Source organism: Phascolarctos cinereus, unplaced genomic scaffold (assembly GCF_003287225.1).
Source record: "Phascolarctos cinereus isolate Bilbo 61053 unplaced genomic scaffold, phaCin_HiC Scaffold_2;HRSCAF=192, whole genome shotgun sequence".
Taxonomy (NCBI): domain Eukaryota; kingdom Metazoa; phylum Chordata; class Mammalia; order Diprotodontia; family Phascolarctidae; genus Phascolarctos; species Phascolarctos cinereus.
The window spans coordinates 263,705,239-263,766,186 of record NW_027555625.1 but is presented as its reverse complement, the minus strand read 5'-3'; the positions used below and the strand labels follow the sequence as shown (position 1 = coordinate 263,766,186).

The following is a 60,948-nucleotide window of genomic DNA, read 5'->3' as shown; positions in this document are numbered from 1 at the left end:
GAATCTAGGTAGATTATCAATGGTTGGAGAGACGTACATAGTTCCATTATCTGAGGCCCTCCCTGGAGATTCAGCTTGATAGTGATGTCTGCCTGTCCTGAGACCCAAGGAAGCTGCACCTTCCAAACAAGATGCCTTGTTGGTTGTTCCAGAGAAGGCTGTAGGGGGCAGGAGATGGAAGAAATCTTGGCTTCAGAGGGTTGTCTGGCATAGGAGTTAATCTTGAGACAAGGCTCCAATGGTGTAAAAGGTAGGCAGTGAGCACCGCCTGCCACCTCCCTCCCCGTCCCTCAGCTCTCCACGTATCAGATCACATGGCAGCTTGGGAGGCCAGCCGGAGTGCTTGAGATCCCTGTCATGTGGCCTCATGGCGGAGCTAAACACTTAGTGCAGGATCCCATAGCAACATCAGTCATAAGCTCCCCTGTCATCCAAGGCAAAACCTAAGCAAGGTTACAGTGGAAAGGGGATAAAGAGGATAGTTAGAGTATAAGCAACAATGTGGAATTAGCTAGGACATTTCGTTCTCTTGATTTTTCCTGAATGTATTGTTAGGCTGAAAACTTTTAGGCAGCGGCATATCTCCTTATGAAGCTTTGAACTATTACAAGACTCAATATAACCAGCACAATGTCATTTACAAGAACATGTGGAGGATTCTGTTATAAATTTATAAGAAATCCTTTCACGGATTTCTGGAAATCCTGGAAATCCAGGAACAAACTGCTCCTGAAAACCTGAGGATCTTCAATCAAATAAAATAAATCAGCAAGTATTTATTAAGCACCTATTAAGCATGTGCCAAGTAGGTGCAGGGGATGCAACAGAGGTTTAAAAGTCCCTGCCCAGCAAGGAGCTTACATTCTATAAGGGGAAATATGTACACACATGGGTGTATGTTGGCTTAATTTGGTCTCACACCAAGTTTTCTTCATATGTTTTTCCCTCTCCTGCTAAGTTCATACCATTCATAATCTCCCACCCTCCTCAAGATTATGCAAAATAAATTTACATTCCATATTGACACTACTCTCAGCTGCCATGTCTCTGTGCTTCGCAAGGAGAGCGTTTGCTGACCATAGCACTTTCTGTGTTCTTTTAGCCTCGTAGTTGTGGCAGTTCATTTATACTGGTTAAACTCACATGGAAAATCGTCACAGTCCATGTTAATGTCTTCCTTTATCCAGTTCCCCTTTTTACCAGTCAGAAGCTTTTTGAATAAGCCAACCTGAAAATGTTGCAATGGCACATATTTCCTTCTCATCTTGATCCTTTCTTCTAATTTAGTCCATTTTGACCTTTACTGGATAACGAGTCAATGCTCTGACTACAAAGAAAAAGCTGATTGGAAACCAATTCCTATATTAGTAACCAATCATTCCCTGTCTATTAAGGATAGGATCTAGAGACTAGACCTGTAATTTTATTAGTTTAGGAAATTTCCTCCACCAATAAAAATTAGAATCTTCTTTGCAAATCAGTCTGGTATCTGCCTAGGGCACCAAGTGGTTAAATGATTTGCCCAATCACAATGCCAGTATTGTCACATACAGTACTTAAAACCATGTCTTCCTGGTTTTGAGGCCAGCTCTTTGCTATGCTATGCTATGTTGACTCTCATCTATTAAATTTATCAAATTACATTTTTGTGATGTTCAGTGTTCACCATGTCTAATATCTCCAAATTTTCTTAAGCTAGATAGGTTTGAGATTTCTCTATAGCCTTTGGACTCACATTTCCTAATTTGGAACCATCATTTCCAACGTATTTTTTACCATTCTCTCCATGCTCACCTTTGCATTGAAATTGTTAAAAGTATTAAAAATGTTGACTTAGTTCACAGAATATTGTTGAAATCTTTATAGATTTTCTTTACCTCATCATCCAGTGCAAAAAACAATACATAAGCTGCAATGGTCTTTATGGTGGTCTTTTTTGTATATTTATCATGAGTACTACAAGGCAAGATAACAATGTGACCCATGAAATAATGTTTCTTCTTGCCTTTGAGCACCCAATGAAACCAAATCCTCTAAAGTCCAATGCCAAAATCTCACAGTGAGATGGAGGTGAGGGAACCCTAAGTTTTCAAAGGCTACACCACCAGGGAGGTATTATCAAGGTACAAAGTCTTTGAGTATGGTGCTAGCAACATATTGTGTGTTGTCCACCCTAGCTAAATAAATATACCCTTATCACAAGTAGACTGATTACTAGTGGGTTGACTATGGCAACCCATGAAACAAAATACAAAATGGTCTTCTGCCTTGGGGACCATCACACTACTGTATTTGTTGTAACGTGGTGGAAAGGTGCTAAAAGGTCTCAATGACCCAATAATTTTGGACTGTATTAATAGTAATTAAAATTTTTGTACTCTAAATGTGACTCCTGTCCAGCCAATTAGCAGTAAAACCACTGAAGGGATTGAACTACATCAATATTGACATGCTCGCTATAAATGAAGCCAGAAAACATAATGAAGTTGCAGGTAACTAGAACTGCTCATAGGTTCTCATAGTGCCATTTCCACCCCCTCCGCTCCTGCTAAAGAGGGGAAAAAAGAGTTGATGGAGTAAATTTCTAATAGCATGTGTAAAGAAATTAACTTCCCCAGACTATCTCTGAGCTGCTTTGTTCTTATCTAGAAAAAGGATGGTAATGAGGTAGAATAGAAAAAGCAATAGATTTGGAGCCGAGAGACATGGATTCAAGTGCTGGCTCTGTTTCGTGACCTTGGGCAATTTAACCTTTCTCAACTTCAATTTTATTCTCTGTAGAATGAGAGGGTTGAACCATATGACCCCTAAACTCCCTTCCAGCTCTGACATACTGTGTGTTTGTGCTTGATAAATCAAAAGTAAAGAAAAATATAAAGCATGTGAAAAATACAAAAATTATACTTGCAAGAGGCTGGGCATTTTGGTTAAATGTCAAGGAAAGGAGAAAGAAAAGTTTTATTTCTCCACCTTCACATAAACTCATCAACTACTATTCAACAAAATAATTCATTGCTTGCCATGTCCAGAATGGCTAGGTTAATCCCCAAACCAAAGTGGCTTAAAATAATTTTGCTGAACAGAAAGCCAAATGAAGATTCTAATTCACTTATCTGATACATTGCCATTCTGCTAAAAGAATCCGCTGTAGTATACAATTTCATTCATTAGAAGGATTATGCACAAACTGCTCATTATTTTTAGCTCTCCTACTGGTAGCAACATAATCAATGTGGGTAGCTTTCCAACATGGTACCTAAAGCCTATTTGAATAAGTGAATTGGCTCAAAATATAGATGCCATTTATTCTATAGGCAAAATGTCCTCGTTATTCTTTATTTTTCATTTTTTGGATACCTTTTGTTTAACATCAGTCTTTTCCTGATATACTCCCTTTAATTCCATAGAACCCTCCCATACATCTTTATGATTTTTGTAGTATTTATATCATTAGTCTCCAGGAAGGAGGCACTGCTATTTATTAACTGGAAAACAAAGGAACATAATCAGTATGAGTCCATGTACTTAACTGAAAACACCTATTTGTGCATGTGGCAATAAATCCTAAATTTGGTGGAAAGGTTCATTCACAATCCACACATAAATATAAAGAGAGCTGAGGAGCACTAACCAAGCCCAAAACAAAGACGATGCACTATTTCATTTGAAGTCTTAAAAATCTTTCTTATTTCCTTTCTTCATCCCTTCTTAGTCAAGCTCACTGTGGCAGCAAGAAGCCCAGACTGAAAGCACTAACACACATTTACCAAAAAAAAAAAATTATATGTTGGGACTTACAAATTCATAAAATTCCCTGACATAGATGTATAATAAAAGCTGACATCTAATCTTGCGAAACCCACACAGTGGGTATACTTATCTCTCCCCCTACCCCCACTCACACTGCCATTCTTCCTTTGGTCCACAGGCAAAGGAGACACATTCTGAGTACGTAGGCACCATAAGATCAAAGAAGCTGCTACTATTCGGTTTTTTTTTGTTGTGTTTTTGCTAGGCAACGGGGTTAAGTGACTTGCCCAGGGTCACACAGCTAGTAAGTGTTATGTGTCTGAGGCCAGATTTGAACTCAGGTCCTCCTGAATCCAGGGCCGGTGCTCTATCCACTGCGCCACCTAGCTGCCCCAAGAAGCTGCTACTATTAGAGGTATTTTCATTCCACAACTTACTTAGAGGTTGGAAACCAACATGAAAGATGCATACAATGTCAAGAGGAATTGCACTGCCAACTTGGAAAAATGCAACAGAGTGGCTTAAGAATTAAACATGGCCCATGAGATGACTGCAAACATTCTACACAGGAGGATTTTTTTCAAGAAGTCCAAATATAGAACTTGTCCTTTTTGCTTAAAGTGCAGGAGGCAGTGCAAAATTTCAAATGTAATATGAAAAATTCCTTTCTTTTCTATACTCTCTTAATACCCCTCTATTTTTAAAAATATGTTTGTGAAGAAACACTTTAAACAATTGTTCCATTTCTTCGTTATTAATGTAATTTATTTATTATTGTATCTTAAAGTATGTGTGTGTGTGTATATATATATATATATATATGTGTGTGTGTGTGTATATATGTATATACATATGTATGTATATATAAATCTGTGGTCTAAATCAGGTAGTTCTTTCTTAACTTCCTTAAAAGAATCATTCCCTGAACCAAGGCTTTCCTCCACAAAGGTGCCTCTTTACAATTATGATAAAAATAATGTGGGTTTTTTCCTCACAAAACTTTGATAACTCATTCTAAGTAGGCCTTTGTTTAGAATAAATTCCCATAGCAGAAAGGAAAGAAAATGAAACTAAGGGAAGCACAAAATTAAAAACCTGCTTAAATAAAAGAAATCCATTTTAAACCTTTGCTACTACTTTCTGCACCATCACAGATACCAAAATAGCAGTATACATTCACTAAAATTATACAGTTTCTAAAAAATGTGGGAAATTTGCCAGCTCTTCCAAACCCCAATCACCTTATAAACTATTCCAGTTAGAAGGAGGGAAGTATTCAGTTTCTTTTTATTTCTCTTGTGGTTTTTAACGATGTTTTGAGATCATCCACTTCCACCATTTATTCCCTGTTTAAAGCATTACCTTCAATCTATACTATCTCACTGCTTCTAGGTTAGTTGTGTAATACTGCCAAGAAAGAGAAAATTTGGGGTGGTTATGGGTTTAATAAAAACAGGTGGATAAGCCCTTGCAGAAACCAAACATCTTGTGCAAAGGGCCTTGTTTAAAAATGTACAAGATAAGCAGAATTCCATTTAAACCAAATGCTTTCCCCAAAGCTTCCCCATGAGGACAGTCAGCTTTTAAAATAGAACTAGAGACATCTGACCCACTATCACCAACTCAGCTTTTTCCAAACAACTTATGTCGTGAAAGAAATCAGGCTTACAACAGCACTAGAGGTGCCCCTCCCCTTGACCCCCACTTTTAAAGATGAGTTTGCTCTGCTGAAAAGTGAGCAAACATTTTGGGCTAGGGAGAAAGAAAAGGCAAAAAATCAACAAGATTAAATCTTAAAAAGGTTTTGTCGTTTCCTATACAAATGTACATCTCTACATTTACAATGTTTGTCCAAGTCTGGTTTCCTTTTCTACAAAGGAAGAACAACAGAACAACATTTCATTTATCTGGCTCTAAGGACACTATCATTAATGCACAAAAGTCCTCTGAAATCCGAGACAGAAAAACATACTCATTTGTAAAGATTACCAATAGAAAATAAGTTTAAATGAGAGTATACAATCTTCCATGTTCTGGGGGAAATGAATGGCCCCAAATTTAAAAATAAATTAACATCTCTATTCTTATTAACTGAGCACCCAAAGCTGCATTTCTTATAATAAATATTTTTTTTTGGTAAATGTTGCCTGTCACTGAGACTCAAGACCTAAGCTATGAAAGTTTTCTTCTTTTTGAATGACTGTCCTGGTTTTCTTTTCTCCTCCTATCCAAGCAATAGTCCCTGTCTAAATGATAGTCTTTCTTATACCCATGCTTTTCTTGTTGTTCTTCTCCGGAAGATAACACTTCTCTTCTGTAGCCAGATCCTTCCTCTTCACTGGATTTTCTTTTGTTTGTGCGCATGGAGATACTTGCAGAGGGAGCTTCAAGTTGTGCTGTCAGGTTGCAACTGCTGGAAGCTGTTACTTCTGAAAAAAGGTGCTCTCTGATATTATTGGGGTCCTGGTGAGTTAAAGGAAGGCCAGGTTCATATGTAGGTGCTGTCACTCTTGGATGCTGGATACTGGATGGTTGTGCATCATTTGGGAACTTCTCAGTGGCATCACGATCATTTCTCTTGGCTAGTCTTGGGTCCCGGACAATAGGTACTTCAGCAGCTTTTGTACCAACTGTAGCTTCGCTGCAGTCAAAGGGCTGAATGTCAGCAGGTAACAAGGAAGTGCTGCTGTGCCGTGGAGAAGCAACAGAAGTGGTCTTAGAAATACCACTGTTAGGTTTGTTCATCACTTCTTCTGGCTTATTGCTGGGGTAAACTATTCTGGGATCTAATGACTTCTGGCACTACAGTGGGAGGGTGTGCTAGGTTTCGCTGTGGCACAGATTTGAGTTTCAAAATTTTCACTGCATCATGCTTATAATTCTTGCCACAGGTCCTAATAATGGCACCTCGTTTCTGAGCATCTTGAATTAGGTGATTCCAATGTTCATTTTCCTTGAAATAAAAGAAGAAAAATGATTACAAAATAAAAACACCAAACATGGACTGTGTGTATGATTAAAGCTTCCATTTCTTAATACATCTAAATAAATTTCTATGACAGTTATAGAGGCAAGGATGAAAGAGAACCCTTGGATTACCACCTAGTAACCCTTGGATACCACCGAGAAATAAGGCTATGTCTCACTTGATCCTTAGATGCATGCTATAAAGTCAGAGGATAGCAAAGAATCTAGAAGTCATAGTGGGCCAGCTATAATCTGATCTCAAACTGTTTACAAAGCAGTAAACATCAAAATTATTTAGTACTGGTTAAAAAAACAGATAATCTGATCAATAGAACAGATTAGATAACAAGACCCAGAAGCAATCAAACACAGTAGCATTGTCTTTAATAGACCTACGGACACCAAATACTGGGAGGAGTAAGGACTACCTATTGACAAAAACTACTGGGAAAACTGGAAAACTATTGGGCAGAAATTAAATTTAGACCAACTTCTCATACCATATACCATAATAACCTCTAAATGAATACAGGACCTAAATATGAAATGTCTTATAAACAAATTCGAGGAGACAGGAAGGAGATACCTTTCATAATTATGTAGAGGAGAATCCTTAAACATAAAACAATGGATAAAAGATAAAATGGACAACTTTATCAAAGTGATCTTCCTAAAGTGAAGTTCTGATAAGTCATTCCCCTACTCAACAAACTCTAGTGGTTTCTTATCATCTTTAGGATCAAATACAGAATTCTCTGTTTGGCATTCAAAACTCTCTATAACCTGGTCCCCTTCTTACCACCTCTTCCCTTCTCTACCCACTCCTCCTCCCACCATACACACTCTGATCCAGCTATACTGGCTTCCTTGAACAAAAAATTACACCTCCTGACTTGGGGCATTTTCACTGGCTGTCTGGAATGCTCTCCCTCCTGGCTTCCCTGGCTTCCTTCAAGTCCTAGGTAAAACCACACCTTCTACAGGAAGCCTCTCTTAATACCCCTTAATTCTAGTGCCTTCCCTCTGTTAATTATTTCAGATTTATCCTTTATATGGCTTGTTTGTACATAGTTATGAGCTCCTTGAGAGCAGGGATTGTCTTTTACCTTTGTGTCCTTGGTGCTTAGCACAGTGCCTGGCATATAGTGAGCACTCAATAAATATTGACTGACATAAAACTGAAAAGTGTGCTAGCAAAATCAATACAGGCAGAATTAAAAAGTAAGCAGTTAACTGGGAAAAAATCTTTGCAGCAAAGTTTTCTGATAAAGGTCTCCACAATATATAGGAAATTGGTATAGATATATAATAGAAAAGAGCCATTCTCCAGTAGACAAATGGTCAGGATATGAATAACCAATTTTCAAAAGAGAAAAGATAAGCTACCAATAAACCATATGAAAAAATGCTTCAAATCACTGGTAGTAAGAGAAATGCAAATTAAAACAACTCTGAGGTTTCTACTTCATGGCAATCATGGTAAAAATAACAAAAGAGGAAAATGACAATGGTTGGATGTGGGAATACCTGCACACTAGTACATTGACAGTAGTGCTGTGAATTGGGTGAACCATTCTGGAAAGTTAATTTGGAACTCTGCCCCAAAAGTCAGTAAACTGCCTATTTTTTGACCCATCAATACCACAACTAGGCTCATATCCCAAAGAAGTCAAAGACAGAGGTCATATGTACAAATATATTTATAGCAGCACTTTTGCTTTAGCAAAGAACTGGAAATAAAATAGAAGCCAAGTCAATACAATAAACAATGACAATGCTATCGAAATTAATGTATTCATTCAATGCCATACCAAATCACCAAAGGATTACTTTACAGATATGGGAAAAATAATAACAAAATTCATCTGAAGGGGAAAAGTTTAAATAATTTAAATAAAAGAAAAATAATTTGGCACCAGTTAAAAAAATAGAGATCAATAGTTAAAAAAAAAGAGAGAGAAATCATTGGAACAGATTAAGTACGGAACATAAAGAAGCAAAAGAACAAAGCAGCCAAGTGTTTGAGACACCCAAAGATCCTATGTATAAAAGTAAAGCCTTACTGGACAAAAACTAGGAAAATTGGAAAGCAGTCTGGTAGAAATTAGTTTTAGATCAGTATGTCACACTATATATACACCAAGATAAGCTCCAAATGGATACATGACAAGACATAAAATATCACATCATAAATAAAACAGAGGAGCAAGGAAAAAATACCTTTCAGATCTACTGATAGGGGAATAGTTCATGGCTAAGTGAGGTATATATAGAGAGAAGACAAAAGATAAAATACACATATTAGTTTTTGCACAACATCTTTGCAACAAGTTTTTTCTGATAAAGGTCTCATTTCCAAAATATATAATGAACTGATTCAAATTTCTTCTAAGAGCTATTCTCTAATTTATAAAAAATGGCCAAAGGAACTGACAGTGTTCAAAGTAAGAAATTCAAGCAATTAACAATCACATGAAAAAAATGCTCTAAATCATTCATTCACTAATAATTCTAATAACTAATAACTTAAGAAATGTGAATTAAGCAGTTGAGGGTCCACCTTACAACTCTCAGACTGGCAAAGCTGATGAAGAGTTGAAAGGAAAACAGACACATCTGATGAATTGTTGGTTAAGCTGCGAAATGGTTTAGTCCACACTGGAAAGCAACTTGGAACTGCCAAATAGTTATCAAACTGGGCATACCCTATAACCCAGTGATACTAATACTCTATCTAAACCTCAAAGAGATCAAAGAAAAAGGAAAAGGATCTATAGCACAAAAGTATTTAGAATAGTTATTTTTGTAGTGGCAAAGAACAAAAAAGCATATCCATTAACTGGGGAATGTGTGAACAAATTATGACATGCTAATACAAGGGAATACTATTGGTTCAGTAAGAAATGATGAAAGGAATGGTTTCAGAGAAACCTGGACAAACTTGTATGAACTAATGCACAGTGGAGTGAGCAGAACCAGGAGAACAATTTAAACGACAATGACACTGAAAAGACAAGCAACTCTGAAAGACTTAAGAACTATAATTAATGTAATGACCAACCACAAATCTAGAGGATCATTTATATTGCCCACCCCCTAAGAGGTGATGGATTCAAGACGCAGAATGAGAAATATATTTTTAGACATGGCCAATGTGGGAATTTGTTTTACCCAAGGGTACAATGCTAAGCCTAAAGACCTGAGTTCAAGTCTGGCTTCAGACACTCACTAGCTGTGTGGCCCTGGGCAAGTCACTTAACTCCAACTGCCTCACCAAAAAGCAAAAAAAAAAAAAGTTTAAAAACTCTTGTAGGGTGAAGTGACTTTAAAAGATCAATGATAAAAAGCATGCCTCCCACCTCTTGGTATAGAGGTGATGAATATGACTTACATTTCCAAATACAGGAAAAGGGATTTATTTTCCAAGTCGTCTTACTTCTTGGCAAGGCTACAAAGTCTAAAAGTTAGGTCATTAAGAAATGTTAGGGAGACAAGAGGAATGGGAAAAGGAGGTAGAGAAAAGTTACTTCTTTTTAAGTTTTTAGGCAATTGGGGTTAAGTGACTTGTCCAGGGTCACACAGCTAGAAAGTGTTAAGTGTTTGGTCTGAGGCTGGATTTGAACTCAGGTCCTCCTGACTTCACGGCTGGTGCTCTACCCACTGCGCCACCTAGCTGCCCCCGAAAAAGGAGAATTCTTAAAAGAGAGAACGGAGTAGTATTGTCCAAATGTCACATATAGCAATGAAGTGGAGTATATACACCCCATATGAGGCTTATTAACCTTTGCTTATAGAGTGAGTTTTTCTGTATTACCCATTATGGAGCATGGGAAAAGGTTGTCACAGATTTTTATCCCATAGGAAGGTCATAAACTGTATGTGATCCACACAGAAATGTAGCTCTTACTTTTTCGTTTTTTACCTAAGTTTTGTTAAGTAATGCAATCCTACAATCTCAGAACAATTCTGGGAACAAACTATTGACCTTAGTTCCCCCACGTAGTTTCTACTTCAATCATTTTCTTGATGGGGATATGGGATATCTGAACGTAAAAAAGACTGAAACCAAGTTCCAAGATTACAATTTAGGAAGTATGCTACGTGCTTTGTTCCCCACTATTCTTAGCATTAACTTCCAAAAGTTAAGATAATTTTAAAGTCATAATCTAGTTAAGCAGCATAACGGCAAGAGCATTTGTAATAAAAAGACCTGAATTCAAATCTTCCTCACTCCATTACCCACTGTGACCACAGGCAAGTCCCTTCCCCCCTCTAGGCCCGTTTCCTCCTCTGTAAGATGAGGGTGCTGAACTAGTTGATATCTAAAGTCTCTTTGAGTTGTAAATACTGTCAATTTTTGAGTTAAAGAATGAATACAGTACTTGGATGCCCTCTAGTGGAAATAAAAGAAATCCTAGAGCCCGAGATTTTACTATTTTTTCTGCAAATTCAATCAGACTACTTATTTAAGAAAATGAGGATTTAGTTATCAGAAGGCAGCTCCCTGCCATCATATTATTTAGAAAAGAGAAAACTGCCAAAAGAAGGGTTATCATTTGTCCAGTGCCACCTCAAACTAAGAAAAAACATCACCAATGGACAGCCAGTAGGGCTGACTTCCAAAATAATAATGTAATAAATAAAGTAATAAAATAATGAAGAAGGGAAGAGAAAAACAAAGACACACTTAACCTTCCTCCTTTCTCCCCCCACTCTTACCTTTTCAGTATCTTGGACTGAGCTGGAAAAATCAATAGCGAAAATAAAATATGTATGCTGGGACAGGTGGCAGAGAGAAGAAATGGGTAGTTCTGTGGGGAGCTGGAAGGAATTCCAAAGGAGAGAAGCACCCTTTGTTTATACACCCAAAATATGGGATATTTCACTTCTTGTTTCAGGAACAAATGAAATAATAGCTTATTAAAATTAACAGGAAAAAAAATCTGCAGACCTACTACTGAGCAGACCCCAAGATAAGCTACAGAAAAATTCTAGCAGAGATGCGAAGAAAGAAAAAAAGAAAAGCAATGTACCTACCATTAATGTCCTCAAATGTCCAAGGATAAACAGACTATATTTGGCTCGAGTAATGGTTACATTCAATCTTTGCAAACTTGCCAGAAACCTAATAAATGACACAAAATTAAATGTTCTTTCTAAAGAAGCAAACTTTTATTAGTTTAAACAAAGACACAAGCTATATGTTAGCATTTTTTGATGCTCCTTCGCTATAAAGATCAAATCGCTTTTTTACTTGCTCTGTCACATCAGGTATATCTACAGAAAAGCGATTTCCTGTTTTTCACTGCTGCTTTCCAACTCAGCCAACTCTGAATGTGACTCACCTATCACCTTTCAACATTAAGTCTAAGTCAATCAGGAGAGCAGAGACTATACATTTCACCAGAGAAGATTCTGAGCCTTAGACACTACATATGAGACATAATTCATACATGTGCCTTTTAAATTCAATATATTTAAAATCTTTTCTCCTTTTAACGATAACTTGGGAGCTGCTGAGATAGCACATACGTGTTCTGGAAAGCACTATTCTACTATCTTTTATTAATCCTAAAAAAGATAAAATAGGAGGCAATGGAAATCCATGATTCCTATCACCACCCCAGATCAAAGTACCTTCATGATGACTGAGTAATACCACCTACTCATGTCAGAAAGCATTGCCATGCCCTTAGACTCTTTAATAGCTAGATTAACAGTAAACAGTTGGACATTACACATGACTAGAAGTGGCAACTAGAAACGAAGAGAAAAAAACCTGCATGCTAATAAACAATCATATACCTCAAAAATAGCAATTCCTATTGCAAATATACTTAATCTGCTTTGGTTTATCTTAAATTTACTTAATGAAGCAAAGAACAGATCCATATTGCAAAATGAAGTCAATATATAGGTGCTGAAAGAAGTATCAGTGGATCTATTCCACTTCTTAAAAGAAACAAAATACAGATACTATATAGGAAACTTTCATTTTTCATAACAAGCTTCAGAGTGGTAAAAGCAAACAATATTACATTTAGCATTGAAAAGTTTTTTTAAATACGACAGATAAACCTTTTAATAAGTTAAGTCTAATGCCCAGAAAAAAGACTGACCTTCGAAACACATAAACAGAGAAAAGAGAGACATACCCAATTGAGCCTTGTGAAGTATTTGCTCTGACACATGTAACAATAACACAATCCTTCTGACGACCCTGGAATGCATCCACAGTGTCAACTTCCCCTGGTCTATTTAAGAAGAAAAAAAAAATCTCAATATGGAGAAGTATGTATACAAGGGAAAGGCACTTAACCAATAAGTTAGGAGTCTGGGGTTCTAGTCCTAGCTCTGTAAGTATGCATGAAATCACTTAACCTCTCTGATTCATTTCCCTTATCTGTGAGATAGGAACAATACCACCTGCTCTACCTACCTTCGGGCCTGCAGTGAAGCTCAAATGAAATAATACATACATCTTGTATTTTTGTCTCTACCTCTGACTTCCTTCTATAGGGGTTGGCAAATTGAGGCCTGCTCACTGGTTTACATATCAGTTGCTTTTGCATTACAATGGCAAAGTTGAGTAGAACACATATATGGAGCTCTCAGGGTTTCAAATTGCTGCTCAGTGCACTACATATCATAGTGATGCAGTTATAACTCTAGAGCAGAGTACCCCACATATTGCTGTGACTTTTTTTTTAATTTCCAGTATATACTCATCATATCAAAACAAGAAGAGAAAAGTGGACTTGGAATATTGTGCTTTTAAGGAACAGTGGGGCATAAATTATTTTGTTATAGAATCAAACAGCAAAGCATTGTTTTTATTACACAATGACACCATAGCTTTGCTAAAAGAATACAAAATAAATCAATATTACCAGATTAAGTACTCATCACAATATTCCCAACTCAGAACAGTCAGAAAGATTAGAAAATTTAAAAATACCTCATCAGCAAAACTTCTTGACAAAAATTAAAAAGGAAAATGAACCTGCAACCAAAGTATGTGCCAAGTTGATTACTTATTAAGGAAGTAAAGAACGCCATTCACTAATGGTGAGTTAGTTAAATCACATTTGACTGCAGTAGCCAAAAAAATGTGTCCAGTGAAAACGATTTGCTTAAGACCATGAGTCTTTCAGCTCAATTAAAATCATGTGCTCATGGATTGATATCAGTATTTGGTAGTACCTATCTGCGTCAAAAGACATTTTCAAAGATTAAATACATAAAATATCATTACAGATCAGCATTAGTAGAAGAACATTTTACAAAAAATTTTGATGATAGGGAACATTAACTTTGAACCTCAATTAGGTGAAATGTTATTCCTCCCCCAATAATTCCATTCTTCTCCTTACTAGACTTGTATTCCAAAAATATTATAATGTATTGTTGTTATTATTATTATTATTTTGAATTTTGCCAACAAAAATTGGTGGAAATTTGTTTTCTATCTTATTACATCAGTACAGTATCTACATAGTATCTCCAGTTTTTCCTCCTGGACTACAAAACCTAAAATATTTACTATTTGGCCCTTTACAGAAAAAGCCCTGGTATAAAGAATTCCCAGTATGGAAACTCTCTCTACAGACAGAGATAGGGCAACTCATCTCTAACATATAGTCTTTTAGAACATTGCCTGGGGGCACTGAGAAGTGACTTGTCCATGGTCATATATAGAAAGGGTAAGATATGAATTCAGGCTTTTCTGACTCTAAAACCAGCTCTCTAACCACTATTGTATATTGCCTTCCAACACATGTGAATATATTTTAGAAATTGTAAAGTACTAAAAATGCCTTGTAAATTTAAGTATTTTATAATTAGATAAGCATTATGTTTATATAAACAGTCAGTATCTTTGAGTAGCTGAAAGTGAGCTACATATTCTTAATATTTAATCCTTAACATCCCTGTTGAGATAGAGAATGGTAATAAAACATAATCTTGTTTTTATACACAAAGAAGCTAAAGCTCAAAGCTGTAAATATAGAAGTCAAAAAGGACAAAGGTGGGGAAGAGTCTCACTTCCCTAAACAGAATTAAGGACACTTTGGGCATTATATTTTAAGTTTGCTAACAAAGACTAATGTTGAATTAATTAGCCATTAAATTTAATTCATATGTAGCTGTTACTCAATTTTGCTATGTGTAAAGAGAATTCACCAAGTCCCTAAATAACAAGTCAGGGCTTCAGGGGTAGGGGTGAGATGGGGAGAGTGGGGCAGGATTCCTCATTTTTTCCTAGATAACCACTGCATTCTCCACAACTACTATTCCAAAACTTTTTACACTATCCTCAAGTCCTTAAGCCCAATCCAGCCCCGCTAAGTTTTAGCAGATGACTTCACCTATGAATTATTTTCAAAATGAGGGAGGCCACATCACATGAATTCCTCCTTCAAGTTCTCTCCTCTTTACCTCAAACTTTTCGGAATTTTATCAACTCTCTTTCCCTCATTCTTGCCTCTAAAGTGTTCCTTGTCTCCCTGACCAAAGTTAATCCTGCTACCTATGGTCCCGACTCTATCACTTCCCCATTCTATCTATTATCCTCTATACTTCCCTGTGCCTGCACACAGTTCTCTAAAATCCTAAAACGTGAAAAAAACAAAAAAACCCAACCAACCCAACCCTCTGCTTAACTCCCCTGCTATCCTACCCTTCTTTTTCCATACCATATTTTTTCTGCCTTGCCCCCCCATTTAGTCTTCTCTTTTGCCATTTTTCTCAAAAACAGTAGTGTAAATTTGCTGCTTAAGCCCCCTTTACCTGTTTCTTTCAAATTCTTTGTCCAATTCCTGTTGAATCATCATCTTTTGTGCTTTGTAATGTGTGATTATACCGATGTTACGTATAGTAATATCCTTTCTTTTGTCTTTGATCAGCTTAATTAATTCCATTACTAGTTTTATTTCTTGGACATTAACATAGGAGCTATATGAGAAAAATAACCAAAAAAAAACCACTGATAACCATTAGCTGCCAATTAAATACAGTTTATATAACTAATATAGTTCCATATTCTGTTGCCCAGAATCTCAATAAGTTTTGAAATGCTTACCTGATAAAAGTTACAATTGCTGAGCATTAGTACTAGTAGTCTGATTTACTATGAGTTATCTAACATTATGCAAAATAAAAGGAAGGGTCCTTCCCCTTTGAACGTTTCCTGCTGTCAACATCTGTCCAGGGTAGGACATGTTACACGATTCAAGTATGAAGCAAGATCCATAAATGCTAAATTAATTTATAGGTGGGCCATATAATTATATCAAAAGCTTTGAATATAGACATTAAAGTCTCAACAACTTCTAAATGAGTAAGACAACACTATTACAGAATATAATGACAGACAATGAAAATCTATCTGTAATGGGTAAATTAAATACTAAACAGAATCAGAATTATCTAACAACGCAACAGTCAGTAGCCAATTAAAGAAGAGTAATCGAACTTCTTTGAGTAACAAAATCTGCCTATAATACAGAAAAAAAGATGGACAAAATTTCATTTCATTATTTTGGTTTTCAAAAAATTATGAGAATTGAGTAAAATATCATTTAAAAATTCTTCATTTCTTACGCAACTCAGAACTCACTTAGAGCCTGATGCTTTACACATGGTTAGAAAAAGAAACTTTGTTCTAATGAAAACTGGGTCCTCAAAAAAGGTCTACTGAACAGAAGTCATGTAACTATTTTGGTACAAGTGAGAGAACATGACTCAAAAAAAAAATATACAACATGTCCTGGTCAAAATAAAACTGTTTACTCAGGAAGGGCACTAGGAGGAGAGGTTCTGCCTATATTAAGACTCTGGCTCTGTAATACCAGATCTACCAATATTCTACAATGGCAGGAGTTAAAAGGAAAGCCAGGAAAGGACAAGGTAGCACCTTCAAGGTGGGGACTCATTTTGTTTTTGAATTTCCATCCCACTGTTTAACATGATGCATTGCAAAAAGTACTTAAAAAAAGGTTTGCGGAATTGAACTTGAGTCACAACTGCTCTTTTAATCATGCCCACCTAACAATCAGTTAAGTCAATCGTGACTTGTCTGACTTGAGATTGTTTATGGATTTAGGGAAAAAATATTTTTAAAAAACCCTTCACCTGCTTTCCTTAAGAACATTAAAAAAAACCTCGGGTATAGCGTTGGAACTGGAAATATAGTAGACATAGTGATGAATGTACAGGCATAAAGAAGAAAAAGCAGAAGTAATTAAACAACATTATGAGAAAGTAGAAATGTGTATATATCATTACATATTTCTATTTTATTTCTCTATTATTCATTATCTATCAAGGAACTGGCAAGTTTTTGTTTTATCCTCACTCAATGGTAAAGCTGAGGTCAAAATAAAGATGCAAACCAGTGACAAAATGGACCCATTGTATGCTAACTATGATCTGAATGAATCTGTTGAATAGCATTCCTCAGAGAGAAAGTATAAGTACATATACAGATAACTAGCCTTATGATAAAGGCATCTCAATCTTGGTGTTAGTAAAGACCACGTTTTCTATTCCTCTGAAGTATATGATCTTTATTAGTTGAATACCAAGACAATACCAAGCAACCCTTATACTAGCTCAAGTGGGATACTACACCCATATCCTTGTCCACCAGAGTGATGAACAATCACGTCCTAAGTCCTAGAGACCTAACTGAGGAAATATATTGTGATATGGGGGAAGAATCTTATAGGACTAACAGATTTTAGTGAAGGAAACTATATGGCAGCTAAATGGTGTAGTGGATAGCACTGGACATGGAGTCAGAAAGTCTGGAGTTCACATCCAGTCTCAGACATTAACTAGCTGCTACTCGCTTAACTTCTACCTGTCTCCTTTTCCTTCTCTGTAAAATGAGGGTAGTAATAGCACCTACCTCCCATGGTTGTTTTAAGGGTCAAATGAAATGAAATTTGTAAAGCACTTTGCAAATCTTAAAATATATAAGTTATATATAAAAATATATAAATTATATAAAATATAAAAACCAAATATATAAATGCCTGATATGATAACGATGCTCCCTCCTAGTCAGTCAACAAGTATATATTAAGTGCTTACTACATGCCAAACACTGAAGTAAACATCAGGGATACAACTACAATCAAAATCAACAACAACAACAACAAAATAGTCCTGGTCCTCAAGAAGGTTACAGTCTTAGGCGGAAAGGCCTCCACATGCCAGGGGAAGAGGAGGTACCTTTGGGGATGTGGTAGGGAAGTTCAGAGAATGAGGGATGGCTAGTCAGGACTCTTCTCCCAAATGGAGGCTCTGGGAAGAACCCATCAATGAGAGAAAGGGTTGTGGGGCCAGAGAGAAAAAGCTGCTAAAGCCTGGTGCAAAAGACACAGAGTAAAGCATGGCTGGTTTGGATCCTTCTTCAAAATGGAGGCTCAAAGAACTCACCAATGGGAGAAGAGACTTGCAGGGAGGGAGGAATAACATAGCAGAGGCATGGGAGTGAAGTCTGAAGAACCAAGATTAAATAGTTGGTCCACTGTTGTAGGCTTTATACTCTGGGGCAACGGCAGGTAAGTAAGCCCATTCACTCCCTTTCCCCTTCTCTGACCCTCTTCACTATTCATTGAGAATGTGTCAGTAGCACAGGATGAATAAGAAGAAGTGGCTTTCGATTACATTATCTTTCACCAAAGACCCACACCTCTTCTGAACTTCCCTTTTTTCCCCACAGGGCACCAATATCTTTCTAGTCTCTTAGCTTAATCTCCTTACTCTAGATTCCAAAGTGCCCCCTTCAGTTACCAATATTCTCTCAACAAGTCAAATCTGATGGTCTTTTCTCAATCCTCTGGTCTTCTCTGTAGCATCTGACACCACTGAAAACCGCCCCACTCTCAACTCCTGAATACTTTCCTCTCTGGGTTGTCATGACAGTACTCTCTTGGTTCTCTTTTTACCTGTTTGACTACTCCTGATTAGTTTCTTATCTTGGTTCATTATACATATCATAACCCCTAACTGCAAACCAACCATTAGGCTCTGTCCTATGCTCTCTATCCTCTGTATACTTTCCCATTTGGTAAAATGGCATCAACTCTTTCTTACGCGTTTTTAAGAGTGATTCTTTGGCCTCCACTACCTGAGGGACAGGTATATTACATTTAAATTCTTTCCTAGGATTCTCCAAAACCTTTAAGGTTTGAGGGCGTCTAGTCTTTGTCATTGGCTTCATTCCTCAATGACTATGTTCTCTCAATTTTAGGAGGCACCTACACCCCAGTTATATTCAACCACTTAACAGTAAGATTTGCTTTTTACAAAGGAATAAGTATAATATGTTAGCATCACAATCAAGACTTATTAAAAGAGTCAGTTTCATCTTGGAACCTTTAAAATTCTAATAGTAGCGAAGAAGGCATTGTAATGAGACAAAGGCTAATTGGTTAAATTAAAGGAAAATCAGGTGAACTTAAGGATAGTTATTCTAGGGAAGGTCCCTGGGAAGGGAACACAGTAGTTTTGATGTGTCTATACCTGATCCTAATATAACATGGAGGTATTCCCAGAACAGGAAAATGTCCTAAGTCTACTTTTGGATAGATGAGTCCCTCCCAAAAGGTACCTTGGCAGAGACAGGACACCTTGTCACTGGGAAATCAATCAGAACTTATTAAGTACCTACTTTGTGTCTGTTGCTACGCTAATCACTGGGAATACAAAGATGAAAAGCAAATAGTATCTATTCTCAAGGAACAAATTTAGGATACATTCTGTAGGGAACAGGTATAAAGTCCTCAAGCTTCATTAGCAAGAATGTCTATTGAGGTTGTGCACCTAGGTTTACCTACAAAGCATCACAGATAGGGTCCTCTGAAAGGTGAAGAAACACCTAAGGAAAGAATATGTAAGGAGATTCTGGCAGAGCAAAAGAATTTTCTATCTCTTCTTTCTGTACTTTAGTTGTTGCAACACGCCTGCTATTATTGGGTCTCAGGAAAATCTTCTATTTACAGGCTCTAAACATGAACTAAGCAAATAATTCTAATTAAAAGGATAGTTAAAGTTAAGGGGAACAGTTGAGGCAGAAGTTACACAATGAGACTTTGGTTAAAATGGAGAAGCCATCAACTGGGATAGTTGAAAGGCCAATGTAACTCAGCATGATACACGACGTTTGTGGGAGGCATTTTTAATATGATAAAAAACATTCCAAGCCATATCCTGAACCAGAGGAATAAGAAAAGGACTTACTCATTTTCCCGTCTCTCTGAACCATCTCCTACATCAAACACAAGGTAAGGCTGGAACGGCCAGTCGGATGTACATCGGCTCTCTTCAGTCAATCTATGAGCATTATCAATGGTTATCAAAATATCATTCTGTTAGCATTTACAAAAACAGATTTTAGGGGACTGATTTTCTCCTATAAATGTGGGATATATAGAGGTTAAACACTGCCCTCCTTATATACCACCATGGTGCTCAGAATAGCAATCTAGATAACTGTTACAATTTATGAATTTCATAATGGCCTGAAATAGTAAAGAAATGTGAATACAATGCTTGAAATGTACTAACCTTTCAAAGCATCTAAACTTACAAGTAAAACACATCAACCACTAACAAACTGAACTGACCTGTTTGTTTTCAAAGTTCTGTTATAAATATAACTAGATGGGAAGAGGCATATATCAGGATGCATCCTGTATTGAACTGTCAGCTGCAAAACAGGTGATCTACTGATCACATTCTGTTTCACCTGTTCTTCCAGGTGTTTGTATAATCGAGCCATCATTGACTGGTCATAACCATGCTCCTGTGCTTTCTGCCAGGGAGAAAAGAAGTAATTCATTAGAATTAGTTTATATTTCTTCACTAACATAAAAAAATATTTATTGGGAATCTGAAATACGTTTTGAACATGTTAAGTTTTAGATAACTATCAAACATGGAATGAATAGCACGATTCTAGGTTCTAAAAGATCACAAACTCTCCCAAATCTATGGCGAGCCAAAACTAAGCAGAAAATGTAATCTTAAAAAAGATTTAAAAATCTCAGAAATTGTAATACTGTAAACTTTCAATTATTCATCAAAAGAATACCTGGAGCAAATTTTAAAATACAAAACAGGCATCCCCTAGTCAATGAACAAACTTCTGGGCTGCTTCTCTATAAAACTGGTATGTACTGTTGAAATGCCAATAAATATATTTTACTCTCAATCTGAGACACACATGAATACGAAGAGAAAATCTACAACCAAAACCATAAAAGCATAATGATATCTATAGACAAAAACAGGAATGACTACTTTTCTCATTTGGGATTATGGGAACTACAACTTCCATTTGGAAGTACAAATTTATACTAATGACTAAATAAATTCTCTATACTAATAACTAATCTTATAATTACCACTGCTTGTAGTTACAATCAACCTTAGAGAAATTGACTTCTTAGCTCATTTGGGGAATCAAATGATTTTTGACTCCAGAATACAAAATCAGGATTTGAACTTCATTCTGCTCTTGAAGGAGAGGCAGGTAGAGCAAATTAACCTCTAACTGTGCATAATCAAAGTGAATGATGCCAATCTTCACTTTTTTTTTTTAAATCTACCACCTTTACTATTAGGAGGAGGAAGGAAAGAGAGGAAAATTTCTTACAAGGCTGGTAAATTGCCATCTTGGCATGCTGCCAAACACTGATGTCTAAGTTAGACAAATACTCTCAAAACAATTCAATATAACCTTTTTTAAAAAAAATCCTTGGCATATTTCTTTAAAATCCAAACAAATCAGAGATAAATTGTTTTTTTTAAAAAACCAACATCAATTTTCAAAAGAAAAGAAATTTGAGATGTAGGAAAAAAGGCTATTTCCAACCATTCATTTGCCTGATACTAATAAGCATATAAAGCTGGGAGTTATTAAAACTCATATTTAAAAATGTTAGAACAAAAGACACATTAAGATCAACTTTTAAAGGTAATTAAGATGTATTAATCAAATCAATCTTTTCAAATACTGCTTTTCTCTATGAGAAGCCAATCACTTCCATATCTCTCCTGACCCCCAAAAATTAGTGTTTTGAAAAATCATCAGTCCAGTTGTAACTACTTGATTTATTGCAAACAAAGCCATCTTAAAAACCTTTTGTTTTAAGTTAACAAATAAATGGCTATAGAAATACTTACCAGAGAAATGACCGTGGGAGGAAGCTGTTTAGGATCTCCAACCAGAACAAGTTTGTTGCAGCGATGGATAAATGGAGTAAGTGTCTCAATCTCACAAGACTGCCCAGCCTTGATAACGACCAAGAGGGAAGAATGTTTTCTAATCCATATTTCTGTGAGTTTACTTACATGCAGTTTATAAATTTCTAAGCATTGTAACTAAAAAGAAGTTTAACACTTCTGCCCCAAATATCTAGCGAAACAAATTATTTTCTGGGCTGAAATGATTCTCTAATCTAAGTACTACTACTATAATTCAATTCAAATCAACAAATATTTAAGTGCCTACTATGTTGAAGATACCAGAGATCTATAAGAGCCATTATATTCAAAGAGACAAGCAAGACAGCTCATCTACGAGTTAGAGACTTGAAGCTTATTTGGACAGGATTTAAAAGCCTTCACATCCATCCTTACCCTGGGAACTATTAAGCAGACACAGAGTGTGGGAAAATATAAAAACAGGCATGGAGCAGAGGAGAAAGAAATCTCTTTGTCTGGTTAGCTCAGGACACTAAAGCAACAATCCCCTCATGAAGCAGTTAGCTTTGATTTGTTCCAAGACTACAGACTACACCAACTCTAGCCAACCAGAATGCAAATGCATGTTGTTGATCACAACAGGGGACAGACAAAAAATTGTGGGTAGGTCTGCACAAATTCATTCCAACTATGGGAGAGTGATTCAATGGAGGGTACCTGACAGTCACTATTTTCATCTTCCTACACAAAAAGAGCATGTATATAAAAAGTAGGAAAATATTACTGATAAAAAAACATGTTTTAGCCATACTTCAGCAAGTCTCTCTCTCTTTTTTTAAATTAATCATGACAGTAAGGCAATTATAGCTGTATAACCTTGACTGGTTTCACTAACCTCATCAACAATGACACAACTGAAGGGAACACCTCCTTGCCTACGAAAAGCAGACTCCAACAGCAAACCACCACTTGTGCTCAGTGTACAGCAAATGATATGGGACTCCAGGATAATGCTGCTCTGAGCTTCCTGTGGCCGTCCTCGAACCTAGGAGTACAATGAGAGATAATATAAAGTTGCAATTAATTCCTTTATCCAGCTATATCCATCCTTAACAATAAAACAGCAACTTTGATGAATAATTAGTTCAATCCTCACTATCTCACATAAAAGAGGGAAGAAAAAGGTTTTACCATGGAGGGGAAAGGGGAGGAGGTGAGAAGGAATGAATGAATCTTACTCTCATTGGATTTGGCTTAAAGAGGGAATAACATACACACTATCTTACCCTACAGGAAAATAGGGGGGAAGGGGATAAGAGAGGAGGGGATGATATATGGGGAGGGCAGATTGGGTGAGGGGGTAATCAGAAGCAAACACTTTTGAGGAGGGACAGGGTCAAAGGAGAGAAAAGAATAAATGGGGGGGGTGAGACAGGATGAAGGGAAATATAGTTAGTTTTTCACAACGTGGCTATTGTGGAAGTGTTTTTGCATGACTACACAAGTATAACCTGCATAGAGCTGCTTGCCTTCTCAATGAGGGTGGGTAGGCATGGAGGAAGGGAGAGAATTTGGAACCCAAAGTTTTAAAAACAAATGTTAAAAATTGTTTTTACATGCAACTGGGAAATAAGATATACAGGCAATGGGGCACAGAAATCTATCCTGTCCTACAGGAAAACAGAAAAGGGAAGGGATAAGAGAAGGGAGGGCTGATCAGGGGAAGGGGTATTCAGAATGCATACCATCTTGGGGTGGAGGGAAGGAAGAGATGGGGAGAAAATTTGGAACTCAAGATCTTGTGGAAGGGAGTGTTGAAAACTAAAAATAAAATAATTAATAAAAAAAATCCACGCATCCCGATAAACAAACAAACAAATAAATAATAAAGATTAGCTCAATCCTAACCCCAAATCCTGAGAGTAGCAGAAACAATCAAAGACACCACAAGTCACCATAAAGAATACAGTACAAACATGATCAATACAAACTAAGGGATCATTGTTTGTGGTTTGATTCAGAGTAAGTTCTATCAGAATAACTAGAGATTAAAAATGATTCTATCTATTCATGATGAAAAGAGCCTGAGTAAAATTAGTTTAGGACTAAGTTTTAATTTGTATATTTTTATATCATATTTTAACTCATATTATGAATAAAACTAGTTTAAAGACTAAGTTCTAATTTGTGTATTTTTTCTTTTTTAAAATTTATTTTTAGTTTTCAATATTCACTTCCGTAAGATTTTAAGTTCCAAATTTTCTCCCCATCCCTCCCCCTCCACCCAAAGATGGCATGCAATTTGATATAGGCTCCACATCTAATTTGTATATTTTTATATCATACCTTAACTCATATTTTTATTTGTAAAATGTTTTGATTAAAAATATTTTACTTAAGAGATCAAGTGCATTGCAAAGTTTTGTAAATATTCTGCTTATTAAAAAATGGTATATTACTTTGATCTGTCTATGTAATTCAATAAATCACAAGATACAAATAGAGCCAGGGAACAAGGGTGAAGTTTCACAAAGGATTCAATCTGTAGTGTTCAATCTGAAAAGCCCTTCTTCTTTTTTTACAGTCTGGACCAGGGATTTCATCAGTGTAAGCATCATCTTGGTTTTGGAAATCTCTTGACCAAAACAGACTAGCAACTGCAGTGTAGTTTATAGTCTTAAAAGAGTTGCCTGGGTCACTGAGAGGTTAAAGGGCTTGACCAAGGTTGTACAGATAGTGAATGCCAGAAGTGGACTTGAACCTAGATCTTCCTCTTTCTAATACCAGCTATCTGACCACAATGCCATGTTGCCTCTCAAAAACTTTTTTCTTATCAGAGATTCAGCCTAAATACATCAGAGGTTTTTCAAACGAATTGTCCTCTCATGTGGAATTAATTTGTTCCTCCCTTCTACCCTTAAAACCCTTGACTTCTTAAAGACTCAACTTAAGTGCCACCCTTACATAAAATCTTTCCTACTCCCTCTGGTGTTTGTACTCTGACCCTCCTAAAATCATCTTATATTTTTCTGTGAATATTCTATATCACCTGAGCAGAATGTACATTTCTTAAAGGTTGGCACTGTTTTGCTATCTCTGTATTCCCGTAGCTAAACGCAATGCCTTACAAACTACAGATATTTAACAAAGGTTTGTTGAATTGACCTGCCCTTGAAAAACTAAAATTAAATGAAACAACAATCCATATAGGTCATACTAATACAAAAATGATATTATATGTTGCATACTCTAAAGTTAGCTAAATTAAAATGATCTTCATAAGAAAATATGCAAGGTGATGCAAGGTATATCCAGTACTCAAGTTATTATAACACAAATAGCCTCCATTGTACTGCCTTCAGTTAAACAGTTGATAACATTCAACTAAATGTTATCAACTAACATATTCAACTAAAATAAGTGGTATATGTTAAAATATTACATATAATTTTTCAGGAATTTGAAAGCATAAGTGAAGTAACAATTAGCAATCCATTGATCGTATATGTAAACTTTCTTAAATTTAGTATGTAATTGCTTTTGTAGTTCCTTCACATTCAGCTATCTCTCTTAGCCTCCCCTTAATTTCTTGCTCTTCTCCTACATTTTAAATGCTTCAAGTACAAATAACTGTATTTGAAGGGCTAGAGTTAGATAATTTTCCTGTTATCCCCAATCCCTCAATTAATAATAGGTTATACACATATAGCAAGGTTCTTTCTTTATAATAACCCTATGAAGTAAGTAGAGACATTCTATTATTTTCATTTTACAGATGAGGAAAATAAAGCTCAGAGACATAAACAAAAATGGCCTTATGGTACAGTAAAAAAAGCACTGGGTTTGGAGTGAGAAGATGTGTATTCTAGTTCCAGCTGTCTTCACTAGCCCTGTGACCTCACTGAACTCAACTCTCTGGATTTCAGTTTCTTCCTCTGGAAAACGAGGGGGTTGAATTTTAAGAATACACAAAAAAGAAAAGAAGGAAATTCAGAAGGAGATACAGACAAGCAATGCAAAGTTGGAACTACCCTGTTAAATTTACTATATACTTTTTTAAAAAATAAGTTGTCAGTAATAGAGATTTTCGATCTTATAACAATCTTCATTTTCTATTTTTTATATTAAAATGTTCAAGTTTGTTAGGTTCAGGATAAAAAAAAATTTAAGTGATGAGGCTGAACTAATTCATCTTCACATTAATCTATATTTACTTTGGTTATGTGTGTGGGTGTATATGTTTACTGTTGTTATTTATCTGTGTATATGGTGTTTACACTCAAGAGAATGTAAGGTCCTTAAAGAAAAATTTTTATTTTTGTCTTTATAGCCCCAGTGCATTGGACTTGGCATACTGAATGTTAATGGAATTAGCTTAAATTTTAATCCAACATCATTCTTAGTTATATTAAAATATAGACAAGAACTGAAAATCTGAGTTAAATTAAAATAGCATTTATCTTGCCCACATTCAAAATGTCAGGAATATATCCAAAAGTGTGAGTATACTGAAGGAAAATCTGTTTTGAATACCCAATATTATTATGATAAATGTATACAATCCTCTTTGAGTTTGATTAGAACAGTCATGATACAAACCTATCTCTCAACAGATTTATATAGAGAATCTCTGCTATATAATTTTTGTCAAACTTCTAAGTCTAGTATTCTTATTTCTAAAGAAAAATAAAAAATGCCATAACATCATAGAAGCATTCATACAATCAGATAATAGTACATACCAATATAGTAAAACTAAAGCTAGAAATAGCCCCCTTTTCTGTTCTTTTCTGTTTCTTTATTCCAGTTTACACATATCTCAAAATGTGTAAACTGCTAAAAGAAACCACTGTTCTATTTTTTAAAAACTCTAAATTATAACCATCAATAAAAGCATTCAAATGAAAAGAAAACTTTTAAAAGACTACACACCAAACCATGAATTTCAAATTATTTACAATGTATAAAGAAATGTATATACTAATTTTATTTATTTCCACTAACACTCTTTTCACCGATAAGTATTCTGACCAATACTGTTTCTTGCAGAATTAAAAAGATCCCAAAGTCTACTTAACAAAGGAGTTTACAGACCTAGAGCAAAGAAGAAAGATAACATTCATTAACCTTTCTTAAAGCTGTTAGTTGGCGAGTGATAAACTCATTCATATATTACGGAGAAGATAAAAATTGGTTATAATTACGGTAACATTAAGAAACTGATATGGGAGTATCCATTACCTCTTTAATTTTAGAAGCGAGCTGCTGCCTTTCTTTGGAAATTCGGGCAATTTCCTCATCTAAATTTGATCTCTGAAAAACAAAAATAACAATCACACTGTTAAAGCTAAGGATTACTAGAGATAAGGATTTATGAACTTTTTTCCTATAGATTTTAAACTTTCTTTAATGTAGTAAAAGCCAGTTTATCCTGTGGGAGAGATATCAAAATCACTATTAACCTATCCCACTCTTTTAGCAATACAATTCTATTCATTCAACAAATTTAATTCAATTCAATATGAACTGAATTGAGCCAATACTCTCCATTTACTACACTGGAACATCAACACTTTATTTTTTGCTGATTTGAAATGTCAATCACTTAATCAGCTTCTTCCTATCTGATGTACAGTAAGACCGTATCTACCTTCTGCCCCTTTTCACATCGATCCAAAGCACGCTGGCGAGAAAGCTTGTCTAATTTAACATCCAGATGTTCCTTTCTCTCATGCATCTCTTGAACATGACTGGGAAAGTCCTTTTCTAAAATGGTAAAGGTAAAAAAAGTAGACTTAATTAATACAACTACTATGGCTTAAACATAATCAAAAAAATTCTAACTAATAACTTCCAAGTTCCAAGAGAGTGCCAATTATATTTCATGTCCAAGTCATGCAGAGTATAATAAAATAAGTGGTGAAAGCTACATAAGCCTAAGTTCATACTTACTCATTCTGTGGTTAACTTGGCTATCCAAGCTGAATTTTAGGACTTCATTATTAATAGATTTTTCTGGACCCAGTCGCACTAAATTTATATCTCCACAATTTCCTGTATATAAAAATTGCATAGGATGATCAATGAGGAAAATTGTTGATTAATCCCTCCATTCCTCTCCCCTCTATCTTTGATAGTAAAATATCTACCCTTCTTTAATAAGAATTAAAAGAAAGTATGATTTTCTAGATTCTCAGATTGAATGCTTTAGAAAATAATTAATATTTAACCTACAGGGAGTTTGGTTTATAAAAGTATTTTTATTCACATCAGATAACCCATTCTATCTGTCAAACTAAACTGAATTCCCTATCTCAAATATAAAGAGTTGACTACCTAACTTGATTTTTACCTTCTAATTGCTATCTTGTAACCCAGCACCATCAAATTTCAACTATCAGAGTGTGGATAAATATTATCTACAAGTTTTGCTCCTAGGTTGGTTTCCCCTGAAAGCTTCTGGAACCACTTATAAGTGTGACAGGCGATCACAAAATATAAAGTATTTAGGAATCATTCGGTACTGTTTCCTTCCAGTAGATGGCTAACTGTTAAGGTTACTAAATAAGGACTGTGACCCCAACAGAGATTCTGACTTGATGTATTCAAGTCTCACATTTCTCCTTCAAAAGTGCCCACACTAGACAACTAAAATAATAAAAAGACCATACCCAAGGGATTCTTCTTGTCTTGGCATTTTTCTTTAAATTCAAGGATGATTTTTTTCATAAGTTCATCAACAGCTGCATTAGAGGGTGCACATACAAGAACACGATTTCGTTTGATTTTGGCATTCAAGTTTTCATCTGAATCTCCTTTCCTTGGTTTCTACAGATTTCCCAAAGAAAACATACAATGAGTTCTACTTTGCAATGTGAAGTTTAAGCTATGTCTTGAGTCCAAACTATATTTACCATTTCATACTTAAAGGCCACAAACAACAAAATTTTCCAGTCTCATATTGGACAGCCTCAATTCTATAAATAATATATTTATTTTTCATAAATTGAAACAGAAACCCCTAGATAATTCATTTGTTCACTCATTCATCAACAAACAAATTATGGCATTGCTGTGTACAAAACACTGTATCAGGAAGAAAAGAAACAAAGTTTAGATAAAACACAGTCCCTGCCCTCATAAAGCTTACAGTCTAGAAAAATCATTATATAATATCTTTTAAAAGGAGAAGGAAGGGGGGCAGCTAGGTGGCACAGTGGATAGAGCACTGGCCCTGGAGTCAGGAGGACCTGAGTTCAAATCCAGCCTCAGACACTTGACACTTACTAGCTGTGTGACCCTGGGCAAGTCACTTGACCCTATTGCCTAGCCAGGAAAAAAAAATAGAGGGGGGGGGAAAGAGAAGGGAAAAAAGGGGGGAACTGGGGACTCTTGATAGTGAGCAATGCAGAAAAACTTTCTTCTCACTGCTAGAAGTTTTAACTAATCAACCAATAAGTATTTATTAAATGACTACTATATGTGCTAAGTCTTGTGCCAGGTGCTGAGGTTACAAAGGAATGAAACAATCTGCTCTCAAGGAGTTTACATTCTCTCAAGGGAGACAATATATAAACACCTAAGTATATAAATACAAGGTAGTTAATACAACATAGTTAGGAAGGAAGGCCACTACTTGTTGGAGGGATCAGGAAAAGCTATAGAAGGTGATGCTTGAACTGCATCTTGAAAGAAGTGAGGAATTTTATGAATCAAACCTAAGAAGAAAGTACATTCAACTACAGCTATCTACAGCCATATGAAAAAATGTTCTAAACCACTACTGATTAGAGAAATGCAAATCAAAACAACTCCGAGGTACCACATTACACCTATCAATACATGACAAAACAAGACAATGATAAATGCTGGAGAAGATGTGGGAAAACTGGAACACTAATGCATTGCTGGTGGAGTTGTGAAATGATCCAACCATTTGGGAGAGCCATTTGGAACTATGCCCAAAGGGCTATAAAACTGTGCATACCCTTTGACCCAGCAATACCACTTCTAGGGCTGTATCCCAAAGAAATCATAAAAACAGGAAAAGGACCCACATGTACAAAAATATTTATAGCAGCTCTTTTTATGGTGGCAAAGAATTGCAAATCAATTGGGGAATGGCTGAACAAGTTGTGGTATATGAATGTAATGGAATACTATTGGACTATAAGAAATGATGAGCAGGCAGACTTCAGAAAAACCTGGAAAGAATTAATATGAACTGATGTTGAATGAAATAAGGAGAACCCAGAGAACACTGTACACAGTAACAGCCACAATTATGGGATGACTGACTTTGATAGACTTGGCTCTTCTCAGCAATGCAAGAATCTAAGACAACTCCAAAAGACTTGTGATAGAAATTGCTGTCCACACTAGAGAAAGAAATATGAAGTCTGAATGCAGATGGAACCATACTATTTGCTCTCCTTTTCCTTTGCTGTTTTGTTTTATTGTTTCATTCTCATGGTTCCTTTCATTAGTTCTAATTGTTCTTTACATCATGACTAATGGGAAAATATGCTTAACATGAATGTATATGTAGAACCTATATCAGATTGTACACTGTCTTGGTCGGGGAGAGGGGGAATTTAAAACTCAAAATCTTATGGAAATGAATGTTGAAAACTAAAAATAAATTAATTATTAAAAAAAAGAAAAGAAAGTACATTCAAACATGGGAAATGGCCAGTGCAAAGTCCTGGAAGCAGAACTATAGTGTCATGTGTGAAAACAGAAAGGCAGTCAGTTTGGCTAGACCAGAGAAAGCAGGAAAGGGAGTGACACATAATGAGGCTAGAAAGGGTAACACCTAATTATGAAGGACTTTCAAAGCCGACTAAAAGTTTATATTTGATGCAAGACGCAATAGGGAGCCCCTGGAGTTTACTAAGTGAGTGGTCTGCACTATAGGAAATTCATTTGTGGAGAAGATGAAAGAAGAGGTGTGACAGGAGAGGTGCTATAGAGGCAGAAAAAGTAAAATTTGTCAACTGACTACATATATGATGTGAGGAAGAGAGAAAAGTTGAAGAAGCTGAGGTTATGAAATGTGACTAGAAGAATGATGGTACCTTTGACAGAAATAAGGAAGGTTAGTAGAGGAAAGGATTCAGAGGGAAAGATAATGAGGTTTTTTTGATCACGTTGGTTTAAGATGTCTATAAGACATCCATTTTAAAATGTCCAAAATGCAGTTGGTGATTCAAGACTGAAGCTCAGGAAAGAGGCTCAGGCTGGATCATCTGTATAATTAAAGCCACGGAAGCTGATAAGAGATCCCTAAGGGTACTTAGTACGGAGAGAAACAAAAACCTAGGGCCTTGGGGTATAGCCACAGTTAGGGAGCAAGATATGGCAGGTGAGTCAGGAAAAGAGACTAAAATGGAGTAGATAGGCAAGTAGGAGAAGAAGCAGGAGACAGTAGTGTCATTAAAACCCAGAAAAAGAGTAAACTGGAAAGGATGGTCAACAGTGTCAAATGCAGAGGTGAGAAAAGAATGAAGACTGAAAAAGGCCTATTACACTTTGAAATTAAGCATTACCAATTAAACTGGTAATTTTCAGGAGAGCAGTTTCAGTTTTACAATGAGGTCATGAACCTGAGAGGCTAGAAGAATGGTGGTGACCTCAATCAATATAAGGAAAGTTAGTAAAGGAGAGGGATTGGAGGGTAAGACAATGTCATTAGGACTGTTACAGGGTAAATTCCATCAGAGATTCATTATAAGAAAAATCTCTGAATAACAAACGTGTCTATTTCAATAATATTGGGTAAACACAAATTCCAGTGCAAAAAAATCAGAAAAGTCTCTTGGAGTTCATTTTAATAGGTCTTTTAAAATGGATGGAAGGAGGAAAGTTTCCTGGCTTGTCAATTTAATGCTGCAAAGTACATCACCTACATCATTATCATCATCATTACCATCATCATTATCATCAGTTAGCATTTATATAGTGCTTTGACATTTACAAAGCACTTCATAAATAGAATCTCATTTTATTCTCACTAAAATCCTAGGAGGTGGGTGCTATTATTATCTTCATTTTACAGATAAAGAAACTGAGGCAGGCAGAAGTTAAGTGACATTCCCAGGGTCACATAGCTAGCAAGTATCTGAGGCAGAATTTGAAGTCAAGTCTTCTTGATTTCAGGCCTGGCACTCTATCCATGGCACCATTTCTTCAGTCTCCTCCTTATGCTCCCCCTGCACGCCTTTTCCTAGTCTTCTCATATCTTATCTGTCCCCATATACTTTTTGTTCCAGTGACACTGGCCCTCTTTGCTTTACTTGAACAAGACTTTCCATCTCTTGACTACAGAAAATTTTCACTGGCTGTCCTCCATGCCTGGAATACTCCACCTCTTCTTCTTTGCCTCTTGCCCTACCTGGCTTCCTTTAAGGCCCAGATAAAAGCTCATCTTCTACAGGAAGTCTTCCCCTATCCCTCTTAATTCTAGTACCTTCCCTCTGTTGATTACTTCTATTTATCCTGTATAAAGCTGTATTTATTCTACATATAGGAAACATGCTATCTCTTAGTTCTCCATTCAGTTCTAAATGTCTTTTGTTGTCTTAATGTCTCAAAAAATCAGTCTTGTTCTTAAAATCTGGGGTTGTCATAGATATATTAAAACCTATTCCCTGTCAACTCAACAGTTTCCTTCTTCCATGGCCATTGTTCTAATAGACATTGTGCAATAACAGTTTTATATCACAGACATATAGTAAAAGTGCAAAAATTATGTCAATACATAGTTACTGATGATAATCTGAATAAAATTAACAGAAGAAATTTGGCATATACCACAAAATGTAACTCATCACACACACACACACACACACACACACACACACACACACACACACACACACACACACACACACCTACCTCTGTCAGAATACGATATAATAGGCCAACAATAGTTTTTGATTTGCCAGTTCCAGGGGGTCCATGAATCAGACAGATTTTGGCAATTAACGGTGGTTGCTTTACCATGGCATATGCAACTTCAATTGCTTTTTTCTGATCTTCATTATATTCTTTCAGGTAGGCAAGCTATATAAAAATGAAAATTAAATTATTTGCTTTTTTTTAAATAGTACATTGAAGGAAATGTAATGAAAGTTTAAATTTTACTTTCTCAGCTCAATTCAACACATTTATTAAGCCTAGAATGCATAAGGCATTGAAGATACAAAGACAAAAATGAAAAAGTACCTGCCTTAAAGAAGCTTGTATTCTCTTAACAGTATATTATACGCACATACATAAATAAATACAATATAAATTGAGGATGGAGAAAAATGTTAACTGGGAGAGATAAAGGAGATTTCCAGGTAAGATAAAAGGAAGGCTTTGTGGACTCAGGTAACCTCTAAGCTGCACCTTGAAGGAAGATAAGGATTCTAAAAGACAGAGATGAGAAGTATACTTCAGGCAAAAAGTGATCTATTTTTTCTCTTTCTGATCTCCTATTTGTTTCTCCACTCCTTATAATGTGACTTTCATCCTCAAACTCATCTGAAACTGCTCTCTCAAAAGTCAGCAATGATTTTTTAATTGCTAAATTAAATGGCCCTTTCTCATTCCCCATCCTTTCTGGATCTTTTCACAGCATCTAATCCAGCTGACCAGACCACCTCCCCCTTCTTTTAGGTACACTACTCTCCTCTTTGGGTTTTTGTGACACTATTTCTATCATAGTTTGCCTCCTGTCTGCTTGATATTTCTTAATCTCTTTTGAAGGATCATTATCTGATACAACCTCTATGTGTGGATGTAAGTCCCTCCTCTCTTCTTTTTCTTCCCCTTCTTCATGATCTCATCAATGGACGTAGGTTAAACTATAGCTTATACAGAAAACTCCCAAATCTACATATCCAGCTATTAGGTCTCTGAACTCTATTCCTGTAACTCCAGCTACCTGCCGGACATTTCCGCCTAGATGTTCCACTGGCATCTCAAATTTAAAATTCATTGTCTTCTACCTAAACCATCTCTCCTCTTAACTCTTCTCTCTGTCAGGGTACCATGCACAATTCTTTCAATCACCCAGGTCTGCAATCCAGGAGTCATCTTTGATTTTTCACTCCCTAACAAATCAGTTGCCAAATTTTGTCAATTCCTCAACATCTCTCACAATCATTCTCTTCTCTCTAATTCACTCAACCACAACCCTGAATCATGCCCTCATCAACTCTCATCTGGACTACTGTAATAGTTCCATAACTGGTCTTCCTGCATTAGACCTATTTCCTCTCCAATCTATCCTCCACACAGCTGCAAAAGTGACATTTTGAAACTTCAAAGTTTGGAAAGTAACAAAAGAAACTTCAGTGGCTTTCATTTTCCCTTGGACAACATAAAGTTTTTTCTGCCTGGCATTTAAAGCCCTTCACAATCTGGTTCTAACCTATCTTTCCAGACTGATTGTTCTAGTCCCTCTCAAGTACTATATGTCCCAACCAAATTGGTTTACTTGTTGTTCTCTGTACATAACAGTCTATCTCCTGTCTCTATGCTTTTGCACAGGCTGTCCCTCATGTTTGCAATGTGTTCCCTCCTCATCTCACCTATGGGAAACTTCAACTCTAGTCAAGACGCAGTTCAAGTACCACCTCCTGTAAGAAACCTTTACCAATTCCCCTGGTTGTTATGTTCCACTCCTAAAAAGTTCCTTTATATTTATTTTGTATAGATTTCTATATTACTTTTCTGTATACATTTGTTTGCCACCTCTATCCCTGCCAAATGTAAGCTACTTAAGGTCATGGATTGGTTTGCTTTTCTTTGTATCACTGGTGCTTACCCCCAGTGCCTGACATGTAATAAATACTTAAAAAATGCTTGTTGAATTAAATAGAATAGGCATGAGGAATAGCTTATATAAATGCACATAATCTGGAGACGGAATGAAGAATTCAGGGGAAGAGCTGGCAGTCCATTATGGCTGTAAAGTAGAGTGCACAAAAGGGAATAATGTGAAATTAGGCTAAAAAGGTAGAAGCTGGGCTCATATTGTACAGGGCCTTAAAAGCTGGGCCAAAGAACTTGCATTTATATCCTTGAGAAAACAGGCTTGAAGCCAATGATTGTTTTTAACTGGAAAATGACACAGTTACATTTGTTTTAGAAATATCAGTTTGGCAGCTATGTTGAGAACAGACTGGACTTCAAAGAAAAAGACTAGAAGCATGGAGACTAATTAGTTGCCTACTACAACAGTTCAAGCAAGAGGTAAAACATGCTTGTACCAGGGTTGAGGCCATTTGAGTAGAGAGAAGGGGGCAGATGTGAAAGCTGCTGTGGGACAGTCACAGAAACAGAATTTGAGAGTTGGAAGGGAATTCAGGGGTCATCTAGTCCAATCTATAAATGAAAAGAATCTCCTTAAAACACATATAAGTGGTCATCCAGCTTCTGTTTGAAGACCTCTAAGGAGGAAGAACCCACAAAATCTCAAGGCTGACCATTCCACTTTTGGACATCTCTAAATGTAGCCAGTTCTTGCTTTAGATAAGCATTATGCAAATTTCATTCTATGGCAGGCCAGACCCCTACCAGGAGTACTCCCCACCAGGCACCCCACTGGGGGTGGTAGGATAGGAGAGGGAGCAGAGCCATAGAGGGAAGGGGAGGTCCGTAGAACAGTCCACTTAAGTAAGAATTGGCCATATTAGGAAGACTATCCTGACATAAAGCCAAGTTTGTTTTAACTTTTACCCACTGCGTTTGTTTCCATCCCTCTGATGTCAAACAGAACAAAGTTAATCCCTCCTCTACCTCAAAGCCCTTCAAATACTTGACGAGAGCTATTATGTTTCCTCTGGGTCAAGTACTAGACAAGCAAGAAAACATAGCAACTAAAATTGCAATTTAATAATTTATAGTGATTATAAAGTATTTAAATCCAATCAATCCAGTCAACTACAGCTGCAACTGACTAGATATAGGTGATAAGGATGAATGAAAAATCAAGGATGACTGTAGACTGAATCAGGTTGACTAAAGGATAAAGGTACTCTCAATAGGAATAAAGAAATTTGGAGGAGAGTCAGATATAGGAAAGATGATATTTAATTCTACTCTGGACATGCTGAATTTGAGATTTTTTTGGGACATCCAGATACAGATGTCAAGCAGGCAGCTGGCAATGCAGGTTTAAAGTTCATGAAGAGGGAGTTAAGCTGGATATATGGATATAAAAGATCTGCATAAAGATGATAAACAAGCCTACCGAAATAGATGAATTCATCAGGGTTGCAAGCATACAGAGAGAAATCCTAGGACTGAGGTCCATGAAGAACACTCACACAAAGGAAAGGAATATCTGGATTATGATTCAGCAAAGGCAGGTAAAAAGAGAACCAGAAGAGACAGCAGTGTCTCAGAAGACAAGAGGAAACAGAGTGTCTAGAAAGAGGAGGCTGCCAACAACTACAGAAAGTTCAAGGAAAATAGGACTCAGTTTTAAAACAACAGTAAACTTAGTAGTTAAAAGATCACTGGTTATTCTGGGAGAGATCAGTTTCAGCAGAGAGATGTGATTAGTGGACTTCAAGAAACTGAGAAGAGAGTGAATACTAAAGAAGTAGAGCCAACAAGTATAAGCAGATATTTCAAGGGTACCCTTAACCTACTCCAATTCCCCAACCACCTACTTCCCAACTTAAGCTCCCCATTTTGGTGTTGTCTTCCTCTAGTAGAATCTAAGCTTCCTGCAGGTAGGGATTAGTCTTGTTTGTTTGTCTATGTATCCCAAACATTTAGCTCAATGCCTGGCACAGAGTAAGCTCTAAACAAATGCTTGTTTTTTCAAATTCATTCATTCACTTTTCTAGGACAGTGAAAGTGAAGAAAGATATAAGATGATATAGCTAAAGATGATCTCAAAGTCAAGTAAAAGTTGTTGTTTTTAAAAGGATGAACATATTTGCAGGCTACAGAAAAAGAGTCAGTAGTAGAGACAAAAAAAAGATGGAATGGCTCATGAGGCAAGCCATTAGAAGAGATTAGAGATCACAGGCACAAGTAAAGAAGTTAGCCTTGTTAAGAGGAGCCATCTTTTTTGCAGCAACTAGAACAATGGAGAAGACTGATATGAATTTGGAGGGCTATGAAGTACAGATTAGGAAAGAAAAGGAAATTAATGACAGATGACTACAATTTTTTCAGTAAAAGAGGTAGTGACTGTCTGCTGCTGGTAGTGACACTGGAGGCTAAAGGAAACATTTGGAACAGCCACTTTGGGGAATGTGAGACAAAGCAAATCAAGGAAGACAAACAACACTGAGAGTCTAATTGAGAATAAAGAACAATTATTTGTAGGGGACCCAATCATCATGGTTGCATGCCTTCAGTTTATTATCTGCTAGCTGTGTACAAGGCACTATGGTAGGCACTGGAGATAAAAAGACAAAAATGAAAAAATCCCTGCCCTCAAGAAGCTGTACTTTCTTTCTCCAACTCAGGAATAAGAACAGAGAAGGCAGCTAGTGGGATGATCAAGAAATGGGAATTGGCAGGGCAATGAAGAGCAGAAGAACAGAGGGCAAAGGTCCTAAAAATGGAGGACAGAACATAACTGAATCGGTTAAACATGGAACCAAGAAATGAAATGAGATTGGAGTATGAGTTATGGACTGGATAAACAGAAACAGCAATTGTGATAAGGATGCAATGTAATAAGTTGTAAGAAGAATGAAGAGCATGTTTGAAAGGATCAAGGCTGAAAGAGAAAAACTTTTTCTTGAAATTACAATGAGAAGGATATTATTGAGTACAACATCATGAAAGTGGCAAGTTGGGGAGGTGGTAAGGTCTAAAGATCCATCTCTGTGGATGGCTAAGGTAAAGCAAAGATAGAAATGTCTGCTTCCTCACTTTATCAGCACCAAATCTGAACATAAAAAGATATGGCTTCAAGACTTCTTTCACTCAATGAATGAGTTTCATATTCCAACATCACCCCTGTATTGTTAAACTACTTTAGAGCTTACCTTGGGCTGTTCTTAATACTGTTGATTGACTTTACCAATCCCCAAAACTTTTAGTAAACCTCAATTATCTTTATGTTTTTCTTTTCTATATTCTTGGTCTTTCTCATTAGCACCTAAGCAATGGAAAAGCAGCCTACATTTTTACTACTTCCTTCTAATTCTCCAGAGCATTCATGTAATTATGCAAAATGGATGCATAATAAATTCTGACATAAAATAGCTTAGAAAAGTACTAACTAACCCAGGCATTTGCACATATCCCCTTCTCTATTTGTAGTCCACACTTCATATTAATTCCTACATCAAACTATGATGAATTTAATCCTTTTCCAACATTCAAATGGAATGATAATAATAGATTTAGGGCTGAAAAGAACCTCAGAAGTCATCTACCCTAACCCCCTCATTTTACAATAAGGAAAGTAAGGATCAGAGAGGTTAAATTACTTGCCAATGGTCATTCCACTAGCAACTGTCAGAAGTAGGATTTGAACCCTCTATCTTCTTAACTCCAAGTCTGGTACTCTATCCACTACGCTACACTTCACTGCTGTTCTATAAAGATATTTTGATCTCCTTAACTCTACTGAAACATTTTCTTCCTGGAACAAACCTACTGCACTTATAATATTACTGTGCTTATAATATTAACCTTGTCTTATGTTCAGAGAAGCAGGGAAATGTAGTAAATTAAAATAATAATTTAATAGTTTATATTGGTTTTAGAGTGTTTAAATGTAATGTTCTGACTTTCCCTGGCACACACACATAAATATTACTCACAATCCTCTCAGGAGCCTCGTTCAGTGAATCTCGAGGACAAAAGTCTGAAGTACTTGGGTTCAGAATTGCCCTGGCCAGTGGAATCAGTGAATTCCTCCCCAAAAGAGACAAGGCTTTCAACTTCCGTTGCGTAGTCACCAAAGAACTGATCACAATACAGTCTACTGATTCATTTATGTGGAATGACAAATTGCCTTGAGTCTGGATGGAAAGGCAACCCTCAAATTGTGAATTATGTCCTATTATTGGGAGAAAGAAAATGTATATAGTATTAACAATGGATACAATCAAACTAAATGGGGCTTTCAGAATTAAACTTAACAAAACTGATTTTCTATATGCTGTCTTACTTTCTAGTAGATTATTTTCTACACAAAGTAAATAGTGACTTGATTTCTTAAAGCTACATCTGTTAGTAAATTTAATTTCGCTTCTAAAAGCAAATGCAAAAACAAAGAATATTAAGAATACAGACAAGCACAAGAAGATTTATATGAACAGATACAAAGTGAAGTAAGCAAAACCAGTAAAGAAATACACACTGAGTATACCAATGTAAATAGAAATAATAAACAAAAAGAAAATGAATGCTGTGTAATTATGATGACCAAGATTTGCCCCAAAAAAGAAATGAAAAAATGAACCTCCCTTCCCTTCTTTGCTGTGGTAGGAGACAATGGATATGAGAAACTGCATGTGCTGTCAGACTCAACTGATATGTTGGTTAATTTCGCTGAATTGCTTTCCCCCCCTTTCTTTATTCTTTGCAACAGGGTAAGATATATTTAGAAATGAAGGTGATGTTTATAAAAATACAAGATAGCAATAATTTTTTTAAAAGAAAGCCGCAGTCTAAAGGCCTTGGAGTTTCAATTAAATCTGGTATTTCCTCTTTCAACTCTTCCAAATGCATTCTATACCAAGGAATTAAGGACTTAGGGTCTATACATTTTAATAAAGTACACTACATATTAAAATGACAAAGTATTGGATCAGATTGTAGTATTGGAGAGGATCTTTAATAATCATGCAGTCCAAATCCCTTCTTTTACAAGGAAACTGAGGCCCAGAAAATTCAAGTGATTTGCCTACAGTTACACAGGTAGTAAGCAGCAGAGCCAGGATACGAACCTAGGTCTTCTGACTCCAAATCCAGTACTCTTTCCATTACACCATGGAGCCCTGTAATCATTTCAAGGAAATAAAGCCCCACATGTCTATGAAAAGGCATATGGAAGATACAAACTCAATTCTTATCTTTAAATAGAAGAGGTTAAGGAAGCAATATACATAATACTGGGAGTCAGGGTCACCACAGACAGATACTTTAAAGTACAGAAATAGTTTCAACTATTTTATAGATTTTGAATTATGCATTTAGAAATCTTAGTTATAAGTCATATGACTTGATAAAAGACTGGAAACCAATTTATGATACAACTAAATATTTTAAAAACAAAGAATTCCACAGATGACATCAATAAGCAGCATGAGAGAATTAAAAAAAAAAAGGAAATCAAAGCTTTAAAATTAGAAAAATTAATGCTAGGCCTAAATTTATAAAATTACGAAAACTACAAAAAGACAACAGAGTGATAAAGCAACATAAAGCATTATGTTTAGGGAAATAAATTCTTTAAATGAGCAATGAAAAGCTATGGCTTTATTCTATCTTTGCCTGCAGTATTTTGATTCACTTACTGACTGAAGAGCGTCGAAACTGAGATACATAACCACAATGATACACTCGCTGATCTCTCATCTCACTTTCTTCTGCAGCTTTTTTTTTTCCATTTAATTTTTTAGGAACCAAAAATACCAAGTCATTTTCCTTTGGATGTAGTTGTTTAGCCATATCACACTCCTGAAGACAAACTACAAGAAAATTAAATTAGAAAAAAATTACATGCTTATTATAAAAACTTACGTTTACTATAGCTATGGCTAGTAATAGAAATATTTAAGTGGCTGTAAGTTAGCAAAATTCAAATCTCGTTACTATGACAAACTGAGTATATATTTAAACCACTCATATTATAAAAATGTGCTAATAATTACTTTACCAAGTGAAGTAATATACAATCTTGAATATTATCATAAAAGTGACATAAAATTTTTTTTACTTAATATCAATACCACAAAACTGGGGTGATAATTATCAATTTAATTCTAATTTGTTATTAGCTAGGTATTAGCAAATCAGCTAAAGAATTTATTAATTTGGGGAGGTCAGTATATTTTCAAAAAATCAAGTGAGTCTTACTTATTCTTTCTTAAACAAAATAATTTAAGAGGTGGACATTCCACTGAATTCTTAATGTTGTATGTCTATAAAGCCAACTGGGCTCCTTTTAGGCTAGTACTGATGACAAATGACACAGGCAGCTTTCCTCTGGTTATCGTCTCATGTCCTTATGAACACTGTTCTGACCCAGTGAAATTCTTTCTCTGATCCCTTTTCCCATTCCTGGCCTCTATGCAATGTGGGTATTTCCACAATTATTCAGAAGGAAGTATCAGGCCCCTAAGAGAGCACATTTGCTGGTAATACTTGAATGGCCATCAGTATTTAACATTAAAAACATTTTTATAAGTAGATACAAATTCAGCTGGACAGGTTTTCTTTTAAATGAGAAACATCCAATTGACAAATATTCCTATCTTCTTATTAAAAAAACAGAGTACCTGAACCTATTTCTCAAAACTCTTTAAAAATGAAAAAAAAAATTACCCACAAACTGCCCACAATTTATGTCACCAGGAGAAAAGCTTCGTAAATGGAGCTTATAGGCATTCTCTTTCTTTGGGTTGTCAATCCATTCTTGGGCCACCTAAACACAATAAAGTGGCAAATTAAGAACAATAAAACATTTTAGGAAACCATTCTTTAAAATACAATTTTAAAAATCATATTATATCTCAGCAACAATTCATAATTAGAATATCCAGATATGGAAATGACTGGATTAGAGCAAAATTTGTAGTTAGTACCACATTATTCATGTTAAGGGACACACCCTTCCCTTTCCATTAATAACAAATGTATTTTGTATAGGAGCTAACTGGGAAGTATGCTGTGGCAAAATGAAAAGTATCAATGAATTTAAAATGGAGGAAAAATTAATTGCCTGAAAGCTATAATCTGTTCAAATCAAGTGGCTGAAATATACAAATAACTCACATTTATATGAAGCTTTAGAGTTAAAAGTTTTATATATCTCAGCTGAACTATCTTGTCCTTCAGAAAATCTCTGTTCTATCTTTAAATAGCCATATTTTGTCCCATGTTTTAATCTGCAAAGTACTTCAAATCCTTTTGGAAATAGGCATGGTGGAAATCTTAAATACATCTAAAATCTGAATCTAGAGGACAACTGAAGCTAAACATTTTAACAATATACCCTGATCACTGAAGTAGACATTTTTAAAGATATGGCTATTGCAGAAATTCATTTTGCTTGACTATGCATATTTGTTACAAGGATTTGTTTTTTCTTTCTTTTTTTCATTTCTTAAGGTGTGAGGTGGGATAGAGAGGAGAAAAAAATTCTTTTCACTAAAAATTAATTTTAAAAATATGCTTTGTCAATCAGAAAAGACAGGAGAATGGCAAATTTCATAAAGGCAAAGATACATACTTACTGTTTCAAAAGTATTCAACATCAGCAAAGGGAAAAAAACATTTAGATAGTCTTGAGAGTCCTGAAATGTGACAGGAACAGATCTTAAGGACGACTGGCAAAGATCTGCTGGAGGCCCAAACTGATCAAAATTTACAAACATTTCATACTTCCATTTTAAAATCTCCTTAACAAAGCTGTCAAATACAGATTGACACACAGGAAAATTTGCAACAGAGGAAGCTTGAAAAGTTCTTTTCTTCTCAAGGAGACTTGGTGGAGCAGGTCTGTTGAAGTAATTTGGAGAAGTCTGCATATTCTGTGGTTGAAGAATGTTAGACAAATTTTCCCCCTCATTCGAAATTGGCTTTTGAACTAATGGAGAAAGTGGTTGCATTAATTTTGACGTAGTTGTGGCTTTCAAATTTGTTTGATTTTTTGAAGCTGGTGGGAGTTTTAAACTATTTTCTATAGCTCTAGAAAGATGAGCATTTCGTGAATTACTACTTGAACTAAAAATCTTAGTAGTAGACTTTACAGTTTTGTTTGACAGTGAAAGTGGTAAGCCTGGTTTAGCAAAAACACAGTCATCAGACACTTTAGCTTCAGAATGTATAGAGCAAAATTCATCCAGATTTTCCACAATGTCAGTACAATCTTTGTGCTTACACTTTATAATACTCAAAGCCCTGTCCCCAGTAAGGTTTTTAGAATCTTCCTCCATTTCTACTGTATCTTTTCCAACAGGAACTTCAAAGTCATGAAAACTCTCTACCTGTGAACTTAATTCCATATCTACAGGATCATATTGTGTTAAAAACAAATTATTTTCCTCTGTATCACTGTTAACATCAGAGTCTGCCTCTCTAAAAGTTGTTCCCTCAGAATGAAAACAAGATAAGGGTTGGACAACCCTTGTTAGGTCACCTCCAACAGAAGATGAGTTAGACAAAGGGCTCTTTGAAGTAGAAACAATGGCTTCATTTGTTTCTGCTCTAACATTTAATTCTGTACAACTTTGTTTGGTAGAAAGAGGACTGTCATTAGCAACCGGTGATAGACTTTTTCCTTTAACTGTTTCTGTCTCAGAAAATGAGCTTTTTCTTTGATGCTTTTTATCATTGCTTGAGGCATGCTTGTTTTTTTCTTTAAAATTGTCACTGGGTCCAGAAGATGCTTGAATAACAGTTTCAGAATTCTGGACTGGTTTTGTAATTGACTTTGGAGAACAGTCTTTACTGTGAGTGGCAGAAAGTCCTTGTTGGTTTCTGTGGGACTTGGGTCTCATCTGTCTTAAAAACTGAAGATCCTGACATGCCAACATTTTCTTGTTATTTTTGACAACCAGAGTCTGAGGAGTAATTAACTTTGTCTTCTTCTTTTGCCGAGTATCAACTTCACCTGCAGTTTTTCCATGGTCACGTAACTTCACTACGTAATCTAAAGATCGCTGGGACAAATCAAATGCTTTTCGAGGCCCCTTTTTCAAACCCAGTTTTTCAGCAGTTGAAGTTGGTTCAGGACACTGGCGAAATTTCTTTGGAGGAATCACAGCAGGCACTGTTCTACAAAGTATCTTTTTGGGACTAGCTTGATTCATTTTTTTGTTTTGCCTTCTTGGGGGATTAATACTGGTTTTCTTTGAATTTTTAGAAAGTGATGGTTTTCCGCTAAGTTTTGGACTGGAAAGAGACTGAGGAGAATACTGTTCACCTGACTCTTCAGAGGAAATTTCAAATTTTAAATTAGGTGATGCTGAAAGAGTGGATGTAGATTCTTTCTCCTCCTTCTCATCTACATTTTTAGTGTGCTCTTCAGTAAGATCCCCAGAAATACAAATATGAGGTTTGTCTACACTTCTTAAACATAATGAAAGATCTTCAGCCATAGGTGCTTTAGATAGCTGTTTCTTACTCTTTGATTCAATTTGAAATTTCTCCTTGGGAAAAACACCGCACTGTGACTGTAAACGTTCTTCAAGAGTTTCTGCTACCTTTTGAATAACTTCATCAGATATATAATCAGTATCATAATCCCAATCATTTGTCTGATCATCTATGGCACTCTTACCTGTTGAAGTCAAAAAAGAATCTTGTTCTGATTCACTTTCCTGAACAGAATTTTTGCTCTCCGGTTCAGAATCTTGCCAAACAGAAAATACTTCATATGGAGTTTCAAATTCAAAAAACTGTGAGTCAGATTCCTCATCAAGTAAAGGGGATTTTGTTTTCTCTTCTTTTTCTAGTTTCTTTTCCAAAATGGCATTAGAAGTTGAAGGATACTCTTCTGCAAATTCTCTCTTAATGCCTATTTTATCTGTTTTAATTTGTTTCTGAAGATTTGGTGATCTTTCATCACCATCACCATCATCATCATCATCATCTGAAATGATTATAACTTGATTTCTGGTGGTCTCCACAACAGAGGTTAATTCAGTAATTTCGTTAACTACAGAAAGACTCCTAACATTTTTCACTTTTCTCCGTAGCTGGTAAGAATTTTCTTGAGTTGAATCTGAAGGGAAATTAAGAACACTGGTATGGACTATGAAAGGAATATCAAGGTCTTTGTCTACTTCAGAATCTGTTAAGGTATTAAATTTAAAGTTCTGAGGAGGCACTTCTTCTCTTGTCAAATTATGTGGAACATAATCATTATCATTATTAGTTTCCTCACAATTACTGTCCTTTGATTCATGCCTATCTGTATGATGTATAAGCTGACATTTCTTTTTCAATAAGGTGTTTCTAATTGTTTTAAGTGAAACCATATCATCATCATCTTCATCACTATCACTTTCCTGTGGTAGGTTATCTTTTTTATGAAATGTTAAGGGATCTAGCTGTCTATCATCTGACTTTTTCTTTTCAACCAATGAATAACCATTTCTTGATTCTTGCTCTTCATTTGTTGTTTCCTCTGGAATAATACAAGGCTCTGTCTGTGTTTTCTGTATTAAGGCAAACCCTTTCTGAACATCCACATCTTTGCATGAATTATGACTCTCCAAATTGGTTGAACTCTGCTTTGATTCTAAATTGTTAACGCTGGCGACCATGGTGGTTTTTTTGTGTTCCTTCATTACCTGTAATAATTTTGCACATAATTCATCTTTCTGTGCTTTACTCCTAAACTTTGAGTTCCTAAAGCCAGAATCATTCTTTGAACGGGAATCATCACTTGAGCTTGATTCATTTTGAGGAGAATCAGATCTAGAGTCAGTTGTCATCAAACATGCCTGAAAATTTGCTGTTCTGTCATATCCTCCTTCCACTCCATTATTTTCTGAAGCCAAATTCTGTTGTATATTTGTGGAGCTGTTCTCTTCAGTACACTTCTGTTTTTCTACATTATCTAAAATTTCATGATTATGAGATCTGTTAGCATCAGGGTTTTTTTCCTGCTTTGAGCATGATTTATTTGAAAAATGGTCATCTAGTTTTGACTCCTTTAAGTATGTTTGCCTATTTTCCTCCTCCCAACTGTAATTTCTTCTTAGAGATGGACTCTCTTGTCCTTGACAGACATCAGCTCTCGGTGGTTCTTTAGAAAATGATGGACTAGAACTGTCCTGAGAACATGTATCCTTTTTTGATTTCTCCATAGTTGTATCACTTTCTTCTTTAGTGTAAATTACAGAGGGGTTTTTACATGTTATGGTCCTATCCACAAAAGTGCTACATGGTAATCCTCTGACTTTTTTGCTTTTAATGATTTGTTTCAAACATGTTTGTAATTCTAGGGTCTCCTGACTATTTAAATGCCAACCAAGGGACAAATTTCCCCTCAGACACAAGTTGAGTTTGTCTAAGAATTGTTTACAAAGAGTTTGCTGTCCAAGCTGGCAACCTTCCCTAAGAAGACTTCGGATCAGCTGCACACAAGCAAGCTGTACAGAATTAGATGGAATTGAGTGCAAAGGCATAGAAGATATAACAGTTGCTCCTTTGGAGTAGCTTCCAGATGTCTTTTCAGCACTCCGTGCAAATGCTGTGGTAGGAAGTTTAGCACATTTCACTACTGCTTCTACCCACTGCTGAGAACTAACCCACAGCAAATGCAAACAGTTCTTATTTCTATGCAGTTCAATTACTGACACCAATATCAGAAGGAAAAACTCAGTGACTGTGTCACATACTGCTACTTTTTGGTTGAGGACATCTTTGACTTCTGAATACAGATGATGAATAACCTCTACTATGTAAGCTACACCCAAATCCTTGAGATCCATGAGGGACTGAACAAAAGGTATAAACCAAAGAAATGTGCTATTATGAACACGCATGTCTTGTCCAATATCAGACTGAAGCACACTGGCTAATGTTTCCATTTCTTCATACATGTTGGGGCAGTAATCAGGGCAAATAGCTGATCTCCATCCTGAATCCTAAGGTTAAAAAAATACAATGATATTTAGTTAAAAATGAACTATTTAACATAAAGGCTTTCTAGGCTATGATTAACTACTTTAACATACAGATTAAAGTTGAAAGCATTAAACAAGATATATTGCTAAACTTTTATAATATTTATGTTATTAAATTATTTTTAAATATAAAAGCCAGTGGGTAGAAACAAGTTAGAATTTAGTATGAAGGTAACCTGAAGATACATTTCTATACCTCTCCCAACTCAGATACACTAAATACTACTGAGTTTCTTCAGTCCATTCTCCTCCTCCTTCAGTCAGTTTCCATCTCCTTCTAGACCTGTCTTCTTCTTCTACTAACCCGCCAAAACTCTATATTTTGCCTTCTGGAAATTCACATGTACAACTATATCTGTGTAGTTAGTATGCTGAAAGATGGCCAAGGCAGATGCTGCCTGGTGTCCAAAAATTATATTACATTGTAAAACCTGGGTGTAGTCCTAGATTTGCTACTCACTAGTTGCTTGATCTTACGCAAATCATTTAACCTCCACTGAGCTTCAGTAGCCTCATCTGTAAAATGAGGATAATAATTATACCCCATTAGGTTGTAGTGAATATCAAGTAAGATAAAGTAAAGGAAAATAATTGTAAATGGTAAAAGACTATAAAAACGCATGGTATTAACGACTGAACAAAGCTAAAGTTACAAAGAGCTGTTAATTGGGTCCATGACAAATTTATGCTGTTTAATTTCAAGTGGTCCCTCAATGACTCAAGGCAATTGTTTAACCTTCCCTAAATGATTCTCTATTCTACTCACTACAAGGGTTCTTTCGCACGTTCTCTTTTCTTTTTAAGACATTCACTTCAATCAATCAATTGGTCAGTCAGTCAGTCTTTTTTTTTTTTATTATGTGCCGGGCACTGCGCCTTTGTAGGGATACAAAAAAAAAAAAAGCTCCTCTTAAGAAGCTTACAGTCTAACAGGGGAGGCAACATGCAAACAATAGTATATAAATAAGATATATACAGGATATACTGGGGAGGCATTAGCATTAAGGGAGAGCCATAAAGGCTTCTTTTAGAAGATAGGATTTTAACTGGGATTGAAGGAAGCCAGGGAAGCCAGGAGATGGAGATGAAGAAGGAGAGTGCTCTAGATATTTGAAACCTAAAATTTCAAATTTAAAATAAAAGGCTGGAGCAAAATCTATTATTCTTTAGCTGAACTCAAAAAGAACAAGTAGCAATCATAATCTCAGTCAAGGTGACACCAAAAATGATGTGATTTAAAGAGAACGGGGAAACTACATTTAAGTTGTGTCAAGATATTTGGAGATACCCTATTTCCCAGTGTTAAGGCCCAGCAAGCAGGCTGTGCCCTGAGCTTGGCATAATAACCCTTTGTTGATGATCTCACCCTCTGACAAAGCCTATTGCTTTGACCAGCACCAGGTGTTCATTGCCCCTACTTCTCAGGGACCTTAGAGCCATCCATCACACCTTTTGACATGCTCACAATCTCTGTTTCTTGTAACAGCTAAATTAGCTGAACACAACCAGGTATTGCACTCCTGATCCCACTACCCTAACTCTGGTTCTGTTTGTTTGGGAGACAATTAACTTGGAGACTATTTCCACAGGACTCAGGAATGTTTGCACTGTTCATGCATGAGCCTTCCATGAGAACAGCTAAGAATGATTATGTTTTGGTCCAGCCCAATTATGTATATAAAGCATTGCCTTTGCCCCAACATGTTAAGCCCTCTTCCTCAGGAGGATTTCCACTTGCAAGGGTTTCCTCACTTTGAAATTAAACTTCTGTTTGTGTCCTGACTCTCCTATCTCTAGCCTGCTCTGTTTGGCTCTGGACAGGTTAGAGGCCAGTTCCAGTCCAGTTGACAGTCAAAAAGTACCAAAAAATTAATTAATATCAATACTTCATTATACACATACCAAATGGCATAGCATATCTAAATACTAAAGCAAATGCTAAACAAGTTACAGGGAGAAACAGTCAGTAAAATGATGATAATTGGAGATCTCAATTTATCCACTTCAGACCTAGAAAAAAAATCAAACCAAAAAAAAAATGCATCAGAAAAGTTAAGGACCAGAAGAGAATTTCAGAAAAGTTAGATTTGATAAGATTACTGAATGGAAATAGAAAGCAGTATACATGTTTTTCAGTTATACACAGCACCTTTACAAAGATCAACATATATATATATATATATATACATATATATAATATATATATATATATATATGTATATGATAGCATAAAACATCATAAATAAATGCATAAAAGTAGAAATACTAAAGACAGTTTATTATATATATTCATTTATAGTTAATGAAAGACTGAAGACAGGATTAAAAATTAACTGGAGACTAAATAACAATCATAAAGAATTAGTGAGTCAAAGAACAAATCACAGAAACAACAGATAATTCTTTTAAGATCATGACAATGAGACAACATAACAAAATTTGGGGGATACAGCTTAAGCAGCCTCTTAAGGGAAAGTTTGTATCTCTAAATACTTTGATCAACAAAAAAGGGAACAAACAAATCAATGAATTGGGAATGCAAATAAAAAAACAGAAAACTAATAAATTTTAAACCTCAATTAAAAACTGAAAGAGAAATTCTGAATATCAAAGCAAAAACAAAAAGCCTCACTGAATTAATAAAACTAGAAGCTTACTTTTTAAAGAAAAAAAAAAAGAAAATACACCATTAGCTAATTTTATTTTTTAAAAAGAAGGAAACCAAATTACCAGTACCCAAAATTAAAAAGGAAATGAAGAAAATTACTAGAAACAATTTGGCCCATTTCTATGCCAATGAAAATCAGCAACTTAAATGAACCAGATGAATACATACAAAAACACACAGTACCCAAATAAACAGACTAAGAAACAGAGAATTTAAATAACAATCTTAAGGGGAAAAACCACTAAGCTAGAGATAAATAGGCTCCCAAAGGAGGAAACTTCAAAAACAGAGATTTACAAGCAAATGTCATTGGACATTCCAAGAACAACTAATTCCAATATAAACTATTTGAAAGAAAAGGAGAAAGGGTCCTGCCAAATTTCTGCTATAATACAAATATTGTCTTATTATCTAAATCAAGGAGAATCAAAACAGAGAAAGAAAACGATATACCAACATCCCCAGTGAATACTGAGACAAAAATTTTAAATAAAATAGTAGCAAAGATGCTGTGGCAAAGGTTCTCTTAACCCGGAGTCTGTGAATAGAATTTCAATATACTTGGTCTCCTTTGTAACCCTATGTATCTTATTTTGTGCATTTTAAAACATTATTCTGAGAAGGTGAACCTACTAGCTTCACCAGATTACCAAAGGAGTTTTAGACAAAAAAGATTAAGTACAGCAACTTTCTTTATCATACTTGTAGGATATTTAAAAACCCCATATAAATCATCAATATTTCTCTGTGCTACAAAAAAAAAAATCCAGTAGGAAGAGACAGAATAAGTAATTCCATTTGAAATAACTCCAGACATTCACCTACAGTTGGTAGCAAACAGTGGATACCAGCCAAGGTCTCCCCATCATTCCCTAGATGCAGCCTGTGCTCAGTTCCAGTCAACCTCCTCTTTTGGACCCCCTCAAGGCACGGACAGCTCTACACCCCTTGCCAGTAGGAAGCAGTTTCAGAAGCCAAGACCTTCATCCCTTACCCCAAAAGAATTTGGGTCCCATTTGTTTGAGGGGAGAATGATGGGGTTGGGATCTGGACCCCAGAAAAGAAAAACCCTGGACTTTCCCACATAGCCAAATCTCTGGCTTTCTCCTGAGGCTATAATCCCATCAACTGACTTTTCATTGTGGCTACACCCAATCTCCCAATTCTGTTACCCTTAACCTAGCCTGGCCTTCCTCTGTCTTACCTCCCTATGGCACCTGGCCATTTCCCACCCTTAATCCTAGCCAGGCGCCATTCTCCCTTGGCCATTCCAGGTCCCAGGATGTTCTGTTCACCCCAGCTTACTGGCCACTCCTAGATCCCTCCCACAGTCTTTCTGTATATAAGGTCTAGCCTGTCTCCATCAAGATGCTTAGATTCTTATAATCTAGCCATTGCTTAGATTCTTAAAATATAGTAGAGGGACTGAAAGCAGACAAATCAATGCATTGTCAATACAGCTGTGAATTGGTCCAACCACTTTTGGAAGCAATTTAGAACTACATCCAAAAAGTCAATAAAACTGTGCACACTCTTTGACCCAGTAACACAGGTGAATATATTCCAAAGAAATTGAAAACAGAAAGAAAGGACCCACAGGTAAGTAAAAATATTTATAACAGCTTTCCAGAGTGGCAAAAAATTGGAAATTAAGGGGAGTATAATGGAATACTACAGTGTAGCAAAAAATGGTGAAAGGGATGTTTTCAAAGAAAACTAGGAAGACTTGTATGAAGTAAGCAGACCTGGGAGGATAATTTATACATTTGTAACAACATCATAAAAACAAACAATTCTGGAAGACTTAAGAAGTCTTATCAACACAATAACCAACTAAAATTCCAGATGAAGCATGCTACCCACCTTCTGATGGAGGTGATGGACTCAGAGTACAGAATGAGACATAAGTTTTTTTGGATATGGCCAGTATGGGATTTGTTTTCCTTGACTATGCATATTTGTTATGAGGGTTTTTTTTTCTTTTTTTTCAATGGGAAAGGAGGGAGATGGGAGAGAAAATAGATTTTGTTCATTGAAAAAAAATTTTTAAAAGTCAACATGTATGTTAGTAAAGTCAGAAAAGCCAAATTATTATGCAGAACATTATTCAACTGTAATCCTAACTTCTTTAGCATAAAAAGGCAGCACAATTTCATTTATTTTTTCAAAACAAATATTAAGTTTTTTATACCTTTTTGGTCTTTTCGGGATTATAATTGTACACAATCTGGCTGCAAGTCACCATTTCCTCCAAATCTGACTCAGGCTCTAACTTCGTCCTTAAAACATTAAGAAATAAATAAAAGTACTTTGAATAGAGAAATATACTCCAAGAGTAAAGGGATTATATACTAGCACAAAACTAACACAAAGAGATTTTTAAATCAATCAAAAAGGATTTATTAAGCACCTCCTATGTGCCACACATCAAAGAGAAGTTAATGGAACTAACCTTGTGGAACTATTGCGTATATTTTGAATTTCTTTGTTGTAGCTCACATTGTTAATAATGGTCTGGAATGCTTCAATGGGATCAATAAGTTGACCCCAGACTTTTGAGCCAAGGCGATCCAGAATCACCATGAAGCAATGCAATGCTGGCCAGAAAGGATCCACACTATCCTCTGAAATATAAATTAACAATAGTTCAATGAGAGGAAGATTTGAGAAAAACTTCTACAGATAACTGTATATTTTTCACCCCAAATGTCATTATTAAATGTATACAAAATTAAAAGCTTAGCAACAAGAAACTTTAAATAAAACATACTAGCCACTTTTAAAGAAAGAGATGTGATTTTTTTTTTTATTTTCAAGGGAGGTCTATCAAAGTCTCTACTATAAATGTTATACAAGTATGGTGGTACACAATTATGATTTTTGTAAAAGTGTTTCTCCCATTTGGGACACTCAAGGGAAAGATATACATTTTTGGACATGGACTAAGTATAGATATGTTTTACTTGGCTGTATATAATTGTTACAAAGTAGACTGATTTTGTCTTTTTGTTTTGCTTTAATACTAGTAACACAGATGCCAAAAAAGAAGAAAAGAGGGTCATTTTAGCATTGTAAAAAAGATGCACAGAAAAGAACAGAAAGAAGTTCAGAAAAAAGACACAGACTAGCAGGACAGCTGTACCATTTATAGATTCGTGCTTTCATGTGCAATTTTTTGGTTTTGTTTTGTATAGAGAATTGCTTGTGTTTAATGACGTTTGTCAAGAGCAGAATTACAATAAATTAAGATAAAAGTTTCTTCTCCCCCCTTCCCACACACCCTTCCCATACTAGTCAGGCATTGTCTTAATAGCTTTCCAAAAGTTATCCAAATCACCATCACCAAATCTAGGTCTGACACTGAACAATAAAAGGAGGAAATAAAACTGGATTTGTTCACAGTAAAGCAAATTCTCACAGTGACATTAACAAATTAAGAGTTTCTGCATTATAGTATGTCAAAGTATTTTGCCCAAGTAGTTTGTTACCATCTGATTGCTTTTCCATGGTGTGAAGTATTGACTGCATAAAATCATTTTGCTTGTCTGAGCCCAGCAACAAAGAATCCATTGCTTGCTCCTCAAGAATAGTTAGCAACATACAGATTCCTGAAAAACAATTTCATATTTCCCTGAAATCATCAGCTCCTCAAAAATGAACAGCAACATATAGATTCATGAAATATAATTTACTGTTTCTCTGAAATCTTAAGATTAACAACATATTAAAAAGATGTAGTTGGCCAAAGGAACTATTCAGCAGGGACTAAATGAGTAATGCATGGCAGCTTTGAGTTCTTTAGACAAAGCTCAATGAAGAAACTACTTTTGGCAGTCTAAAACAAAGGCATTTTAGGGCAGCTAGGTGGTGCAGTGGATAGAGCACCCGCCCTGAATTCAGGAGGACCTGAGTTCAAATCTGGCCTCAGACCAAACCCTTGACACTTAACTAGCTGTGTGACCCTGGGCAAGTCACTTAACCTCAATTGCCTAAAAAAAGAAAAAGAAAAAGGAAAAAAGGAAAAACCAAAGGCATTTCTACACAACCCTTAAATACTCCCAAGGCACTTGAAAATTTAGGGCAATCAATTCGATGAAAAAAGAGAGAAATTTTTGTTGAGTAGACAATCATCTCAGATGATTGTGATCATATATAGAATAAATTTATCTCAGATATACAGTTTTAAAAAATACTTTTCCTTTGTTTTCCCACTAGAAAAACTCACAGATGAAAAAAAGCATTAAAGGCCAAATGTTATTAAAATTCTTCTGTGGTAATAAAATTTTGTTACATCAAATATTGCTTTAAAGAAGAGGTCCATTGGTTAGTGTTTGACAATACTTTAGTTGCAAAGATTTAAACTTTTTTGTAATGGTATTTATAAAGAGGTTTGAGTTTTAGATATAACTTCAAGAGTTCACATGACTCCTCTTAAATACTCTTGAAAATTTAGGGCTTTCTAAAGTTATTCCAATGACAGAATAAGAACTAGTAGCACCTGGGAGATACTAGATAACAATCTTGTAATCACATCACAAATGGAGAAGAATTCCCATGCAGGACACCTGAAATCAACTGAGAAAATCCAACACATTAAGAACAAAACTTACCTAACCAGTAATTTTTGTAGTTACTTGTGTCATACATGTGAGATGGCAGAAGGACAAGTTTGCCCTTCTCGAATTCTGAAGAAGTGTAAATATCTGGACTTTCTAAAAGCCCCAACTCAATAACTCTAAACAAGCAAGTTAAGACTTCCTGTAAATCGTAGTAATCATCTCTGTCTACCTTGCCCAAGTTTCTGGCTGTTAGAATAGCCCATCGTCGAACCTATATGAAAGAAAGAAAAAGCACATATTAAAAAGATCGAGAACTATGATGAGACTTGGTATTTTTAATTAAATCAAAACAACTCTAAATTAAAGCTGTTGGTTAAAATAATCAGATCAGAAAGAAGCTTATTATGAAATTCATTTTAAAATGAGAAATGTAATAAGAATGAATGCTTTCTATGATTCTATGTTTCTGTTTTTTACCTCTGTATAAAAATCTGTAAACTTGTAGTGTAAAATTTAAGAATTTTTTGAAAATGTTTTGAATTATAAGATATATTTTCAAAACTGAAATCAAACAGTCCTCATAGAACAAGATACAAACTGTGACTCAAAATTTCTTTTTTTTTTTTTAAGGCTAGGCAATGGGATTAAGTGACTTGCCCAGGGTCATGCAGCTAGTAAGTGTTATGTGTCTGAGGCCGGATTTGAACTCAGGACCTCCTGAATCCAGGGCTGGTGCTCTATCCACTGAGCCACCTAGCTGCCCCCTCAAAATTTCTTTATACAACAGTATGTCACATCATAAAAATATCAATTTGATGCAACTAAATATTATAGGTAATATTATTAATGGAAGGCTTTAGTAATGACAAAAACAACATAGTATAAGAGCCGAAATATGCAATGAATATTACTTCACAGCCATAGCACATTCACAACTCACCATTTCATTGGGATGTACCAAGAACAAATAGATCCCTGGATGTTTGTCAAATACCTGAAAGGAGCAGTTAGCTTGCTCCATCCTACAAAGTGCTTCAACACATAATTCATCTAAATAGAAAGAAAAACACAGTAAATACAAGATGAAAATATATATCAGCTAAAATTAAAGTAGCCCATTCTGTTAACTTCAATGGTTTTACAGGTAAATAAAAAGTTACTTAAAGGAATCATTAGATTACCATGAAAACTTCAGGGAATGAGTTTTTGTTTTGTTTTGTGCTTTTTGATGAGGCAATCAGGGGTTTAAGTGACTTTCCCAGGGTCACACAGATAGTAAGTGTAAAGCATCTGAGGCTGGATTTGGACTCAGGTCCTCCTGACTCCAAGGCCAGAGCTCTATCCACTGCGTCACCTAGCTGCCCAACAAGTTTTCTAATGAATCATTTTCACTTTAATAGAAAAATCCAACTCAAAGCATCATGATATAATGGAAAGAGCTTGGGCTAAGATAACTTAAGCTCTACTAGATGACGTTAGACAAGTCATTTCACTATTCTGTGTCTCACTTTCTTCATCTGTAAAATAAGGTTGAACCACATGACATCAAAGATCCCTTCCAAACCTAGCACTGTAATTTTTATTTAGTTATTAGGCATCTACTATGCACTACTCTCAGAGGCTACAACAACACAAGTGACAGTCTCTACCTTCAAGGAACCTATATTTTATTGGAAAGAATCATCATGTACCCAAATAAGTAAAAATATATATACATACAAAACAAATACAAAGTAATTTTTTTGGGGAGACATATATGAACACAAAAAACTGGAGTGACTCTGGAAAGACTTTGTGTAGGAGGTGGTACTTTATCCTTAAAGTTAAAGATTTCAAGAGAAAGAGGACTAGAGATATAGATTTGGGAATCATCTACAATAAAGATAATGAAACCCATGGATATTGATGGCATCATCAAGAGTTAAGAATTCAAGACAGAAAACAAAAGAAAGACTAGAACAGAACTTCATGGTAAAACTATGCATAGGAGATAGAACACATACGATAATCCAATAAAGACTGAAAAAGAATACTCAATTAGGTATGAGGAGAACCAAGAAAGAATAGTGTCATGAAAATCCAGGCAGAAGAGAGTTTAAGAAAGATGAAGTGATAGACCAAATACATAAAGAGGTATAAAAGATGAAAACAGAAAAAGAGTCACTGAATTTAGCAACAGATTATTAGTAACCTTGGAAAGAACAGTTGAGTGACAGGTTTAAAAGATAGATTATAAAAGGATGAGGAGTAGGAAAGAGGAAATAGAAACAATAAGTATAGACTGCTTTTTCCCAGGAGTTTCGCTGTGAGAAGAAGATAAGATAGAGGATGACAGCCTGAGGGGACAGACAGCTTGATGTCAGGGAAGTGGACAGTGGGCAATAAGAGAATGAAGATTAAAAAGAGAGAGGGGATGATCAAAGGGGCAAATTCTCAGAAGAAACAAGAGGAGATGAGGGCAAGTGTGTAAGCAGAAGAATTGTCTTTGATAAAGACAAAGGGTACCTCTTCAGAGACTGAAACAAAAGAAGAGGGACCCTTTAGGGTAACATTTGAAGAGCTCTGAGGTACAGCAATGAAATAAAGAAGCAGCTCACAATGCATGGGTTCTATCTGAGGAGATACTGCTGAGTGATGGTGGCAGATGGAGGGTCTGACAGTGGAAGTAAAGAGCAAAAGGTATGCCTATTCCTTATTCTGACCCAGTGAGAAGAGGGGGAAGAGAGGAGATACACCTACTACAGATAAAGTTGTTAAGTATCTTCAAGGAGGAGCCAGGTTTCTATGAATACAAAGAACAATTCAATAGGCAAATGCCTACTACATGCCAGATACTATAGGAGGTGCTGAGGATACAAAGACAAAAATGAAAGTCCCTATTTAAGAAATTTACATTCTGTCAGGGAAATAATAGGTATACATCTAAGTAGATTAAAAAACATAGGAATAAAAGATAGGGGTTATATTTGTGATTTCACTGGTAGTAAGAACTCCCAAGTAAGAAAACTATCTCTAAACTGAGAGCAGATAGAAGCATTTTTCTATTTATTTATTTGTTCGTTTGTTTGTTTAGGATCATGGCTAATGTGGAAATATGTTTAGCATGACTTCACATATATATAATGGGCATCTTTTTTCTTGCCTTCTCAATGAGAGGGAGAGGAGGGAGGAGGGAAAGAATTTGGAACTGAAAATAAAAATAAAAATTAAAAAAGGAAAGAAGGAAAGAAAGGAAGGAAGCAAGAAAACTCCCTCTACCAATGCAGGTTGACACCTTCTTTTCCTTATACACTAAGATTGTTGCCTATAGCAGAGGTGTGAAACACACAACTCACAACACTCCCAAATATGACCCAAGCCAGACTAAAATGTAATTAGGAAATATTTAACAAAATAGATTACTAAGACAAGAAATACATAAACGTGTGGTTTTCCAAGTCAATATGTGATCTTTATGTTTGGTTTAGTGGCTGCCATTTCAAAGTTTGACTCCAATGGCCTAGAGGGCCAAGAGATTAAGTAACCTGCCCAGAGTAATAAGTCAATGGGACTTGAATTCAGATATTCCTGACTTCAAGACTAGATCTCTAACTATTAACTATTTTGCCACACTGTCTTATGTATGTTAAAATACATACACACACACACACACATATATATATATAGATATAGATATAGATAGATAGATAGATAGATAGATATACACATATATATATATATATAAATAAAGTAAATACAAGGTAATCTGGGGGGACAGCAAAGGCAGTAACAACTAGGGTGATCAGGAAAGGCATTATGTTGGAGGAGGCACTTGAGTTGAGTTAGAGGTTACAAGATCCAGACGTGAAGAGAGAGTGCATTCCAAGCACGGGGGACAGACTATGCAAAAACTTGAAATGAAAGATGGAATACTGTCCGTGAGGGATAAGACATAAGCCAATCTGGCTGGCATATAGACAGTATGAAGGGAAAGAATAAGTAGTGTCTGGAAAGATAGTCTAGATTCAGGTTTGTGCAGGGTTTTAAACATCAAAGAGAGGAATTTGTATTTGATCATAGAGGAGACAAAGAGCCACTGCAGATTTGTAGACAGGCGAGTGACACTGTCAGACCTATGCTTTAGTAATATCACTTTGGCAGTGGAGAATGGATTGGAGAAGAAGGTACAGAGGGAGGGAGAATAGAAGTGAAAATAAATATAAAACTTGAAGGAAAGTTTTAGGCCATCCAGTCCAATGCCCTTATTTTAAAGATGAGGTCCAAGGAGGTTAAGTGGCTTGCCCAAGGTCACATAGGGAGTGTCAGAGATAAGATTTTACTACTAAGAGACTACTACAACAGTCCAGGCAAGAGATAATAAGGGCTTGAACTAGAGTGGTGGCTCTGTGAATGGAGCAAGAGGATAATTATGACGAATGTTGTGAAAGTAGAAGTGACATTGGTAACTGATAAGACATTGTTTGTGTGTGTGTGTGGGGAGGGTAGTGAGGGGAAAAGCAAAGTCGAGGATGACTGAGTTTGTAAACTTGGGTAACTAGAAAAATGGTGGTACTGTCAATAGAAATAGAGAAGAAAGAAAAATGGATTTAAAGAAAGTATGAATTCTGGAAGGAATATGAGACGAAGAGATCTAATCTGAGAGGTAGTTTTTGATAACAGAATTGAGGTTCCAGAGGCATGATGGAAGGGAAGAGCAGAATGGGATAGGGCTCAAGAGGGGTAGGGCTAAAATGGATGAGGATAAGGGATGAGGGAGTAGAAACAAGGGAAAAGAATTTTCACTTAGGCAGCCTTTGGCTCTGAATCACTGGAATTCAAAGAGGAAAATGGTTTGCAAGCCACTGGATAATGCAGTGCCATAAGCTTCTCAATAAGGAACCCTTCCATGGTAACTCATACCAAAGTCTTAGCTACGATGCTAGTTTCATTTTCACTAGTGAGGGATAAGGCAGGAGAGGAAAGAAGAGTGTGAGGTTCTGGTCCTGAGGCTGAGAATAGAATTCTGGGCCCTCACTGGTTATGGTTCTATGATTCTAAGATACTCACTGACATGCTCATCTAAGAGCAGATAAGGATACTTCAGTATTTCAAGAAGAGGAACTCGAAGCTTGTTTTCGAAGTCTTGGCCAGTGAAACCAAACAGTTGTGTTTCACCATTGTCATCAACTATAAATAGTTCGTCATCTTCCTCAATTTCGCCTTTCATAGATTTTTCAAAATGATTTATGAGACGAGTGGTTTCAAATTCCCATAATATCTATCAGAAGAAAAAAAGAGCTATTAATGAAAAAACCTGTATATGGTGATCTACAGAAAACTTTTCAATAACTAGAAATTTAGAAGTTTAAAGAAGACTATGTAATATACTACTGCCAATACTTTTTAAAACAAATCTCTGGGTCAGATAAAAAATGTTGTTTTGTTTAAAAGTATAAATTACATAGAGAAGGGTTAGGTTGGGAAGAGACAAAAGAGATTAAATGAATATTTTCCTTTTCTCAGAAATTCTCTTTTGCAGTTTGATAGAAATCATTCAGTATCCTTGGCTTGAATCTAGTTAATTCTTATTTTGACCCAGTAACACTATTGTATCATATCAGTGAGCAAAAGTACTTCAGCTCTCTGAACTAATTTTATTTGTAAACTTGGGAAAATAATACTTGTTAACTAACTCATAGTGTTATTGGGAAAGGAGAACACCAGAGAAGGGTTAGCTATTATTCTTAAAACTGAAAATGTTGGTTAGCTCCAAAATTGGGATCCTTCATAAATAAAGAACAAATATTCTAAGGATAGTCTTACCACTGCTGTCCTGCCCTAAATGTTTTACAGGCCAGTTTCCCATTTCTTACCAAGCACATCTTGGCTGCAAATCTAAAATTTTATGGTTAGCAATTGAAAATTACATCTTACACACTAGCTTCTTTGGTGAGAAAACGCTGCTGCCCCTGGAAGTTTACTACATTTTCCAAAATGTGTCAAAATGAACTGTTTATGAAGAAAAGATTACAAGTCACCTAATTTTACAAGTCAGCACTCATATCCACTTAATACAGAAAAAAAGAAAATGCTCTTGCTCAACAAACTGATTTTATTCCAACATACTGAACAAATGAGGCATAAGGAACCTCTCCCATGTTTTTTTTGTAGGCTGTAGAGAAATCCTCAAATTAGGACTTTCCAGTCCTCAGATTCTAAATTAATATGCATTAGTAATTCTTTGGATAATGTGAATAAAGTTCAAACCCATTCTCTTCTCTATGCTCAAACTCTAAATAATCTTTTTTCTTATTTTAGTTAATATTCTAGGCTTATTCCGATTACCTCATGCAAGGAAGGCAGTGTATCTCTTGCTTTGTGGTATTCAGCTACACACTCCAAGCAGTAACAGAGGTCCTCATTAGCTGTGAGAACTTCACAGGGAAGTGTTCCAAAAGCATAGCTCTTTAGGAAGTCAACAGTGGACTCACCACCTGGTGTACACCAGCGACACGTACTCATTCTGTACCTAAACTCAGGAAAAAATAAAAAATATACTGAAGGAAAAAATAGCGCTAAGTAAAATTCAAGGCATATTTTCTTATGTGGATATAAATTTACATATAGACTATACATCACCAACCCTTCAATTTAAAATATTTGTCTCTCGTTTCTAAAATTAACCTTATTCAAATCTGTTGTACAATTTAACAACTGTACTATTCCTTTATGTTAGGAAAACCTAGTCTTGACCACAGAAGATTGAAAGTATATGAAATATAAAAAATTCACAAAAAACATTTATATAATTACTTTCAACACATTATTTTTATTATTTTACAGATGAGGAAACTGTGGCTCAGAGAGGTAAAGTGGCTTGTCCAAAGTCACATGGCTAATAAGTGGTAGAGCCAGGACCTGAATCCAGGTCTTGTGAGTCTAAGTATAGTACTCTTTAGACTACATTTTG

General features: G+C 35.8%; 1 protein-coding gene across 1 annotated transcript; it reads right to left on the bottom strand.

The window, feature by feature from the left end:
• Positions 1-746: 746 nt before the first annotated feature.
• Positions 747-60,503, bottom strand: SETX (senataxin). Its single transcript, XM_020973542.2, is given in 25 exon segments — positions 747-6,519; positions 6,521-6,703; positions 11,755-11,842; positions 12,873-12,971; positions 15,508-15,672; positions 19,969-20,061; positions 20,355-20,542; positions 21,916-22,023; positions 22,832-22,981; positions 27,178-27,249; positions 27,587-27,702; positions 27,889-27,990; positions 28,608-28,764; positions 32,833-33,000; positions 38,727-38,965; positions 40,428-40,601; positions 41,458-41,557; positions 42,369-46,733; positions 51,632-51,719; positions 51,893-52,064; positions 52,929-53,048; positions 54,051-54,270; positions 54,940-55,049; positions 59,046-59,256; positions 60,324-60,503. Coding segments are annotated over 25 exon segments (8,262 nt in total). The 5' UTR covers positions 60,501-60,503; the 3' UTR covers positions 747-5,922.
• Between the last annotated feature and the right edge of the window lie 445 nt (positions 60,504-60,948).